This window comes from Pygocentrus nattereri, chromosome 15 (assembly GCF_015220715.1).
Source record: "Pygocentrus nattereri isolate fPygNat1 chromosome 15, fPygNat1.pri, whole genome shotgun sequence".
NCBI lineage: Eukaryota > Metazoa > Chordata > Actinopteri > Characiformes > Serrasalmidae > Pygocentrus > Pygocentrus nattereri.
Genome location: NC_051225.1, coordinates 11702836 through 11768435, shown reverse-complemented (window position 1 = coordinate 11768435; position 65600 = coordinate 11702836). Strand labels below are relative to the sequence as shown.

The following is a 65600-nucleotide window of genomic DNA, read 5'->3' as shown; positions in this document are numbered from 1 at the left end:
GCCAAGAGCCAAATTAGAACAAAGTAAAAATCACAAAAAAACAAAAAACAAACAGACAGAGAAACAAATTAGAAAAGGACAATATTACTAAACAAACATAAAATAAACCAAAATTAAAGAAACAAAAACAGTCCTAAGCCAACCCATGGCAATACAGCAGGAATCTGAATCCCAAACGTAAATTCCAGACAAAACAGCAGCACCAGAGAGCTGGAGACACCAGCAAACAGTTCTGGCCAGAAGACCAGCATACAGCACAACAGTCTCCCCCGCAGGAAGGATAGGAACACAGGCCCCCCAGCCACAGCAAGTAGTAGCCACAGCGGCGCAGCACAGCCCTTATTCTTACTTAACTGCAAGTGAAACTGTGCCGGCAAAGCCGCAGAGCACCAACACCGGCAAGAACACCGCAAGCCAATGGCACTTATACTCGTTGAAGAGTGAGCCAGAAAGGAGAATCAAATGCGTCCACGCCAAACACCGCCACGCCGGATGCCGTAGACCCGGAAGTAAAATGCCCCGAAAGGGAGAGGGGGGGGAACAACAGGTAGCGCACCTACAGGCAGCGTTCTCCTGCCCAGATATAGTGTGCCAAGGACCCGCCCAACAATTTAAAGTGGGTGTTTGTTAAACAGGAGGTGTAACAATTTAACCACCTCCTGCTACAATCTACCCCACCATCTTGCATCGTCGCCCGACGATGAATTAACCTAATGAAACTAGCACCAAGGTCTAAACAATACTGACTGTGCACTTAACACAGACTCTTGTAGTGCCTCTGCCCTATTGGCCTCAGTACGTACTGTACACGGAAGACGATGAATATTAGAGTGCTGACCCGCTGTAGGGCGCGCAGTACGGCGCAACGTCAGACTAGAACAAGGCTGGGACAAGGGAGAATCTAAGGGCTGCGGCCCTCCTGCACAGCTGATGCCCCTAAAACCTGCTCCCCCCCTACCGGTGACACTGTATAAAGCCCTGCAGAACTATTCGGAACAGTTACAACAGGTGGTATAGTCTCCGATACCAACAGCCATAGGTCACCATCACCGGAGGTGTCTGCTGCCGCTATCGGTACTGGTGGCGGGGAAGCCCTAGGAAGAGTAGTAGAAACCCCTTTCTGAATTTGAGGCTTCAGCATGTTACGGTGAACATGCTTTACCTTACACAGATCATTAATGGGGGCAACCATATAAACAGCTCCTTCACCAGAAGGGGCTCTTAGCACCTGATGCACAATAGAACTCCACACATCCTGAATCTTATGGCGCCCCCGGGCACTATGGTCCCGGAGATAAACCAACTGACCCTCATATAAGGGCACGTCCCGAATACGCTGGTCATACCTTTCCTTCCGGCGACCAGCCGCTACCAACAACCGCTCACGAGCCCCTTCGAATGCCAACTTAAGTCTGGCCTGATGCTCCAACACCCAATCCTGAATCCCCCCAGGCATAGGATCCTGCACCTGACCCAATAAAAAGTCTACAGGGAGCCTAGGTTCCTGGCCAAACATCAAAAAGTAAGGAGACTCGCCCGTACCCTGATGAGGGGTAGTATTGTAGCAGAAAACTACTTGTGGCAGGTGGGAAGCCCAGTCCTGCTTCCGAGAGGTTGGTAGGGTACGCAAAAGGTTATGCAGGGTTCTGTTAAAACGCTCGCACTGCCCATTACCCGCAGGATGGTATGGGGTCGTCCGAGACCTTTCTACCCCATATAAACAACAGAGCTGATAAATTAAAGCACTTTCAAAGCTTCTACCTTGATCGGAATGAATCCGACTTGGGACACCAAACTTATAAAACCATTCCATCAGCAGGACCTGTGCCACAGTGGAAGCTCGCTGATCACGAGTGGGGACTGCTACTGTGTATTTACTAAATACATCAGTCATTACCAGGACATTTTCCGTCCCATTCCGTGATGGCTCCAACATGGTGAAATCTATGGCCAAGATTTCATTTGGCCTGGATGCCAACAAATGCCCCATAAAACTATGGGGTACCTGCCCTGAATCTTTAGCAACTTGGCACCGTTCACACTCTTGGCACCACTGTTTGATGTCCGTAAACATCCCAGGCCAGTAACACCGCTGCCTTACCAACTCTGTAGTCCGCTCAATACCCTGGTGGCCGTGTTCCTGATGCAGGTGTTTCAATACCTCCTGCTTAAGAACCGCAGGCAAGATAAGTTGAAGATACTCCTCTCCTCCATCGGGACGAAACACCCGACGATACAACACCCCCTCTCTCTCCACCAACCGGCCCCACTGGCGCAACAGCGCCATTGCTGGTCTAGATACCTTACGCCTCTCGGTGGAGGAGGGCTGGACCTGCTTCCTCCAACACCAGAACCTCTTTAAGAAGAGGATCTGCGTCCTGCAAGGAACAAATGTCCTGGGAAGAACTACCTGGTAGCGCAGAGACCAAAGCCTGAGTTGCCACCACCTCTGAATCCACCTGGGAGGCCTGTTGGACTAATAACGGGACGGAGGTACCTGGAAGAACATGTTCTGCCAAACTGGGGCCTGACAGATACTGACGGGACAGTGCATCTGCATTTTTATTACTACGGCCTGAACGATACTTGATCTCAAAGTCAAAAACCGCAAGCTGCGCTGCCCATCGATGCTCTGTGGCTCCCAGTTTGGCGGACTGAAGGTAACTCAATGGGTTGTTGTCAGTGTATACCACACACTTCTGCCCAAAAGGTACTCGCGAAATTTCTCTGTCATGGCCCACTTTAGCGCAAGAAATTCCAACTTCATAGAACTATAATTAACCATATTGCGCTCTGGGGGCCGAAGACCTCGGCTGGCATAAGCTACTGGACGAACCTGCCCTTCCTGCTCTTGGGAGAGCACAGCGCCAAGGCCACTATGGCTGGCATCAATTTCTAAAATAAAGGGCAATGAAAAGTCTGCAAAGGCCAACACCGGAGAGGAAACCAACTTTGCCTTCAAGGCCTCAAAACTTTGCTCGCACTGGGAAGTCCAGGCTGCTCCCAGACCCTGTCTGGAACCCTTCTTAGACTCTGTACTCAGGAGTGCAGCCACCAGCTTATGCAGAGGGCCGGCCAATTGAGCAAATCCCTCCACAAAGCGCCTATAGTAGCTGGCGAACCCTAGAAAAGAACGCAGCTCTGACACATTCCGAGGACGCTGCCACTGTGCTACCGCCTCAACCTTAGCAGGGTCCGTAGAAACTCCTCTACTAGAAATGACATGTCCCAAATAACCAACTTCCTGTTGGAAAAAGACACACTTCCCCAATTTTGCCTTTAAGCCTTCCTTTTGGAGGCGCCCCAGTACAACCTCCAATCGCTGCACATGTTGGGAAACAGAGGAAGAAAACACAATAATATCATCAAGGTAGAGAAGCCAGGACTGATACTGCTGGTCACCGAACATCCGTTGCATCAACCGTTGGAAAGTGCTTGGAGCATTACACAGCCCAAACGCCATCCGGTTCCACTCAAATAAGCCAAAAGGTGTACAAAAAGCGGTCTTAGGCTTATCCTGTTCTGCCACTGGAACCTGATTATACCCACTGGCCAGATCTAAAGTAGAAAACCAGCGGGCTCCGGCAAGTGCATCCAGGCTCTCCTCAATGCGCGGCAAAGGAAAAGCATCCTTACGTCTCTGATTCGCAAGTGAATCTGTGCCGGCAAAGCCGCAGAGCACCAACACCGGCAAGAACACCGCAAGCCAACGGCACTTATACTCGTTGAAGAGTGAGCCAGAAAGGAGAATCAAATGCGTCCACGCCAAACACCGCCACGCCGGATGCCGTAGACCCGGAAGTAAAATGCCCGAAAGGGAGAGGGGGGGGGACAACAGGTAGCGCACCTACAGGCAGCGTTCTCCTGCCCAGATATAGTGTGCCAAGGACCCGCCCAACAATTTAAAGTGGGTGTTTGTTAAACAGGAGGTGTAACAATTTAACCACCTCCTGCTACATATAGTTCTGCTCACTTCATAGTGTGTGGGCCAGATCTGGGCTGAGGACCCAGCCATATACTGGGGCAGAACAAAGCAAGGATGTGGCCCACAAGTGAGCCAGAGAAATGTTGCTAACTGGGTTATGTCCAAATGTAAACATGATTATATGCAGTCACTGGCTGTTAGAGAGTGAAGAGTACAGCCTCCACGTGTCCATTAGCAGCTCATTAGATTGATCAGTAGGAGATAAAGGGGTGTAAAGTTATTGATTCCTTTCACTACCGAAAAGTATTAAACAATCTATAATGCATTAAAGCAGTAATAAAATCTATAATCTGTGGGCAGGTGCTGTTTGCAGTTTGGTCTAAATAGTGTCGTAAACAGTGACGTGCACAGACTGTTGTGTAGGAGGTGGTTGTTATTGTTGTTGTTTACTTTTCTCGGTTGCTTGTTTTTCATTTCTTTCATAAGTTTTTTTTCTGGACAGGATCAGACTTTGATTCCCGGTAAAATTTCGGATTGCGGAGTGAATTCGTTCAACCGGGAGATACTTCCGGTCACCCCGACGAAGCTGAAGTTTCTTCTTCTCCAGCTTCTCGTTCGAATTTCCAAGTCCACCTTAAATGGTGCCGCACTTAGCGGGCACCCGCACCGGCGCCAGAATGCAACTGCAAGACAATTTAAGGTGGACCGGAAAATTCAAATAAGGAACTAGCGAACAGGAAGCATCTTAAGCCTCGTGTATCCGCGGTGAGTTTGTGACTAAAGCAAAGATTTCGGGTAGCTAAGCTAATGCTAGCCAGCGGAGTTTTGGTCAAAATTTGGGTTTAACACTGACTTAATTTCCATGAAGCTTCACTGGTTTTTGGTAAAGCCGAACTCTCAAATCACGTCGTCTGGATATGAAATCCCACTGCGCTGCTTCTCTAATGGGAAACATATTTACTGCCAAATAACGGCAGCGAGTTTCACAGACACAGCTATACAATTAAAACAACACTGCACATTTCACCCACTTCTCTCAGACTGCTCATGATTTCCTATGTTCACTAATTTAGATTAATTATTATATAATAATTACTCTTTTCATTAATTACACTGCGTTTTACATGCTTTTTTTTTTTTACAATAGAGTCACTATAAGGGCTTACATTTTATAGGCTGCTCTTTTGTACCACCCTCTGTCAGGTGACAGTGGCGTCATCGCGGCAAGAAATGTGTATGTGTGTATATATGATGAAAATAAACACACATCGCGGCGTTCTTTATGACGTCATAATCGTGTCCACGCCCCTGGGTACCATATAAAAACCAGACTCCCGCGGATTTCATTTCATTTCGAGTGTAACACTTGAGGTGTGAGCGTCATTTGCACGGACAGTCGTTTTCGTTAGGTTCTTTTTTTTCCTAAAAAAAAAAAGAACCCATTCATAACTATGGACCCACTGCCTCAGCAGAGGAAGGAGAAGAAGGGCTGGAGGGTGGTCACCTTTCTGCGGACGGTTCTCCTCCTGAACAGCAGTAGAGTTGCAGCTACAGAACATGAGGAGGACCAGAATGAGTCCCATGGAACTCGGCACACTTGGAACACCGATGCAACTTGCACACAGAAACGGAAGACACCTAAAAAGTCTTTTCTCAAGAAAGCTCTCGGACTGTTCACCAAATGGAACGGAAAAGTTGGACAGAGTGAAAGACGAGGGGACGACAGTGGATGGAATGACGGCGCTGGACCCAGTTCACAGAGAGCTCCTCCATGCAGCCAGACATCCACCAGTGTTCACGAGAGTGCATTCGACTGGATATTGCCTGGTGTTCCTGAAGAAGCACGGACTCAGAGCAGCGCGGAAAACTGGAAGAAAGTCACTTCCGCACCAGATATGCACGAGCCGAGACCAGGACCATCTCAGCATGAAGACCACCGAGATTGCACTGTCCTGTTCTCGGTGATGGACAATGTGAACAGGGGGCCGATGGTCTTCAGCAGCAGTGAAGAACAGAGCAAAACTGAGCCTGAGCTGAAAGCAGAACCGTCCCACCTTGGAGATCTTCAAGTGCCTGAAGAAATAGCAATCTGCATAGAGGACTCCAGCAGTGCCACGGACGAGACCACAGAGCTCCCAACTCCATCAAATTATCACCTCCTGTGGTTCAGCTTTTGCATTGTGTTGTTTGAAGCAATTTACATTTACCTCTTCATTTTTCTGTTTTCTAACCTGAAGTTTTAATAACAGACTGACTTGTGCAGTAAAAGAGCTGTTAATGCACTGCAGAGGAAGGAGAAGCAGAAGGGCCAGGTGGTGGTGACCCTTCTGTGGATGTTTCTCCTCTTAAGCTGCTGTACAGGTTTATCTTCTGAACATGAGGAAGACCTGAATGAGCTGCACAGAGCCTGATACAGCGAAAGAATATGTGCACGGAAACAGACACGAAACAAAGACGTGGTTCTGCAGGAGAGTGCATCCAGATGAAGACGGCCAGTTGTTCCTGAAACAACATACAAATGGAGTGGGGCGGAAAACCATTTTGCTGTCTGAGCTGCACAAGCTCCACAACCTGGACCGTCCAAAGACCTTCATGGCTGCACCATCCTGTTCCGAGGGATGATGGACCACCTGAACAGTGTGCTGACGCTCTCAAATGGCTGTGAAGAACAGGGCAAAAGAGAGAGACCCTGTAACCCCTGAGCAGCAGAGCCGGGAGGTTTGTCCCACCTCAGAGATCTTCAGGACAGCGCCGTCACGCTTCTTGAGAGGAAGAGCACCTCTGGCAGTGAGAAGCACACTAAAGGGTGTGAAGAAGTTGCAGACTAGATAGAGGACCCCAGCGCTGCCAAAAAGCGACCACCACACATTCCTCAACTCCATTTCTGACCCACTGCTTTAATAAAAGACTGACCTGTGCAATAAAAGAACTGTGACTGTATTTAATGAGTTCTGTATTCACTCACTAAGCACTTTATTAGGAACACCTCTCCTGTGTCTATTAACTCACTGTCACATTTGATCATTTTAGAGGACGTGTTTACTTATTTTCACTTACAATCAACAGCACATCATTTTACCAGGCGCTGTTCAAACTTTCACACGTACATATTTCACATATATGAAAGGCGCAGTTTCTATTAATTTGCTATTTAACAAATTTCAACCTCGGTTCTTGTTGTATTTTTATATTGCATGTCATTATTTTAACAATGTATTCAAATGAACAGTTATTGTACATTAAAATGTGCAGAATTGTGCCTCTGTAGAGGAGAACTTATTCACTCTTAGAAAATCAACAACAATATACCAGCTGAGTGGGGCGCACAGAGTTTTGCAGTGTTTGTTGTGGTGATGATGTCAGTAGAAGTGAATCAGACTAAACGTCCCATGGAAGCTCATAGTCATAAGCAGCTTTTTCCTCCAGGTTGGAGAGAAGATTCTGACTGTTCTGAAGGTGGAGAGCAGGAACAGTGAGTCTTCACTACAGACTGCCTGATCACTGTCACCCGTCTTACCCTTACTTTGAATATTTACATATGTGCTATTATTGTTTTTGTCGGTGGTGTTTATTAATAAACTTCATTAGTGTTAGAGCTTAATGTCAGTGCCTCAACTTATGCTTGTGCGTTCATATGGTTAGTTGTAACTCATAGTGACAATGATATCCGATTAGCAATGTTCTAACACTGTCTGTTGTTTAGGCTGTATGTTCCTGGACGTCATAAACGTCCTTGAGGGCCTTTGTCCACCTCAATGTCTATTTCATCCAATCCTCTCTCTCTATTGTCTTATCGCATGATCACGTGATGGTCATGCCACTTGTGTTTATATAAATTCTGATTAATGAATTGGAAAAGCCTTCTGAGTACAGACCTATCTCTGTGATCATTTGAGTTTCCCCCAGCCAGCTGGACTTTCAGAAGGACGGAGGGCTTCTGGCTAATTTAACAGGTTTGGTATTGAGGTCGAACCATAGAACCTAAAATCATCATCAAACAGTTCTAACAATTATCCCTTTTTAATAGGTACGGTTATTCACTCGTCTGCAAACATTTTTTATTTATGGCATTTGGCAGACGCTCTTCTGCATAGCGACTTACAATTAGATCATTTTACACAGGTGGGTGCTCGTGTTTTTGTGCTGTTGTGTCCTGTAGTGCTGAACCTGTCCTGCTGTTTGTGTGTTTGTGTTTTTCAGGTGATGGGGAGGAACGTGATTCTGTTCAGGGTTTTCGGGAGTCTATCAGAGATGCAGGGCCGAAGTGTGGTGTTCTACGTTTTCTACCTGTGGAGCTGCATGGAGGTTTTCAGGTGAAGCAGACAGGCACTAACGCTCTGTTCATACTGCTTGGTTGTGCTGGAATGTATCTAAGCCACGATCTGATTTATGCTTTTCTGGTTTGAACAGGAAAGTTTTTCTGCACTCTGAATGACACACAGCCACATAAAATCCAACTCACAATTGATTCCCTGAAATATCAAACGTGCCATAACTTTTGCACATGTTTAATTGTTTAATACAGCCGTAGTTGTGCACTGATGTATGTTCTCTGTAATTGATGTATTTACTTATTTTCACTTAGAAAATCAACAAAATGGAATCTGACCAGGGGTCTTTAGACTGCTGTAGCTTAACTGACTGAATTGTGTTATTATATCTGCTCCACTTGTCCTTTTCACATGCTAGCATTAGTTGGTAAGAAGTGGAGGATGCTTTTGTGGCTCTATGTCCTCTGACCACTGTGGTGAAAGGGTGGGAAGAACAATCAGTTTATTAGAATAAGAAATGCACAATATAATTAGAGTCTGTTAGTCGGAAGGAGTAACCGTTATTGTTTGCAAATATTCACTCATTTTGAATTTGATGCCTGCAACATGTTCCAAAGAAGTTGGGACAGGGGCATGTTTACCACTGTGTTACATCACCTTTCCTTTTACCAACACTCAATAAGCATTTGGCAACTGAGGACACTAATTGTTGAAGCTTTGTAGGTGGAATTCTTTCCCATTCTTGCTTGATGTACAATGTCAGTTTCTCAACAGTCCGGGGTCTCCATTGTCGTATTTTGAGCTTCATAATGCGCCACACATTTTCAATGGGAGACCGGTCTGGACTGCAGCCAGGCCAGTCTAGTACCCGCACTCTTTTACTACGAAGCCACGCTGTTGTAACACGTGCAGAATGTGACTTGGCATTGTTTTGCTGAAATAAGCAGGACGTCCCTGAAAAAGACGTTGCTTGGATGGCAGCAGATGTTGCTCCAAAACCTGTGTGTACCTTTCAGCATTAATGGTGACTGAACAGATGTGTCTGTTACCCATGGGCACTAACACACCCCCACACCATCAGAGATGCTGGCATTTGAACTTTGCGCTCATAAGAATCCGGACAGTCTTTTTCCTCTTTGGCCTGTAGGAGACGACGTCCATGATTTCCAAACAATTTGAAGTGTGGGTTCCTTAGACCACAGGACACTTTTCCACTTTGCGTCAGTCCATCTCAGATGAGCTCAGGTCCAGGTTGCAGGCATGAAATTCAAAATGAGTGAATATTTGCAAAAAACAATAAAGTTTATCCGTTTGAACATTAAATATCTTGTCTTTGTAGTGTATTCAATTGAATATAGGTTGAAAAAGATTTGCAAATCATCGTATTCTGTTTTATTTATGTTTTACACAACTTCCCAACTTCATTGGAATTGGGGTTGTAAAATAATTGACAAGCTAAATATGATAATTTGGATGGATTTAGTGTATTAGAATATTACATTATGACTGTCTGCATTTAATAGGAATTTTTTTAGGGTTAAAACTTATATATGTTACATTGGTATAATTAAAATGGAATGTACACACTGAATATCATAAAATAAGAAGTTTGTTCATAATCATATCTTAATATACTTAAAAACTTAAACACAACTGTGCACATCACTGTTTATGACACTATTTAGACCAATCTGCAAAAAGCACCTGCCCATAGATTATAGATTTTACTACTGCTTTAATGCATTATAAATCGTTTAATACTTTTTTCGGTAGTGAAAGGAATCAATAACTTTACCCCCTTTATCTCCTACTGATCAGGCTAATGAGCTGCTAAAGTACACACTGTATTCTTCACTCTGTAACAGCCAGTGACTGTAGGTACAGCATGTTATATTATATGTTATGTTATATACGTTATGTTAGCATGTTATATACAGCATAATCATGTTTACATTTCACATAATGCTCTGCTTTTTTTGGGCAGAGAGTCAAGCTCAGTTTACTCTTTCAAAAATGACAAATAATGTGACTTTTTACTTGTTTTGTATATTTCTTTCTACAATGTGGTGTGTTGTTTTTGTTTACCATTAACATTTTTATTCATTTTCATTAGTGCCACTATTTAATTTTCAATAATGACCAATTTCAGTCTAATAAGCACTTGTTTGCAAAGCACTCCGAGCTGTAAACATAATATAAATATACCTTTATTGTTGTTATTAGATTGTAGGCAGAAGTAAACATGCTGATGCTTCATTTTAAACCCAAACTGCTGTTAAAAAAAAATCCACTATCAGCTCATTTTGGAGTCTTGGAATGTCTTGGAACAGTCCAAACCGACTCGCTTCACTGCAGCGCCCCCTGCAGGACACTCTGAGGAACTTTTCCAAGCCAGCAGAAAATCACAACACTCACTGGCCACTTTTTTAGAGACACGTACGTACCTTGTGCTTCCACTTAGTGGCCACTTTTTTAGAAACACCTACCGTGTACGTCCACTTACTCGCCACTTTATTAGAAACATGTACTATGTACTTTCACTCAGTGGCCACGTTATTAGAAACACCTGCGTTGTGCTTCCACTCAGTGGCCACTTTATTAGAAACACTTAACTTGTGCTTCCACTAAGTGGCAGCTTTATTAGAAACATCTGCCTTGTATGTCCGCTCACTGGCCACAACATGGCAAGCAATATGGGAATGTTGACAAATTCTGTCTAATTTTTTCATTCACAGAGATAAATGGCGCTGTGGTAGTAGGAACAGCTGAGAACCTACAGACCACACTCAGTGAGGGCTTCAAAATCATTGCTGTTGATTAGAACAAGGTATGAACTGTATCTAAGGAACATACACTAAGTGACAAGGTCAAAGAAATCACATACAAAATCATTCATTAATATGACCCCTGCAAGAAGATCATCTTAAAATATAACCTACAAGTTACAGATTTATATCACTTTTGTGGTGAAAGCAATAAACACATTGAACACATTTTCTCTAATTGTATCCATTCTAATAACTTTTGTAATGATGTAATGAAGGATATTGGACAAAAAATGAACATATATTAATAATAAAAATTATATTTTGTTGAATAATATAGATTGAAATAATTTTTCTTGGTAAATGTATTACCCACAAAATGTATGTATGTATGTATGTATGTATAGTAAATAAAACTGGTGAATTCATGAACATATTAACAAAATTTACATTTGTTTGGAGAAACATTGTTGTTCACCTGCATGTGGCCTGACTGCATGTGGTTTGGACTGTGGGAGGAAATGGGAGAACCTGGAGGAAACCCATGGAGACATGGGGAGAACATGCAAACTCCACACAGAAAGGACCCTGGTAGTTGTAATTACAGTTACTCATAATTCTACAATACTCTAATTGTCATTGCAGTATGCTTATTTATAATTTCATTGTTCAACACAGTAGAGGCATTAAATATATGAAAACAGCATAGTAATTTGTTTTGTTGTATAAATCACTATAGTCGTGCCATCATATTGTAGTCGGCGCTATGCCCTCATGCCCATATTAGGAACTCCAGGTCTAAGCTCCATTTCTCTATGGCCAGAATGAATAGGGTTTTTAAAAAAAATCACCCTCTATTGCACCCTGTGGTAGATACAAATGTTCAGAGCCCGATATGTTTTGTCTTATGAACATTCTTCTGTCTAACAACTGGATCTTCTGGTCTGGATTTTGACTATTAGGTCAGCCTGCTACCTGGGGTTTCGCCTTAGTATGAAAGTATGAAAAAAAGGCATAGTAAAATCAAATGAATTACATATCAGAAACTACAGTCGTGGCCAGAAGTTTTGAGAATGGCACACATTTTGGTTTTCACAAAGTTTGTTGCCTCAGTTTTTTTTACAACCTTTTGTCAGATATTTATATGGTATAATGAAGTTCAATTATAAGCATGCCGTACGTGTGTTAACCTTTTATTGACAAATACCTCCAGTTTAAGCAAAGACTTAATATTTACAGTGTTGACCCTTCTTCTCCAAGACTTCTGCAATTTGCCTCGGCATGCTGGATATCAGCTTCTGGACAAAATCTTGAATGATGGTAACCCATTCTTGCCTAATCAGTACTTGGAGTTGATCACAGTTTCTGGGTTTTTGTTTGTCCACCCTCTTTTAGAGGATTGACCACAGGTTCTCAATGGGATTGAGATCTGGGGAGTTTCCTGGCCATGGATCCAAAATTTCAGAGTTTTGTTCACCAAAGCACTTGGTTATCACTTTTGCCTTGTGACATGGTGCACCATCATGCTGGAAAAAGCTTTGTTCATCTCCAAATTGCTCCTGGATCATTGGGAGAAGGTGCTCTTGGAGGATGTTTTGATACCGTTCCTTATTCATGGCAGTGTTCTTGGGCAAAATTTTGAGCGTACCCACTCCCCTGGATGAGAAGCAACCCCACACATGAATGGTCTCAGCATGCTTCACTGTTGGCATGACACAGGACTCATGGTAGTCCTCTGAAGGGGGCTTCATCAGAGAACATAACATTACCCCAGTCCTCTGCAGTCTAATCCCTATACTTCCTGCAGAATGTCAGTCTGTCCTTGATGTTTTTCTTGGAGACAAGTGACTTCTTTGCTGCCCTTCTTGACACCAAGCCTCCAAAAGCCTATGTCTCACTGTGCGTTCAGATGCACTCACACCTGCCTTCTGCTATTCCTGACCAAGCTCTGCACTGGTGGTGACCCGATCTTGTAGCTGCATACTGTTTAGGAGATGGTCCTGATGCTTTCTTGACGGTCTGGCGCTCTGAAGCCTTTTCCACTGTAATTGAACCACTCTCCTTTGAAGTTTTTGATGATTCGATAATTGGTTGATTGGGGGTGTTATCCTACAAGCAGCAATGTCCTTGCCTGTGAACCCTTTTGATACAATGCAATGATGACTGCACGTGTTTCCTTGGAGGTAACCATGGTTAACAGAAAACTTTAAAGCACCACTACCCTTTTAAAACAACCAGTCTGCTCTTCTAATTAGCATGACAGACTTTGTGAAAACCAAAATTTGTGCCATTCTCAAAACCTTTGGCCACTTTTGTACATAAAATACACAACCAAAATGTTGTAATACATTATTGGCTATATTTGATTTCTGGCTTATCTCCAAAATAGAGTATTTCAGCAAGTTTATACAGACTGCCAAAGACATCTTCATGTAAATGACACATGACTTCAGCTAACCTGCCTCTTGTCCCTGGATCACTGCTTGCTAGCCGACATTACTAGGTCATTACTATGCCAGCCCATTCGGCGTTCCAACAAACAAAATTTAGGCTGTTTCAGTTGCTACTATGGAATATTGTCTGTTCATGGTTGGTATGTTTGCTTTTTTGTGGAGTTTGAAGGACAAAAGTTTTGGACTTGAGCAGTTTGGTTTTGAATTCTGTTTTCTGGTTTGGTACTGTCTCACTCCAAATGCAATTCGGTAACTGAAGAAGATACATTGCCCTTCTAGCCATGTCATTGTGTTTCTTCCTCTCTCTTTTCATGATTGCTCTCTCTCTCTCTCTCTCTCTCTCTCTCTGACTCGCTCGCTCGCTCGCTCGCTCGCTCGCTCGCTCACTCACTCACTCACTCACTCACTCACTCACACACACACACACTCACACACACACACACACACACACACACACACACACACACACACACACACACACACACACACACATGCAGCATTTTAGGCGTTCTGGTATTTATTGCACTAAACATCATGGCATGTGATGCCATGGTGATCATGGCAACCCATGTTTGCCTGTTTTGCATGTTTCTGTTGCACATATGGCATGTCAAATTGGTAAACCACCAATGGTGCCATTTACTATTTTGAAAATGCTATTTAGTATGTTAGTACAGCATATGGGATATTGATTACATCAAAGAAGACACTGCATAAATGATCAGTTGTTTTTTTTCATGGTTTTATTTGTGTTATGCCAGAATAAATAGTAGGCTACTCATTATATATACCCAAAATAAACCAAAGATGGTTGTTAAACTGTTTTAAAACACACACATAAAAAATCTAACAAAAACAGCATAAAAGACAAAATGGGGGATGTGATAAAGACACTTCAACCCTAGTTGTGTGTGAATATAATGTGCAATTTCTATCACTTTGCAGTGTTTAACATATTGTAACAGTAATTGTGCATTAAAATGTGCAGATTATGTAAATTAATGCTCACTGGCCAGATAAATGGTTTTGTATAACATTATTTCAGATATGACAATAAGTCTTTATTGCTTTTAACATACATGCAAATACACAAATAGTACTTTGTGATTTAATGGTTGTGAGTTGGCTAAACTATTTCCAAAGCTCTCCTTGAAGAAGCCCAGTATTTACAGGTACCATGCAAAGCTTAGTTTGGCTAATCAGTCCTTTATTAAATTAAAGTAGGTGTGTTCAGTAACTTCGCTGAAACTTTAGTGAACTGTTTATTTCGCTGCTGTTGGAAGAAAACCTTTTATCTCAGTTTTTGTTGTTTTTTGAAAGTATTTGCAAATGCCTGTTACCATTTACATTGTGTGTAAATTTCATGAAGAATGGACCAAAAGGAATGGCCCACAATTACTTGGAAAGACATCTGGTTCCACAGACTTGCATTAAAAGTAAGGTATGTTGTTTTCCTTGTCCCGTAAATTTGGAGATTCGAGGTTATCTTCCGACAACAGCGATATGTTTTTATTCCCATATAATATTGAGTTTAACAAATAAATAATCCCAAACAATTTTCATGACTGCCTAAAATATTTGCTCATGTGTAAACACAGTGACTCAAAATCGGGCTGTTGTGATAATCTACAATAAAATATTATAAAATATTTATGTATAGTTAAAACAAATACAAAGTAAATAGACTGAATGTATAATAAAATGCACTGAAGTCTGAACTGTGATGACCGTTGATGAAATGTTATGCATTATGTCAGAACAGAAGGTTTTGCATTGTGGTTTAGATCCAGTATCATGAGCTGAGGTGGCTCTGTGTGAAGTCCTTTGTTGATTTTTGCTCTTCCTGAATAGATTTACAAGTGATAGATAGGAGCCACAGGAACATCAGAACACCTGGAAGGTGAATTTCACTGGGAGTCAAATCATGTTTCACCTATTTCTTTCAATGTGTAAAAGTACAGTATCAGTAACAGACTATGTCCAAAAGACTTTTATGTAGGTTTACGATATATATGACTATAAAGCGCTTCAGCAGCAATACGTAGGTGGTTATACATGCACAATATGTAGCAATCTTTAAAAATAAAATAAATACAAAACTGTATATTTATCATGAAGGCCTATCTGCAGTTTGGAGTGGAGCACAGAACCCCTGTCATAGACTAGTAATGCATGACTCTTGGCTTTCTCCTTGACTCCACTTTAAACTAAGATAGCACCAGATTGAACAATAAAGATGGATGGATGGATGGATGGATGGATGGATGGATAAGAGTAAGTCGCTCTGGATAAGAGTGTCTGCTAAATGTAAATGTAGATGGATGGATTGATGATCAACACATCTTACTATCAGCCAGTTTCACACAACGAGGGATGAGGGGATTTCTTTGAAAAGGAACTGTTTTTAGATTCGTTTTCAGTTCTTTAGAAAATAAATAGCTTTTTATTCTGGAGTAGTTTGTTGTTATCTAGTTCCTTTTTTCTCAGGGTTGAAGTAGGTTTCATATCGACCTGATTCTTAATTGAAGTTTCTGCTCCACCTTAAATGATGCAGATATCTTAATGGTGTGCAGGTGCCAGAATGCAGCCACCCTTTAAGGTGGAACGGAAAATAAGACGTTGGCAAATAGGAAGCCAACTTCAGCTTCATTCTCTTTTCCACAATATTCTAAGGAAAAAGCTCTTTATTTTTGGATTTAGGTTTCATTTCTTGCACTGTTTCTAATAACTGTTTATTGCAGCCTTATTTAAACTCAGACTCTTTCCTGCATTATACTCATCTCCATCAAAATGTTCCTCAAGCCAATTATGATGAAAAAACACATCAAAGAGTCATTTACAAGCGTTTTGATTCTTAGAATCATTGGCCAAAAGTGACACATGAAGCTTGTAACAGATATAAGATTCGTTCTAGTTTTACAGTCTAGTCTTTTGGTAAACATTTCAAGGTGTTTCAGAGTCTAACTAACGATTAGCCATTTAACCATGGCCATGGGTAAATCGGTGCCTTTCATTTGTATTGCTGCTCCCTGATCTGTACAGTATCTATTACATCTACATGTTTATATTTGTATACGCATGTGTATATAATAACCTACATTCATATTACTGCATATCTCACTTTATGTATGTGTTATGTATATATGTATATTATATACTATATATTCAATATGTACATTCCTGTATATAAACTTAATACACAGATAGATAGATACATATAACACTGCATATATAACACTGTATATTTTATATTGTATGTCTCATATTTTATATTACATATTTCACATTTCACTTATACACACATGTATATAACAGTTATATTTATGCACTGGTCACTGTTACCACCGCACTTTATGTAAATAATGTTATATATTGCACTTCTGGTTAGATGCTAACTACATTTCATTGGCCCTGTACTTGTACTCTGCACAATGACAATAAAGTTGAATCTAATCTAATCTAATCTAATCTAATCTAATCTAATCTAATCTAATCTAATCTAACACTCTGCCGAGCTGGTTGTTAAAACCAGGTTCGGTAACATGCTATTTGGATAGTCCACTTTAGATGGTTTGTAGATACTTAATTTATTTCCAAGTTACGTTTAACTAAATATCTACAAAATTTACCATATTTATTTTTAATTCTAAACCTAGTTCTAATCCTAACCTTAACCTCAACCTAATACCTAATCCCAACCCTTACCCTGATCCTAGCCCTAACCCTGGTCCAAATCTTAACCCTAACCCCACCTCTGTGTAGAATCAGCAGAGCTTCAACAGACAGTTTGTTAACAATTTGAAGATCTGTAGAAAATCTATAGAGAACTATAGTGGAGTATCCAAATAAAGTGACACCCCAGGTTCTTATGCAGAGTATGTTTACTATGGTTTTAGACCTTTTGCTACACTAAAATGCAGGGATACCATTTTAAAGGCTCTGTGATCATCACAGCATATTAAATATTGTGGTATGCCAAATTAGCATATTAGTACAGCCATATGTTTATGAACATTTGAGGATATGAGATTATAATCCACCATTTAACATTGTGCAGATTACATGCAAGATCATAACACACTTGTCGCAAACCTCAAATAGACTTAGGTGGTTTCTGTTAATGCTGTCATTAAAAATGAATACAGCATAGCTCAGATCTGCAGCAATAACCATCTTAAAGCTTGAATTTTGTCTGCACTTTTGTCATTTTTATAGGTAAAAGTCTTGCTAAGTCAACTACATTTGGGGTAATCATAAAAATGTGTAATTCTTTAACTTATTATTCCTTTTAGAGCAAGATTGTGTCATACACTTCATGGAATGATCCTTACCTTGAAAGGCATTGAGTATGTTGAAGAGGTAAGTTCCCGCTAGACTCAGGGGCCCATAAATGGTGAACGCCAGCCCCCAGGGGAGCCCTAAAACACAGCTGAGTCCCAGTATGGTGGCCAAGTCTTTCCACTTCCTCCTCACCCTGCCTCTGGACTGGACGCTCCGTGCTCTCAGCTGCCTCATCTTCACCACCATCACTGCCAGGATAATGACATTGAAGAGCAGCGCCAGCCCCAGGTAACCATTCACTGTTACATACCTCATTGCTCTATGGATGCTGTTTTCATTTTCTGTCTTAAACCAGCAGCTACAAGTTGGGAAGAAACACAAATGGTGGAGATGAGGCTCACAGGGGTAAAGAGACTAGAGATTGAGAAATATGTTGAACTGCTGAATAGGTCTTACAGGTCCATGGCTACTATGATATCGCTGGAGTTCTTTGTGATCGTGTATTTGCCATATGCACCAACCACTCTGCAGATCATTACTGTAATTGTAGGAAGTCCTACAGCAAAAAAGAAGCCAGTGTTAAGGAGTTATTCTTTGTCATAAAGAATGAAACAAAGGGGTCACTGCGTTTTAAAATAATATATTAAGCATGCTAGTTTTCACTATGACAAGCAGAAAAAAAGACTTTTATCAACCCTACACTGGTTGCCAGTTAACTTTCGCATTGATTACAAAATTATTCTACTGACCTATAAAGCTCTAAACGGACTCGCCCCTCAGAGAGTGAACTTCTCTCATACTATGAACCATCACGCCTGCTTGGATCACAAGGTGCTGCCCACTATTAGTAGCTAGAATTAATAAAGTTACACAAGAGGAAAATCCTTCTCATACAAAGCCTTTGAAACTTTGGAATAATCTTCCAGTCGGTGTTTGGGACACAGTCTTTAAGTCTAGGCTAAAAACCCACATGCTTAATCAAGCCTTAGTTAGTTTTCCCTGTTTGCCTCTGATGCATTAAACCAAAGTTGTCAGTAGGTAAGATGCTAAATTGGTCACCCCCACCAGCACAAAGTGTCAGTAGACTATTGGTAATTGGCTTTTAGTAAGTCTGCTCTTTGTCTCCAATGAGCTATGACAGCCAAACCGTGTTGGGACCTGAGGCTACCAGCAAAAAACAAGAGCATGCATCTTCAGTGGGCACAGGAACATCAAATATAGACTGTTGAGAAGTGGAAAAAGTTGCACAGAATTCAGTACAAGCAATGAGTCCATTGAGCCATCCTGCATCAGTGGTACAGGCTGGTGGTAGTGCAATAGCATCAGGAATTTTATTCTGATACACATGATACTACTTATACCTACATAACACCTGATTAGGTGTATCTGAACATTGTTGCTGATCAAGTTTATCCCAAAAAATGGCAGTGACCTTAAACCCTGTCAAGGATCTTTTGGATAAGATATAGGATGCTGTTTATAACAAAATTTGTAGCAGCTTTAAAGTGCAGATATTGTGTTGTGTACATTCCATGCCTAGGCAAATTCATGCTTCTCTGAAGGCCAAAGGATGTATAATGTGCTAATATAAATCACTGTATATGTGTTGCAAACTACCACTGGCCAATGCACATGCCAAAACTAACAGGCCACTGGGAGTTTTCTGTGTTCTCTGTTCTTCCTATTGCCAGTCCTGGCCTGTTTAAAGGACTTGATGATGGTGGACAATATCTTCATCAACTCAACTCACCCCAGCCCACCAGGCTAAGTTTCAACAGGTATCTCCTGATGTAGATGTTGAAGACCTGCACCAGCAGCAGGTACAGATGGAAGCCTTCGATAGCTGTCCAGGTGAAAGTGGCCAGCAGGGCCCAGTGCAGCATGAGCCCCAGGGACTGGCAGAATACCCACTCTGTTTTGGACCAAATGGAACTGGCCAGGAAGAAGAGGTGCAGTAGCAACAGTGAACCTGTCAGCTGCATATGAATGATGACTGAGTGATCTGCCTTCGACTTCCTATGGAGAGAGGTCAAAAATAATTTGTTATTCTTTTTACTTTTGCTTTTCAACTATAAATTTCACTTCACATCTTTCCTCTTTGCCTGTTAGACCCACAAGCAGTTCATAAGTGGTTCTTTTTTCTGGCCTGGTGTTCTGTTTTAAACCAGTTTCTACAAGTAGATGCTGGCTGATTAACAGATGACAGCACAAGATATAGTTTTTAGACTGGCTTAAACTGACCTATAAAACCAGAACATTATTCTTTTAAAGTTAAATGACACCAATTTGGATCATTCTAACAAACTCAAAGCTCAAAAGTTAAGATTATGTTCTTCTAGGGGTATCTTATAGTATTACCTTTTAAAATGTTTATTTTAGCAGCACAAATGTAGCTTAAATGAATAGCCGTTTATGTGGGGCTAAGGGACGTCACTCATCAAAATCGTATGGCTTTAAGTTTTATAAGAGAATTTTGCTTTATGAGAATTCAAATAATATAAACGTTTCTTTTAGCAAGGCAAATGCAGCACAAACAAATAAGCCCATTTGTGTGATTTTTACCTTGACGATGGAGCTGAGTGACGTCACAGTTAATAAAACATAAGGTTTCATCTCTCAAAAACGGTGCCAGCACAAACCGATTCATACGGCACAAAGGAGCACAAGGAATAAGAGTATTTTTTATCTATTTCAGCTAAATGGAGGTTTGCTACCCTCTCATAAACAGTGAGTTCCACAGCAGACTGTGAACGTGGTGTGGATGTATTTTAAGAGTTGTCTAACCTGTGGCACAGAAACAGCACAATGATGATGATGGTGAATACCACAGACAGAGAAGACCCGATGTATGAGATATACACAAGACGCTGAACGTGAGCAGGGTCTGGCACATCAGGGCTCTGTCAGAGAACAACACAGAGAACAAAAGATCCAGGAATTATGGAGCTTTTTCCCAAACATTACAAGCGTGATTTTTAAGTGCATGTATTTTGCTCTCTGCACACGAGACCCACATCCACATGCTTAATTGGAGTTTTCTTAGTTGCGTAACCGAAGAGGTGTAAGTAATGAATTACTTTTATTCTCGTTACTGTACTTGAGTACAGGTTTCCCTGTAACGGTACTTTTTGGAGAAGAATTAAATCAGTACTTTCACTCTTACTTTAATTTAGTTAATTTACAATGGAATACTTTTACTTCACTACTTTCATTTTCTAATAATGTCACACAGTAAAAAAAAAAAAAGAACAAACCACAGTTAATTTGAAAAGATTCACCAACCAAAAAAACAGCAGCTCTGGGAGGAAAAACACTACAGAGATGTCCAGTTTAGTGGGGAAGGACGGAGGAGGACTGAACCAGCACACAGGAGGAACAGACCACGTCCAAATGGTCAACTGTATTAATTTTCACATGAACTAAAGAAAATGCCATTATTATCAGCAGCCAAACAGGAAACCTGCTCAGATCTGCTCTCACAACTCGACTCAAGCCTGAGACAGCATTAGCTGAACTAGCTAATCCGAGCTAAACAGGTACTGCAATTATAGTTTTCCTCTTTCTTTTATAATGTTTCTCTTCATTAAAATTGAAATCTGTTGTACATCTTTATAAGCGACTGTCAACTACAGGTTTCTACAGTTTACCCGTTTAAAATATAACCTCTTTTGGTTTTGGAGATAAATGGTCGTGAACGGCTTTAAGACAAGAAATCTAGTGTAATACAGGCTTTTCATAAACTCTGTACAAGGATTCTGTCGCTCTGTTGTTGTTTAAGCAGACTGGCCTGATCTGGGGCCAGATTCCTGAAAGCTTTCTTGTGAAAGCTTTTAAGACAAACATTGACATTCATAAGAATGTTCTTAAATGCAAAAAAAAAAAAGTTTTCAAGTATTCTCTTATGTTGATCATAAGTATTTTCTTAAGAAGAAGATGGACAATTCAAGCAGAGACAACGTCTGTGATAAATTTAGACGGTGACCTTGTCAACTCTTACTGCCTAAGACAAATTGTGAGGCTATCGTAAGGTTTAGAAAGCATGTTTTCAGGAATAGCACTTATTCTTAGATGCATTTTTAAGAAAACAGTTAAGAAAAGAGAACAAGAGCATTCTTAAGAAGTTATTTGAAGAATAACAATTACTCATAACTTTTAAGTCAAGAAACAACACACATTAAAGAAGATTTTATTTCTTAAGACACTTTCGTGAATCCAGCCCCTGACCTGATCAGACGGCGGATGGAGTATGAAAAGAGAACTTGTAGACAGGAGAATGATCTCTGTGATATCTTCTGGGTTTTTCAAATACTAGAGGGCACTCCTGAAATAGTCTAAAATTAATGTATTAAGATGGAGCATTTGAGCAAAATCATAGTTTTTAAATGCTTAAACATTTTAATAATTATATATTGAATAAGATAAAACATTTTAACACCGCTGTTATATTTTTAAGAGCTTTTTAACTCGAGTTATAGAAGTTTAAAATGGTGCCTCATGTATGTCCATGATGTCTATGAGTGTGAACAGCCAATGAGCTGCTCTGATGGCCAACCAATAAGCATGCAGTAGCAGTAATGCCAGCGTTCTGATGCCCAAAACCCATTTGCTATAGAAAAAATCAACATACAGGTAAGTTTTCTTGGCCTTTTTTAAGGAAATACGTTCCTCTACTTTCTAAAACTAATAGAAAGTTCTGGGTGAGTGATTTTTATCCGTTTAACCCCATCTACTTCATTAAGTTCATTAAGAACTTATGTACAGGTGCCCTCTGCTGTTTTGCAGTCCTATTTTTGATATAATGGTGGAAACAGGAAGTGGCCAGTCTCTTTATAAACCACATCTGATATGAAGTTCTTTTGTACACAGACTAATGAGAGCTCAGCATACACCGATAAAACATCCTCACTCACAGTGTTGAGCCATAATATTCAGATTATCGTTTGGTTTGACTGGAAAAACTGGAAAACGTTTATCATACCGAATTATCAGAGACTTTGTTCAGTCAGTTCATCAAAGAACTCCCCCCTCCCCACCCCCACTCTCATGCTCTTCCCCACATATTTCCCCTGTATCTCTTTGCCTTGGTGTTTATCTTTAACTGTGAGAGGCTGTTTAGCTGTTTAACTATCAAATAAAGTAGTAATAAATGTCTGATTCTGTATGAAATAATGATCAGTTAAACTTATCACAGTAAAAAGACCAAAGCTGGGTAAATTGCTGTTGTTGCTGCTGATTTAAAAGGTAGAAATGTTCTGAACAGACATCAGTGAATATATACATCATTTTATAGTCTTATCAAAATGTAGGTCATGGACCCTTTAAACCTTGCTTTCGAAATGGATAATCAGAAAATCAGGTCATACAGTGTGTGTGTGTGGTAAACACTTACAATAAGCATCGCAAAGAAACTGAGGTGATTGCATTCGCAGATAAAGTCTGTGTTGTTCTGGGTGGTTTTACAGCCATCTGTGCTCCAGTTTCCTACACACACACACACACACATACACACACCCCCATGAAACAGGACGCAAAGCACTTCGCCTATGGCCTTTCTTCAGTTTTTACAGTCTTGCCAGATAAAATAATGAAGATTCATTTGGAATTTAGTTTTAAAAAGCTGAATGTTTGGCTCAGGACCTTGCTCACTATTGTTCGACAGCTTCCAGAAGACACATTTTCCAGTCCCATTCTGAAACATAGGCATACATTTTGGGCAGAACATAAGTGGAGAACAAATCATTTCAATTCTGCACAAAATTGTACATTTCATTAAAGCTGCTATCACAGTGTCAACTACCGTTTAAACATACACTTCCAGAGATCTAGTTCACCTCTGCCTGGATGATTAATTTGCTTGTATTTTATGGTAGGAAAATGCTTACCTGATTGGCATTTACAAAAACAATCCTAATAGGATCAGAAAGGTTGTGAACATCTTGTTTGCCAAGCCACACTCCTAAGATCTGCTCGTGAGGAGATCCTTCATTTGAATGTGCCTGTGCAGAGAACACCAGTATTACTCATTAAAGCTATGTAGAGGTCATGTTCTATTCACTGAGAATTGCTTTTTGCAGTCATGAGTTCAGAGCATTATGAATGTACTCATGGTAATCACTGAAAGTTGAACATTATCTGAGAACATGTAGCATGTAGATCAGTGTTTTTTTCAGCACAGAGGCCCTGGTACCAGAGAATGGTAGGCCCTAAGGATGGATTAGACCCGAATCCACATGGATCGAAATGTAATGTAATTTGTAAATGTAATTTGTTTCTGTACTTAAGTACTTTTTTGTGTATCTGTACTTGAAAAAACTGATGTTTTTCCATTATGGGTGACTTTTTACTTTCATTCCACTACATTTCAAAGTCAAATATCTTACTTTTTGCTCCACTACATTTTGCGAAATTTGTGGTTACGTCTGGTTTGTGTGTATAAAAATGTAGCATGTCAAAATGAAAGAAGCGCAAAGCAAGAACACCAATCAGGGCACAGCGGCACTTGAGCTTGTTTTGACCTGTTGGACACACCGACTCAGTGCAAGCACACGGTTCAACGATTCAAAGTGCAGCAGTGACTGGCCTGTTTCTTTTTTCTGCATTTATACAAACACTATTTAATTTTATAGTAAATTAGTTTGGACTGGTTTATGTTTATGAACATAGAGCTACAGATCAATACAGTAAAGGAAAACTAATTTGTGAACCTGAGTTTAAAGCCAGTTTTTATGAAACTTAAACTTGTAACTAAGTTGTAAATAAATCTTAAACTGAAACTTTGCTTGTGTGTAAAAGTGATTTCAGAGCCACTCGGTTCTACCTGATAGAAACTGTTTACCTTCAGTGTTTTGTGCTTATGATCATTTTAATAAACATCAGTGTCACTAATTAATGACATTCTATTAAAAGCCTGGTTTACCAACAGAGACACTGGAGGATTTTCACCTACAATGAGTTCATGAAGCCAGTCTTGTTATAAAAATGATAACAGGACATAAAGCCATAATTAATCTTTTAGTACTTTTACTTTTGAAACTTAAGTACATTTGAAAGCAAATGCTTTTGTACTTTTACTTAAGTGGAGGTACTCGTAGTGGGTTTTTTATTCTGTTACAGTGAGGTCGATTTGAATTGGGCTAGTATCACTGAAGGAGCTCACTTCTGAATGATTACTGTCAGACTTATTGATTACTACAGACATTGCAGATTAATATTGGATGTTACATGCTAGCGTTGCACGTATGTTGTTTGTTTTTTTTTTCTCTCTCCTTTTTATCCCCAACAAGATCAGGTGCAGCTGTGTGCATAATGGACTAATGTGGATCTTGAATGCTTGGCTGTGCTCTCTCCACCAATTCGAATGGCTGATTTCTGCTGAGGGATGGGCCTTGGCAGATAAAAGGACTGACATGTGGCCAGTTATGAAGAAGAAAGTATTTAGCGTATTTGAGACTTGTAGTGGAAAACTGTCCTACTTTAGTGGTGAAGATGTAGCCAGTAACATGAGTCACTTGTGGTCTCTGTCTCTTTTTAGCTTTCTCTCTCCACACCCTGTATTTTGGAGAGGATTAGACTTATGGCTAGGTAGGTTAGATTCGTTTCCTTGGTTTATTTCTTTGACACCATCCATCGTCCACCCTTGTGGTTGGTTGGGATTCATTAGTTAATGTTTTGTATACTGAACAGTTAGTCATTCTTTTTCTTTTCTTTTGATTTATATTTAGTTTTCGCTCAGCGTATTGCACCACCTCTCTGTCCATATAAGTAATAATCTTGTATCATACACTACTGCAAGTGGGAAGTGAAGTAAAAGTCTTGAATGCAAACGTCACTACTGTGTACGTGTGTCCTTCCCTCCCATCTCCCATTACATGCCATGACATTTCCCCTCTCCCCCAGCTACATCTGAGGGGAATGTAACACTGGATCACAAATCTCATCAGCAATTACTTAAATCACAGTACGTTCCAGATTACTAATCCAGCTCAAAGAGGGTGGAACAAACTCATTGTTGAAATTGAAGTTGGAGTTAAAATGATCAACTGTACACTTTTGCAGCCCACCAGAACTGAAGATGAACACCTTTGATTATAAATAAATAAATAAAAAAGCTAGAATCTGACACTAACCTCAAAAAGGCTTGGGTTGAGTATGGATACAGTCAAGTCCACTTGACGGCCACTAGTTTTCAGCTGCTCATCACTGCTTTTCTGGACAGCTTCTGATGGAATATAAATTACATGTCCATACTCTGTGTCCACTCTGGCCTGTAAAAGCAATAAGTTACACACAATTCATTATATATTCATGCACATTTTGCAATGCTAACAGGCAGTGTTCTAAGACAGCTCAGCTGCTAAATCTCACAGGTGAAAGAGTATCTTCATCATGGGAAACCTTTGGGAAAAGTTTCGGGGCTGGGACTTCTGCTGACAATATTTTATAGCTCTGTTTACATCTGACAGCTCTTTAGCAACTCTAGCGTCCTCCATGAAGCTGGAATCCCATGTGGTCAGAAATGGAATAAAAACACTACGATTTGTTTGTGATGCGTTTGTACTGGTTTGTGCCATAGGAGTCATTGTTTGTGCAGGCAGTGTTTTTGAGAAATTAAACATTATATTTTATTACCTGTGATGTCACTCAGCCTCGCTATCAACGTCCAAATAGCACAAAAATGGTTTCATTTGTTTGTGCTGCGCTTGTGCTGGTTTGTACTGTAAAAATAGCCATTTCTGTTATTTAATTCGAGTTATAAAGACAAAGTTTTGATGAGTGACGTCACTCAGCCCCCATCAAACGTTTCAAATTGCAGCAAAACGGTCTCAATCATTTGTGCTGGTTTGTGCTGTTAATAGAAATGTTTGTGCTCTTTTAATTATCAAGTTATAGGCTAAAAATATTTTTTTAATAAGTAAAGTCACTCAAACCCCCCCCCCCCCCTCAATCTCCAAATCACATAGAAATGGTCTTATACATTTGTGCTGGTTTGTGTAGTTAAGTGAAGTTTTATGCTGTTGTAAATAGGCCTTTCTCAGATCTTCATCATCAACCAGTGTCAGCCCTGTAGTAAATACTGGTCATGGCTTGTGACAAAACCTGTTTATCCAGTAACTTAAGATTTACAACACACACACAAACATTTCTTTTCATGGCACAAACACAGCACAAATGAATGGGACCATTTTGATGCGATTTGGACGTTGGTGGGGGGCTGTGTGATGTCACTCATCGAAACTTTATGGCTGTATAATTTGAGAATTAAAGTCGCTCAAATGTTTCTTTAACAGCACAAACAAATAAGACCATTTTGGTTCGATTTATATGTTGTGGAGGGCAGGGGGGTTGTGTGACATCACGGGTAATAAAATATAATGCTTAATTTCTTGAAAAAGCTGCCTGCACAAACAATGATTCCTATGGCACAAACCAGCACAAACAAATAGTAGTATTTTTATTCCATTTCTGACCACATGGAGGACAGCTTGACCGAGGTCAATTTTCCTACTTAAGGCTTATAATACACAATAAACATGTTTTAAAAAATAAATATATTAATTTATTTGACAAAAAAAGAGGAAAATTCACATTTAATTTCCAGCTGACAGCACTGTGAAAGCATAGGTTAGACATGCTTTGGTGGATAACAGAATTACTGCCATGTGCTCGAAACACATTGCAAAGGCCCAGCACTGATCACTCCAAAATGTTAAGTACCATGAAATTTCTGTTACATAAATCTACATTAGAAGACACAGAAGTTGGAAGCAGAGAAGAAAAAAGAAGAAATGGGTCAATGCCTTGTCTTTGAGTTCCCTTTTCGTAACGTCAATTGAGTAACAAAGTAAAGTCTCATTGGAGAAGAAACTCAAAGGAAGAATGTCATAACAGGGAAAGGGGTCTTTTGAAATACTTAAAAAACCCTTAAGAAGTAAGATGAATATATTATGTGTGAGCAGCACGAGCCTCACAACAAGCCTGACAACCAAACCAAATGAAAACAATGTTCTTGAAAAATGTGTGGAGCACACTTAGTGGTGTCATAATACACGGCATTGTTTCCTCAGCAGTGACATTTGGAAATAGTGCTGCAAACGGTATGTTTCAGGTGGAACAGTGTTGGCCCATTTTAACAGTTCTAGGAAGCATACATGGTACTTCTTGCCTAAATGTTGAGGACAACACTGGTTTCTTTTTGTCCATTCATCATGAAATTTACAAACAGTGTAAAGGGTAACAGGTATTTTCAAATTATGTCAAAGACTGAAAAACGATAGGAAGTTATCTTCCAAGAGCAGTGATATACACCTAGACATGTTACTGCAAATTACAGCTTTGCGGTTTATAGCAAATGTTAGGGTGGACACTGTAAATGCCATTTATCTTGTGAATATACTACATTAGTATGGTCTTACCTCACTGGAGGGAGACACAGTTTTCATGTACAAGCCTGGGGTGTTTATTCTGGTGCGACGTCTTCTGCAGTTTCTCATCTTTGTTTCAAGACACCTGATCAACACAACCATTGACTGTAAAATGTGCATAGCGTTTTCCCAGAGCCATAACATCTACACTACAAACTAAACTCTACTCATTTGGTCAGCATTACAATGAACACAGCAGCGTGTAAACAGTTCTATTGCAGTACATTTAAAATATTGGTTATGATCACTTTGTTGGAAAATATGTTGGAAAGCAGTTACAAATAAACTAATTGTTTAGCCACATTTCTCTGTGCCTGTAGTACCAGCTGCCTGTAGTACTGTAGCTAATTTTACATTTAAAAAAAAGTATGCCACCCAGAGGAACTGAAAAAAAAGAAAAAAGAAAATAGGATGCATTTACGATACATCCTTAGGAACGTCATGATTTAAATAATTGATGATTTGTCTATGAATACTGGTATTATTATTATTATTATTATTATTATTTTGGAATACAAAGAAGATTTAAAGTTCATGTACAGTGGTGCTTGAAAGTTTGTGAACCCTTTAGAATTTTCTATATTTCCACATAAATATGACCTGAAACAATCCTGCCTTCCGCCCAATGTCAGCTGGGATAGGCTTAGAAAATGTGTGTGTGACCAACAGCATCATCAGACTTTCACACAAGCCTAAAAGTAGACTTCACATACTTTTGCCACTCACAATATGATATATTGATCATTTTCCTCAATAAACAAATGACCAAGTACAACCCCAATTCCAGTGAAGTTGGGATGTTGTGTGAAACATAAATAAAAACACAATATGATGATTTACAAATCCTTTTCAATCTATATTCAATTGAATACAACTACAAAGACAAGATATTTAATGTTCAAATGGATAAACTTTATTGTTTTTTGCAAATATTCACTCATTTTGAATTTGATGCCTGCAACACTTCCAAAGAAGTTGGGACAGGGGCATGTTTACCCTGTGTGTCACGATTGGCCCCTCCCAGTCCTGTCCATGTGTTAGTGTTTTGGTTTAGCCCATGTCTGTTGTTGTTTTGGTTTCTCTAGTCTGGCCCCCTTGTTTCAAGTCTCCACCCATCATTGTTTTCACCTGTCCCTCGTTACCCTTTGTTATTTAAGCCCTGTGTTTGCCCTTAGTGTTTGCCGGTCTTTGTTTCATGTATCGGTATTTGTCTGATGTGTTGGTCTTTGTTTGAACTGTTTGCCATGTCTGCACCCGGCTCTGTTCATGTTGGCTCAATGACGTTGACAGTGATGACCCTGATTTTGGATTTGCCCTCAATAAAAGTCGCTTACCTCCGCACATGTGTCCGCTACCTTGCTCCGCGTTACACTGTGTTACATCACCTTTCCTTTTAACAACATTCAATAAGCGTTTGGGAACTGAGGACACTAATTGTTGAAGCTTTATAGGTGGAATTCTTTCCCGTTCTTGCTTGATGTACAATTGCAGTTGCACAACAGTCCAGGGTCTCTGTTGTCGTATTTTGCACTTCATAACGTGCCACACATTTTCAATGGGAGGACAGGTCTGGACTGCAGGCAGGCCAGTCTAGTACACGCACTCTTTTACTACGAAGCCATGCTTTTGTAACATGCAGAATGTGGCTTGGCATTGTCTTGCTGAAATAAGCAGGGACGTCCCTGAGAAGGATGTTGCTTGGATGGCAGCAGATGTTGCTCCAAAATCTGTATGTACCTTTCAGCATTAATGGTTCCTTCACAGATGTGCAAGTTACCCATGCCATGGGCACTAACACACCCCCACACCAAAGAGATGCTGGCTTTTGAACTTTGTGCTGATAACAATCCGGACAGTCCTTTTCCTCTTTGGCCCGGAGGACACGACGTCCATGATTTCCAAAAACAATTTGAAATGTGGACGCGTCAGACCACAGGACACTTTTCCACTTTACGTCAGTCCATCTCAGATGAGCTCGGGCCCAGAGAAGCCGGCGGCATTTCTGGGTGTTGTTGATATATGGCTTTCGCTTTGCATGGCAGAGTTTTAACTTGCACTTGTAGAAGGAGAGACAAACTGTGACAATGGATTTCTGAAGTGTTCCTGAGCCTATGTGGTAATATCCGGTAATATCCGGTAATATCGGTTTTTAATGCCGTGCCGCCTGAGGGATCAAAGGTCACAGGTTTTCTGCCTTGCCACTTACTTGCAGAAATTTCTGCAGATTCTCTGAATCTTTTGATCATATTGTGGACTGCAGATGATGAAATCCCTAAATTCCTTGAATTGAGAAAGGTTGTTCTTAAACTGTTGGCCTCTTTTCTCACACATTTGTTCACAAAGTGGTGAACCTCCCCCATCCTTGCTTGTGAACAACTGAGCCTTTCAGGGATGCTCCCTTTATACCCAATCATGAAACTCACTTGTTTCCAATTATCCTGTTCACCTGTGAAATGTTCCAAACAGGTGTTTTTTGAGCATTCCTCAACATTCCCAGTCTTTTGTTGCCCCTGTACCAACTTCTTTTGAACATGTTGCAGGCATCAAATTCAAAATGAGTGAGTATTTGCAAAAAACAATAAAGTTTATCCATTTGAACATTAAATATCTTGTCTTTGTAGTGTATTCAATTGAATATAGGTTGAAAAGGATTTGCAAATCATCGTATTCTGTTTTTATTTATGTTTTACACAAGTTCCCAACTTCATTGGAATTGGGGTTGTATAATATTTTTGTGCCATTTGTTTAACTGGGTTCTCTTTATCTACTTTTAGGACTTGTGTGAAAATCTGATGATGTTTTAGGTCACATTTATGCAGAAATATAGAAAATTCTAAAGGGTTCACAAACTTTCAAGCACCACTGTACACATATAGGTTTAGCCACTGGCACCACTGGTGGTTCCAAAACGCACCTCATATTCTTCATAACTTTCATATTTCATGAGCTACATTCAGAAGGTGAGTGTCGTATGAGGCTGTAACTCTTCTTTCCAGTCAAATAGATGGTGGTGTCATTTTAAACCCTAAAAATAAAAGACGCTTGAACTCACAGTTTCTTTTTTCTACTAAAAGTTAACCCATTTTTTCCACAAATCTGGACTATAAACTATAAGCAGATGCCATCTCTTCAGTGATCTGCTCTGTAGAAATGATTTTCATAAAACAATACAAAGAGCGTCTAAAGATTTTTGGCTTTTATCAGTAAGTTGTAAACATATAGCCATATGTGTAGATCATAAAACACATTTCATTTTCTGTTAACTTGCATTTATTTCATGCAGTTACTTAATAATTTGCCTTACGATTTGGTCATGTAGATTCAGATGGACACACCAAAATATATCTTGGAGGATAAGAGGTTAATGCCCATTAATTGACATGTAGGTTTGATATCTACTCTTTTTAAAGGTGTAGTTTTTAAATACTGTAACTCACTGAGGGATGGTGCTGGAATGCATTTCCATACAGTCGTTGAGAACTTTATGACATTGACTGGAAACATTTTCAAATGAACCTGCAGATGAAAAAGACTTACTGTGTTTTCCTCAAATTCTCCAGATGTGTTCTTAGTAGAGGAATGCAGACTAGTAGGGATGAACACCCTTTTTAGTGCTGACTTCTTTGCCATATACAAATGTAGAACTGGCCTAATACTGTATAAAAATGTATAAAATCGTGAACAATCATGTCCTTAATTAACTGAGCCTAATCAATCGTGTGTTTAACATATAATGAACAGTGAAGCCCACACAAAACACTTCACTGCCCGAAAAAAAGCTTCAGGTTATGGGATACAAACTTTTAGCTCAGGAATTAGTGTGAGGACTCCTTTCTCATGATAGCTTTAAGATGGTACTTTAAATGAAGCTGAAATCATAGATTATAAGATATTCCTTATCTTACCTTCTTCAACCGGTATTACAGAGAAGAATATGAAAAAGGGAAGTAAAGAAGGTCTCATTTCATCAGCATATAATCTCCCCCTGCTTTTCTGCTGCTACCGTTATTTCTTGCTTCCTCAGTGTGAACTGGCTCGTTTTGCCTTTGTGGTTTTCTACTAAACTGGAAGTCAGCTGTCACCACACGATATCATCACTTTGAACTATCTGCATTTACGTTGTCTGAAAAAAATATATTACTATCTTGCGCACATCAGCGGCGGTATGTACCATGTCATAGGGTGGATATAAAGCTATAAATACATAAGGTGTCAGACAGGAAGAAACAGTGAAGGGAACGAAAGCTGTTTTTGTGACTGGCCGCTTTAGGAAACAAACAATACTCAATTGAATACAGCGTTTTTTAATCATAATCATTAAGCATCATTGCACAGTTGACTGCTTCATGCTGTTTAAGGCCAAAAACTGTCAGTCATAGGGATCTGTGGCTTTGAGCACACATCATATAAGCCTACAGTAGTGGCAAAAGTCATTTAGGTTATTTCAAAATGATTCACCAAATGATATGTTCAAAAACGATTCATTAAATGATACAAAGAAAATGAATCTCCTAACAACCATGCAAAGCCATTGTTTGCAGTAGTTTTGAAAAGACTTTGGTCTAAAATTTATTTTTTAAAAACATAATAAAGCTCAGCCCTGATGGGTCCAAATCCTGAATTCAGGTGGAGGATGTCGGGCATGCAGCAGAAGTTGCCATGGCGATGTAGTCTGATAAAAAATGAATCACTATCACAAGACAGAAAAATTCAAGGTTAGATCAACCTAAGTTTAAAGTGAGCTGGCTAAACAAGAAACAAACACACTAGAAATTTATACACTTATCTGTTATTAAACAGTCTGTACATTGTATATTCAGTTGTATACAGACCACAAAACACTCTGATTTGCCTGTTTCATGGTACCTCAAATTGTGATAAATTCACAACTAAACAGACACTTTTCACAAGTTTGTGAAATAACTTATTGGTGTTTATCACTCCATCCTCATGCCTTGAGTACATGAGAGAGTGTTCTTCAGGAATATGGTGGTCTAAGTTGATAGCAATTTGATTTGCCTATTTTATGGTACTTCAAATTGTGGTATATACAGAATTACCCAGACACTTTTCACAAGTTTGCCATCCCATTACTCCAAATTCCTGTAATATCACTTCATCCTTATACAATGAACACTTGAGACGGTGTTCTTCAGGAATATGGTGTTCTGATATGATAACACTCTGATTTGCCTGTTTTATAGGAGTTCAAATTGTGGTCTGTATAGAACCGAATATACAATGTACAGACTGTTTAATAACAGATAATTGTGTAAATTTCTAGCGTGTTTGACTGCCCCACATACGTATTATTTCTGGTACATGTGTGTATTAGACTTAAGGACATGTGTGAGGATAGTGAGACAGTGGTGAGGTGTGCAGTTGGAGTGGAATTTTTTTATTCCAGAATAACATTCCTGTCTATTTTTATTCATATTTATGTTTAAAAAACATTTAGTTTTAGTGTGTTCAATAAATGTTTATTCTGTTCGGCCCACAAACTAAAGTGTGTTTTGAATTTTGGCCCCTGTGCAGTTTGACACACCTGGTTTAAAGCAATTAGAAACACAAGCGCGCCAACTGGAAACTTATCTCATGCCGACTGGACCTCACATGATGTCCCATTCTACCCACCCAGAGAGAGCGAGGCCAATTGTGCTCTCTTGGACTCCCGGCTATGGATGGCTGTAGCATCACCAGGGATCGAACTCATGATCTCATGATGATAGGGTCAAAGCTTAGACGGTTGCGCCGCTCGGAGCTTTCTTAAAGTTTAGAAATGGTTTGGAGTAAAGGCTTTATAGTGAACTGAGCTGAGAAGTGAACTGCTGTATATGCCATTGAACCCAGTATGCACTGTTGAAGTCCAGATACAGGTATTTGCTTTTGAGTTACTGTTAAAACATAGAGTTGCAGAGTATGCCTGCTACTTGGCTGGTTTTAAAGCATGCACTTATGGGTTACAGTGTGTAGCAGTACCTGGCATTGGATTGCAGCCTCTATAATGAGTGGAGAGTGGAGCTTTTTCATGGCAGAAACAGTTACAGGTATGTGTATGCATTAAATCAGCTGAGGGTTTATTATTAAGCTGCTTAGCACTAATAGTGTGGACGAACAGCTATCAACACATGCAACTACATTAAAGTTGTTTTTGCTCATTTTTTTATTTGACACACAAATGTATTTCTACACATACACACATATATATCTATATCACTGTTGTCAGATCAGGCAGCATGGAGGCAAGAAGAGTCTGGGTTCGAGTCCCCGGCCGGGCAACCAGTGTCCTTTCTGTGTGGAGTTTGCATGTTCTCCCCGTGTCTGCATGGGTTTCTTCCCACAGTCCAAAGGCATGCAGTCAGGCCAGTTAGACATGGCAAATTGCCCTTAGGTGTGAGTGCATGTGCATGTATGTCTGTCTGCCCTGCGATGGACTGGCGACCTGTCCAGGGTGTATCCTGCCTTCTGTCCGATGACAGCTGGGATAGGCTCCAGCACCCCCTACGACCCTGAGTGAGAAGCAGCTTAGAAGGTTTGTGTATGTGTTGTCAGAAGAAACAAAATTTTTGCTGTTTTTTCAGTATACGACATAATTTGAAAATACCTGTTGTCCTTTACATTTTACGGAAATTTCATGACAAATGAACCAGAAGAAGTGGCCCAAAATTACTTGGAAAAAAGTCTGGTTCCATCGACTTACATTAAAAGTACAGTAGGTCTATTCCTTCTACGGTAAAGTTAGCAATTTGGAGATGCAAGTGTTTGTTCTGGTAACAATATAAACGCCATATAAAACCCAGGAGGACCATGTCATGAACAAGCAGTCCGATACGCAGCCATTCAGTCCAGCGTATTTTGCATTGTGCTTAAGTTCCAGTATCATGATCTGATGTTGCTCAGGGAGATGTCCTTTGAGCTTTGCTCCTCATGATTGGACTTGCATGTGATAGACCAAACCACAGAACCATCAAGACACCTGGAAGATAAATTGACCCAAATCATGCTTCGTCTGTTCCTTTTAACATGAGGAAACATCAGATGACAGCTTGTGCCTTGAAGACTAAAGGAATGGAAACAAATCTACAACAGCAAAGTAACATTTTTCGCTGATCTATACAAGTGATAAAGCACATTGCGTATCTAAAAGCAGTAGCAGCAGCCAATGCAGTTTGCACAATACCAGTTAGAGCTTATAAGCTATATTTTCTGGGTTAGCCTCATAGCTCCAGTGCAGAACTAAGAAAGCAAACTTTAGACATCAAATAGGATCTGGATAAGTTATGTTTGAGGTAAAGGGAAATTTTTAAAAAATTGTCTTTAATCAGGCCAGCATTCGAATGTTTTGGAAAAATCCTTTAAGAATATGAGGAAAAAATTTTCACTGAATTTTTGCTTTAAGAACAAGTTTATTCCACTCACCTTGAAAGGCATTAAGTATTGTGAAGATGTAAATTCCTGGTAGGCTAATGGCTCCCTTTGTGGTGAATGCTAGCCCCCAGGGGAGCCCCAAAACACAACTGAGCCCCAGCAAGTTGGCCCAGTCTTTCCAAAATCTTCTTACTTTTCTCCCAGCCTGCACAGTCCGTAGTCTCAGCTGCCGCATCTTCACCACTGTCACTGCTAGGATAGCTATATTGAAGAGCAGCACCAGCCCCAGGTAACCATTTACTGTTATGTACCTCACAGCTGCAGTGGGAATCCAGCAGCTACAAATTGAGGAAGCAATATGGACATTAGTAGAGAAAAGGCAGAGATTGGAAGAGATAAGAAACAAAGAATATTTTGAAACAAGTGGTATATGCTTACAGGCTGGTGATATTGCTGGTGTTCTCTGTTAGGGTGTACTTGCCATATGAACCACCTACTCCACAAATCATCACAGTAATTGTAGGAACTCCTATGGTAAAAGGCAAATCAATTCAATGTCTAAACATGCAGTTGTTCTTTATGTTATGATTCCATAATCTTGCCATCCCAACTAAGCTGGCTGGTTGTCACTTATGACAAGAAAACTGAAAACATAACACATGACATGACAGAGAAGCCTAGACAGAGTCATGCCTCATTATGTAGAGACAAGTGGAATTACATTACTAGTTGTCAGTTTATAAGATGTACCACCTTTACACAAATTGTTCATTCAAACAAGTAATACATCATGTAACAGCACTGTGCAGTACAAATCAGGCAGACCGGCATCAGTTAGGGCAGGATTAGGCAAAATGAGTGAAATTTGTGACCTGGGCATAATCATGAATCTTGATTTCAAGAATGTCATCCTAGAACACTCCACATATTCTGCTTTGTCTTAAATGAGCTACATTTTACCCTCAAGTTATTTCAGTGTAGGGAAATTGGGGGGATGCAGTTCACAGGACAAGTTGCCCCTAACCCCATTATTTTCTCTTCTGATCAAATGATGGGGCCAAATCTAATCTCTAAGTGTAGTTTTGTGTCAAGAAAAGTATTCAAGAAAAATGGGGGGTTGCGAAGAGTCTACCAAGTTCTGCCTTCATGGTACAGTTCATCCATACTCGTCTGGATGCTACCATGTTACAAGGTACCTGTGCTATTGTGCTGGAACATGATAGCACAGTACACATTCAGGGGCAATAATTCTTAGGGTCATTTGATCTAAATTCTTACCTTAAATTGTACAAAAAATTATCGGGGTTGTGAAGAGAGATATACATACTAAAAAGGTAAGGTGCAATGTCCTAAGTGGCCACCAGAGGTAGATACAGAGTCACTACCTAGGAGTAATTTATGCTAGACACTATTACACATGTCCTTCTCTGAAGCCTTGACTTGTTATTCTGGCACTTCCTGTGACTCATCTCAGGCCAGGAATTTTTAAAACTGTGTAGACCAGAGATGTTCTAAAATAAGCTTAGTGCTGTATCTATCTTTCAAAGCAAGCCTGGCTTAAAAACCTCAATCCTGACCCAGTGGTTAGTCTTTAAAATTTTAGAAGCTTAGATTTGATCCCCACTCTGGGAGGACTGCACTGCAATGTAAGAGACCAAAGTTCAAACCCTCCCCTGGAGCACCTAACACATCGTGGCCATCATAGGCCACATCATGGGACACGCCGGGTTGTATTTAGTTTAAATATAAAAAATGTTTGTCATGCTTCTGGTTAGGTGTAGCTAGGCACTGTGTCCTCAGTTGGTCTGTGACTTTTATTTTATTACAAGGGCTTTGTGGGGCAGGGTATAGTGGTGGGTTTTTAAATAAAGCTATAGTTAGCATAGCAGAGGACTGTAATGTGTTTTCCCTTGGCTGCATGTGATTTTTGTGAGTTAAACCAACAAAGCAGAGTTATGGACCATGATCTTGTTTCCACTGACTGCAATGGGAGTGAGCACGAGGATGAGAGGACGTGTTGGATGGGTCCTGTTACAAGGGGAGGCAGAACAGCTAGAGGACTGTTTACTCTTGTTTACTCTGTGTTTACTCTGCACCCCAGAGGCTGCACAGAGAAACCTGCTGAGCTTTCGGCCACACTGGAGCACAGTCAAAGCCCCCTCACCCACACAGAGATTCCCACCTAGCTCCCCAGAGCCAGAGTGCAGTGAAAGCCCCCCAGCAGCTTCGGGATCACCTTGCCATCCTTCTGTGGTCCAGCAGGATCGTAACATGCTCAGGGCCACAATGGTCAGCCCAGAGGTCTTTTGCCTGTCCAAGCTATTGTCCCAAAAAAACCCTGCCAGCAGTGACAAAGCACCAACAAAACCCCTCAGCAGTTTTGGACTCCCAATGAAGTCTCTCAGGAACCCAGGAGGACCATGTCACCCTGATGGCTGCAGGGAGTGGGCCAAAAGCAGAAAGACACTACCTCCTGGATCCAGGTGCCCTTTTTCTCTTAGCTGCATTAGATTTCTGTGAGTTTAGACAGTAAGACTGAGTTCAGGGGCCATAACCTTGTCTCTACCCAGTTTTCTGAGAGCTCCTTATGCCATAATACTTTTGGTTTTGTGAGGAGAAAAAAAAGTTTGTGTTTTTTCTTTTTGAAGTGAAAATGTAAAGTTAAACTTTTAGGGCAAGAAGTCCCAACAAGGGGCAAAATAACCCAAAATGGCGTTTAAAGTGTTTCTCTTTATATGTTACTTGTATTACCTCACCAGGCTTCTTACACCAGGAGGATTTTGCCCCAAACTACTTTTGGCCAATATCCATGCCAAAACTGTCATACCATGTAGAGATTTCTTAATTCCTCAGAGAGTTTGATGATGGTAGACCATATTTTCAACAACTTACCCCAGCCTAACAGGCTTAGTTTGAGTGTGTATCTCCTGACATAGATGTTGAAGACCTGCACCAATAGAAGATACAGATGGAAGCCTTCAATAGCTGTCCAGGTTAACGTGCCCAACAGGGCCCAGTGCAATAAGAGTCCCAGGGATAGGCAAGCTGCCCCCTCAGCTTTGGACCAAAAGGAACTAGCCAAGAAGAAGAAGTGCAGGAGGAACAGTGAGCCTGTCAGCTGCATGTGAATGATGACCGAGTGATCTGCCTTTACCTGCCTGTGGAGAGAGTGGCCATACATTGTGCTGCAGTTAGAATGGAAACAGATGCCTTTAAAAGTTTGAAAAATTTCATTTGTCTATCATTAACAGTGCTGATAAGCTGATGTACATACAAAGCAAGATTGTCTATGGTTAGCAGTGTTGACAGTGGTCCAACAGTGCAAGGATTTGAGTCTGTCGGAAACCAAAGCCAAACTCTATGGTATATTTTGCATGCTGTAGCAATGACCATTGATACATGATTCCATTGTTCATGCATTTTCTTTTAAACATCGCTCACACTGTGTCCTTTGTGCATTGTGTTATAGAGTCTTGTGGTGAAGCATCAGTTTCTAATCATGAAGTGGATCATTTGGGATAGAAAGTAGGCTACTTTTCTACTTGTTAAGATGGTAAGCTAAACGTTAGTGAAACTATTACTTGTACTGGGTAAATTATTTTGCTAGTGTTGTGTTTCTGAATTATGTGTCCACCAACAGGGCTCAGTGCAGAGTATGGTGAACCTCCAGCAGCACTCAACTCTGCTTTGAGTAACCTGGAATTGACTGATTAGTTGGCACTGTAAGCTAGATACTAGCTACTATCTATAGTGACTATATTTAAGGAAGTGCTTGATTATTAGATGAGTGGAGAAGATGTGTTCAGGGGAATAGTTGAAACTGCGTGATAAATTGTAGTATCCAATAAGACACAGCTAAGGAAATGGCATGTAAGTGTATGTGTGACCGTCACGGCCATATGAGTTGATTGGACATCTCCTCCCAAAACCATGAGCATTAATATGGGGTTGCCCTGTCTTTGTGTCTATTACAGCCTCCACTCTTCTGCTAAGGCTTTCCACAAGAATTTTGATAGTCCATGTTAGATTTTGTACCTAGTTCAGTGAGGTTGAGGTCAGGGCTGTATTTAGGTCACTGGAGTTCCTCCACACCAAACTCAACAAACAATGCCTTCATACCCCTCGCTTTGTGCACAGGGGTAACTGGAACAGGTAAGAGTCTTCCCTAAACTGTTGCCACAAAGTTGGAAGCATATAGTATGGGTTGTGTGTCCACATACTTTTGGGTGTATTTTAAGAGCTGTCTCACCTGTGGCATAGAGACAGCATGAGGGCGATGAGTGTGAATACCACAGAAAGGCATGACCCAATGTATGTGATATACTCAAGACGATGAATATTAACAGGATCTGGCGCATCAGGACTCTGTTAGGGAACAACATTGTGAACAAGAGTTATATCAAGAATCAGGAATGATGGAAAGAATCAAAATGTAAGATTGCGAAAATGGAAAAAAAATCTGTTTTGGTGTAAAAAAAAACACAAAAGGAGTTCTGCCAGTTTATTGGATGAAAAAAATATTTTTATGATAATGATGGAAATATGAAAAATAGAAATCGAAACAGAAAAATCATGCTAAATATGAAAAGTTTAGCAAAAGTGAAATAAAATGAAAAAAAAAGGCTTGAGAGCCTTTAGGGCCCCAGAATTGAGAGAGCTATCAATCTGTCCAGCCTTTTTCCTCCCAAAAAGAACTGAGTCCTGTGTCTTCTCCAAAACCACACGCCCCCCTCCCTCTCTCTAATTTTTTAACCCCCACCAGACAAGCCCTCATTACCATCATCTATTTGTGCATAGGTTTTGTGTGTCTTATATATATATATATATATATATATATATACACACACACATATATATATATATATATATATAATGTGTGTGTGTGTGTCTGTGTGTCCTGATGTCTTGAGCCCAACAGCCTTGAACATTGCACAGATAAACTCTAGGCACAAAAGAACATCTACGCAATGGCACATTTTAAAATAACTCCTGTAATGATTATATTTCTGATTCTTTTTAATTAACCATTAAATAACATATAGCTGAAAGGGCAAGAACCCCAGATCCCTTACAAAGTGCTCTTTAGAAAGTTAGTGTTTGACCATCATAGTCTGTTTGGAAGCCAGAACTTACAACAAGCACTGCAAAGAAACTGAGGTGATTGCATTCACAGACAATGTCTGTGTTGTTGTGGATGGTGTTACAGCCGTCTGTGCTCCAACTACCTAAACGTACAGAAACAAACATGAAACAGGAAATCAATGTATGTCTTTTTTACTTCTGCCTAATTTATGTGCAGTTATATGTCTTGCTACTGTAACACTGCAAGAGACCCACAGCTTGTTGTAATGTTCTCATTACCAGCTTCTTGCAACAAGAAATGATTCTTTCAAAAATTTCAGTTGAAAAAGTTAAAAGTTTGGTTCAGGACCTTGCTCGCTATTGTGTGACATCTTCCAGAAGACACATTTTCTGCTCTCATTCTGAAACAAATGAATGTTTTTTGGAAAAACACAACTTAAAGCAAATTACTTCAATTCTGAACTTATCAAAATTATACATTGTATTAACTGGTGTATTAGGCTGCTCAGTAGTTACGTACATTTCAAAGGGGGTTCTACCTAATAAGTGACATAAGCAGCTGCTGAGGGCCCTATGGCCCTGTACCATTGAAAAAGAAAACGAAGAGAAAAAGCTTAAAGATAATGGTATGTTTTGTTTTTCTGGTGTTAATGCTATATTATTTGTTTTGGCTTGCAGTCAGACAGCAGGAAGAGTTCAGTTTGGGTTCTGTCTAACGAAGTAGGTTTGACTTCGACTTATGGGATTACAATGAGCATGTTAATCAGTATATATTCACAAAAGGGCATCTATGCAATTTGACACATGACTTTGAGGATCATATGAAAAACAGCAATGTTGCTGTCTCATGAAAAAAAATCGCTTTACACGCTCCCCAGAAATCAAGTCATTTTGGCTAAATCTCACTGATCACCTTTCACTACACTACCTTTCTCTCTTCTCATGACAAAGATTATCAGCTGCGCCTAAATATCTGTGAGCCTTCTTAAAACTTGTGTGACTGTGCAGTTGAGAAGCTTATTAGCCTTCAGCTGCGCAGTGCTTTCTGCAGCTCATTGGCTGTCCATCTGTATTGGGATATTTTTGAAATTGTGAAAATGGCACTCTTGTTCACTGGAAATGGGGGTTTTTGAAAACAAATTTTCATTTTTGTGGTGATTTGAGAGCCATTTTTACTATATAATTGATTGGGCTTTACTTTTTCACTACACCACAGAATTGGGGCTTTGGACATTTGTATTTTATTTGAATGCTTGCAAAATGAATTGCAACCTATGATATTGCAGGTAATTTGGTGTAACTTGCACAAATGCCCAAATATACAGGATTGACTACACAGTTAAATTTTGTTTTATGATTGTTTTCTTTATATTTGTTAGTGTTAGCTTGTGGTCTCATTCATATAGTCGAAGCTTGATTTTTTTTTTTGTATTTATGATTTTCACAACTAAAATGTTATTCTTTATTTTTAGTGTCCCTAAAAATACTTTTAACAAGCAGCTCAACAGGCAGGGAGACTTTTTCTTTCTTTTTCTTTAATACAGTTTTTACAACTAATTAAAAAAAAGGTTTAGTGTCATTCAGATAACAGAAATGAACTGAATACCTTTTATTATGATTATATAGTGATAATTAAATATTTTTAAAGGGTCAGTTGTATCACAAACTTAATTTCCAGCAGCTTAGTTACAGTGAATGGGTGATTTTGTTTCTTGCATTAACAGGAGAATTTCTTACCTGACTGACATTTACAAACTCTATCCTAACTGGATGAAAGAGGTTGTGGATGACCTGATCGCCAAGCCACACTCCTAAGACCTGCTCATGAGGAGATCCTTTGTCTGAAGTAGCCTGGGCCAAAATACATGTAGAGAACACCAGTGTGATTCAACTGTTTTTGCAGTCACTATAATTCAGAGCATCATGAACAATAGTTATTTGAAAAATCTAGTCTATTGCAGACCTCAAGCTGTAATGGGATTACTCATTACTTTTTAGAGAATGTGTTCTCACTTGTCATTATTTCTATTTTACTCTCTAAAGCACATGTGAATCTGTACTGAATAGAAAGGAAAAAGGGAATGCCCAATATTTATTTAAAAAGAGGCATCCAATCACAGTAAACATCATATAAAAGGCCTGTCACTACCTTCCTTTGAACAAGACACAGCCACTTATGCTTGAATAAAATTATTAATTGTGTATTGCTGTTTGAAAACCTGTAAACTAACCAGTAGAAACAATTCAAAACCTTGAAATAAAATCAAGCTTATAGAGCTGTTACTAAACGAAAGTCAAGTCTCGCCTCTTTAGGTGAGCTTCTCTGTTCTTAAATTTTATGCTAGTAGGATTAGATGCTTTGACAGATTAATTGTGGAGTTTATGCTGCTTCCTGTTCTCACAGTGTGCTGCTCATATTCACAATCTAAGTCAGCTTTTGCACGTAGTTCAAACACACATGCAAGTTACATATCGGCATGGATAATCTATATAGAGGAAATTTACGCTTTACATGTATTTAATTTTGTTCTCTCAGAGAGATACACTACATTGCTACAGGAAGAAGTAAACACTTTACTGTAACAGAGTGCCTTGCTCTGTAGTCTTTGGCTGTTTTTTTTTTGTGAACATGTAGATTAATGTTTTTCATATTCATTTTTGCCGTAACAAAAATTAGTACATTGTATATATTATTATATATGTATTATATTAAAAACACACGCTACTGCAATACTATAGTTTATGTCATATATACTTACACTTTGAGCCAGCTTTACTAAATGAAGCACTAATTATTGATACTTTGTGTCACTGGGGGTGGGTAATTTAGTGGCTTATTTACTAAGAACTTTCATGCAAATGAACACAGGTGCCACTTCATAATTAACATATGAATACAAGTAGAGATTGTATGTAATTATACTGACTTTCTGTTTCAAAAACATGTTTGTTTGGTAGTTTGAACTGAACTGAGTTCTGTGCTCTGTTCCATTTTAAATTCATGTGAAACTATAAAACCCTTGTTTCATTTCATTTTACAGTTAATTTGAGGAACACATTTTCTAAACTGGCTTCATCAAACTGACCTTATCAGGGTAAAGGTAAAAGCAGTATAACTGTAGCACATGTATTTGAAGCTTAATGATTTGGTTGAGCTGTGTTGGGGACTAGTTTAAAGTAAAACTGTGGACTGTCTGTTAGGTTGGTGTTGAGAAACACTGCTGTAGAGCCAGGGTCCAGTCCTGGAGAGCCAGAGCACTGCAGATTGTAAGTGTGGGTTTAGTGTTATTAGTCTGTTTAACCACAGACACATCTGTAGTGGACTATGTTGGGAAATTGGAAGAGATTGAAAAGTCATGCACAAGTAAGCATTACAGCTCTGTACAGGTCTTTTAGCCCATGATTTGAATCAGGAATCTGCTACTAACCTCAAAAAGGCTGCTGTTGAGAACAGATACGATCAAGTACACTTCTTGATCACTGTCTGACAGTGTGCTTTTCAGGACAGCTTCTGAGGGAATATGGATTATGTGTCCATACACTGTGTCCACTCTCGCCTGTGAAAGCAACAAATTATACAAAATTCATTATGTATGCATGACTAACTGTGCTGCATTAGAGCTTGCAAGCGGGTATAAAAAGGGCCATAAGAGGCCCATGGTACGCGTTTCTCCCCACTCGTTTTATGTACTAGGTTTGAGTTGTGTTGTGTTCTATGTTCTTATTGTGTTGGGTGGTGTTTTTAGCAACTATAACTTTGTTTTTAGCTTAAAGAAAAAGCCTCTGGCTTTGAGTGACGTCTCTGTTTTAATTGTTTCTTTTAGTGGCTTTTCTGCCATGTTTGTATGAAAAAAGCATGTTTCAAGGTAAAAATATGGCCTCTCCTGACTTCTTCTGAGCGTTGCCACAATATTATCCTGCACTTTGCAGTGCTAGTAGGCTGTGTGCTGGGATGTTCATGTCTGGTTGCTAAATCCTGCAGATCAGGTTCCTGTTTTTGATTATTATCTGCTGGAGATCCATAGCAGGTCCGTCAAACCAAAATTTGAATTCAGATTCAAATGTAGAAAGGAATATTCAAATGTTAAATTCCCCGTGCAATTTCACTGCTGCCAGGACTTAGTAACTCTGTCTGCGGCTGCCAGATAAAATTTTAAAAAGTTAGTTTTAAAATGCGTAAATTTATTTGCTCTTTACCATCTCAGTCAGTTTGAACACAACAATGTTTATTGAACAAACGCTGATTGACACTGCTAGGCGGACGTGTTTTCATATGAGATAATGCTTAAACCATTGACACTTGTTCATGTAGTATGCTAATAATCATGAAATATTCTAAAAGTAGTGAGGTAAGCAGCTGATTTAGCTGCTTGACTAAGCACTACTACAGGTTTTTATATGCTACACACAGTATGGATATGTGTTCAGTTGCACAGCCAACCTGTTTTAGCTTATAATAATGACAGAATATTTTATGGCATATGGGTATTTTCATTCTGAAAGGCATGTCTGATTAGGCCCATATTTGTTTGAGGACCACATTGAGGTCCTCAACCCCCATGTTTAGAACCACTGACTTACAACACTGAGTTTTTGCGGATGTTGGTATTTATGCTGAGGACCTCCTTGTGGAATCACAGCATAAACTTAGAAATATGGCATATATTCAAATGTATCCCCCTTATTTTCTTTGTGTTTGAAAAATAATATATTTAAATTTTGAATATATTCAAATATTTGACACAAAAACAAGGGAAAACTTATTAACTAATTTCATTTCTAATGCCTAGCTGAGAGCCTTAGTTGATAGTGTGCTGTGTGTCCACTCTGGCCTGTGAAAGCAATGAGTTAGTTTCAGGCTTAGGGAAATGAAAAGATTACTGCCATTTGCACATTGCAAAACACAGCTGACTCAAAAAGGTTAAGTGCCATGAAATTGCTGTAATGTAAACTTTCATCTGAAGATATAAAAACAGGAAATTAAAAAAAAGCAATGGCTTAATTGCATTCCTTTGAACTCTTTTTAAGTTGAAGCAGGACTAATGTGGAAAAGATACTCCTTGGAAGTCTGTCCATGAAAAGAAAAAGGAAAAATAGTCTTTTAAAATACTTGTCAGTGAAAAATATGGCAGTGTCTTATCTTAAATGGACTTAAGTACCAAGCTTTTGCTCAACAACTCGCATAATGACGTTTATAAAAGTTTTAACACACTGCTGCTGCAAAATTCTGGTTTAACCCTTTCAACACCCAGAAGCCAGCGGTGGGCCCAAAGTTTTATTACACACTTCTATAACCTTAGAAAACCTTTATACCCCTCTAGCTGGTGCCTGGCATGGGCTATGGTGACCTTAGGCTCATGTGCGGCTGCTCCAGAGGGTCCCAATCTGCTATGAATGCTTTTTCATAAAATTACAGTTGTGCATAACTCAACACGTATGATATGGATCCAATGGGTTCCATATCACGTAGTGTATTTGTTGCTTCATTCAGTTTTACAGCAAGTGTTTTTACAGTAAACAAGTGTTATTAATGCAAGGCACATGTGGTTGTGAATAAATATGGAAAATGCTCTTACCGCACTGGAGGAGTTTGCAGACCTCAAATAGAAATCTTTTTCAGAACCATCTAGTAAATGTTTGCCCTTTTTACAATGCCTCATCCTGTCTTCAACACACCTGTTCACAGATTGTCAGCATTAATGAATCATTGTCATTAGATGCTATTCTATATTCTTACTGACAAAGCAGTAGTAGAAGCTTGTAGAAGCTGTTTATGCAAACCTACAAAAAAGAATAAACCCATACTGTCCAAAATGTCTTCACGGGTCACAGGGACATGGACATGAATCAGATGGTAAAGCTTAAAGCATTTTAAATACCCTCCAGGTCTACTAGACTATATGAATTGCTTTGTTGATGATTTAAGTTTAGAATTTTAATTTCATGAAGGGCAACACTTTACTTAGGTCATATACTTTGTAAAAATAAGTAGTATTACTTCAGGAAAAATGACAGTAGTGACCTTTTGTTTGATAAATATGAATGTTTGATGACATTAAAAATGCTGACTTTAGAAAAACACAAACTAATACATAGAAAATGGTCACCAGTTAGCCACAGCTTCAGTTCACTGCTGACATTTTTATTTATTTGTACAGTGTTTATGACCGAATCAATAACCATTAAAGAACTCATTATTAATCATTCATTACCCTGTATTATTGTCAAATCTTATTGGTAGTTGTAACCATGCTTTGTTATATAATCTGGTCATTTAACTATTCTGTATTTTAATTAAAATGACCAGTGGTGGGAATTCTGGCCTTTTTTCTCTTAGTGTTCGCTCTGCTGTAGTTTAACTCTGTGTAGCTGAGATCTCATAGCTTTATTAACTGTAATAGCAGCTACGGTGATTTGGCTGCTGCTGTGTAAACTTCCCAAAGTTTACAAAGAAATAAAATGATAAAACCCAATCATCCATCCATCCATCCATCCATCCTTCCATCCTTCCATCCATCCATCCATCCATCCATCCATCCATCCATCCATCCATCCATCATCTTCCGCTTCTCCGGGGTTCGGGTCACGGGGGCAGCATCCTAAGCAATGAGGCCCAGACCTCCCTTTCCCCAGCTACTTTCACTAGCTCTCCAAGGGGGATTCCGAGGCACTCCCAGCTGGGTGATATAGTCACACCAGCGTGTCCTGGATCTTCCCCGGGGTCTCCTCCCAGGTGGACTCCTGAGGGAGGCGTCCAGGAGACATCCTAACCAGATGCCCGAACCACCTCAGCTGGCTCCTCTCGACGTGAAGAAGCAGCGGCTCTACTCTGAGTCCCTCCCGGATGACCAAACTTCCCACCCTATCTCTAAGGGAGAGTCCAGACACCCTGCGGAGGAAACTCATTTCGGCCACTTGTATTCGTGATCTTATGCTTTCGGTCATTACCTAATGCTCATGACCATAGGTGAGGGTGGGAACGTAGATCGACCAGTAAATCGAGAGCCTTGCCTTATGGCTCAGCTTTTTCTTTACCACAACAGATCGGTAAAGAGCCCGCATCACTGCTGACCCAGCACCAATCCACCTGTCAATCTCCCGATCCCTTGTACCATCACTCGTGAACAAGACCCCGAGATACTTGAACTCCTCCACTTGAGGCAAGAGCCTATCCCCGACCCAGAGAGGGCTCTGCACCCTTTTCCGCCTGAGAACCATGGTCTTGGATTTAGAGGTACTGATTCTCATCCCATCTCATCACACTCGGCTGCGAACCGATCCAGCGAAAGCTGAAGTTCGCGGCCTGATGTCCCCAATAGGACCACATCATCTGCAAACAGCAGCGATGTGACCCTGAGGTTACCAACCAGACACCCTCCATCCCCTGACTGCGCCTAGAAATTCTATCCATAAAAATTATGAATAGAATCGGTGACAAAGGGCAGCCCTGACGGAGTCCAACTCTCACTCTGAATGAGTCTGACTTACTGCCGGCTATGTGAACCAAACTCCAGCTTTGTTTGTACAGGGCCTGAATGGCTCATAGCAAAGAGCCATGTACCCCATACTCCCGAAGCACCTCCCACAGAATACCCCGGGGAATACAGTCGAATGCCTTCTCCAGATCCACAAAGCACATGTGGACTGGTTGGGCAAACTCCCATGAACCCTCCAGAATCCTGGAGAGGGTGAAGAGTTGGTCCAGTGTTCCACAACCAGGGCAGAAACTGCACTGCTCCTCCTGGATCTGAGGTTTGACTATAAGCCGGACTCTCTTCTCCAGTACCCCTGCATAGACCTTACCAGGGAGGCTGAGGAGTGTGATTCCCCTGTAGTTGGAACACACCCTCCGGTCCCCTTTTTTAAAAAGAGGCACCACCACCCTAGTCTGCCAATCCAGTGGCACCGCCCCCGATGTCCACGCAATGTTGAAAAGGCGTGTCAGCCAAGACAGCCCCACAACATCCAAAGCCTTGAGGAACTCAGGGCGGATCTCATCCACCCCTGGAGCCTGGCCACCAAGGAGCTTCTTAACTACCTTAGCAACTTCGGCCTCAGTAATGGACAAGCCTATTCCCATGTCCCCAGACTCCTCACTGGAGAATGTGTCGGTGGGATTGAGAAGGTCCTCAAAGTATTCCTTCCACCGCTCAATGACGTCTTCAGTCGAAGTCAGCAGCACACCATCTCCACTATATACAGTGCTAGTGGCACACTGCTTTCCCCTTCTGAGTTGCCTGACGGTTTGCCAGAATCTTTTCGGAGCTGACTTAAAGTCACTTTCCAAGGCCTCACCAAACTCCTCCCATACACAAGTTTTTGCCTTGACGACAACTGAAGCCGCAGATCGCTTGGCCTGTCACTACCTGCCAGCTGCCTCTGGTGTCCCACAGGCCAACTATGCCCATTAGGACTGCTTCTTCAGCTTAACGGCATCTCTCACCTGGGGTGTCCACCACCGGGTTCGAGGATTACCGCCCCGACAGGCACCAACTACGTTACGGCCACAGCTACAGTCAGCTGCTTCAACAATGGAGGAATGGAACAAGGCCCATTCTGAGTCAATGTCTCAACACCTCCCCCGATATCTGGTCAAAGTTCTGATGGAGGTGTGATTTGAAGATCAATCTGACAGGTTCTTCTGCCAGACGTTCCCAGCAAACCCACATTATACGTTTGGGCTTGCCTGGTCTGACCGGCATCTTCCCTCACCACCTGATCCAACTCACCACCAAGTGGTGATCAGTTGACAACTCAGCTCCTCTCTTTACCAAAACACATGGCCGCGAGTCCGATGACACGACTACAAAGTCAATAATTTAACTGTGGCCTAGGGTGTCCTGGTGCCATGTGCACTTATGGACATCCTTGTGTTCAAACACGGTGTTCATGATGGACAAACTGTGGTTTGCACAGAAGTCCAAAAACTGAACACCACTCGGGTTCAGATCAGAGAGGCCATTCCTCCCAATCACACCCCTCCAGGTCTCACTGTCATTGCCCACGTGAGCGTTAAAGTCCCCCAGTAGGACAATAGAGTCTCCAGGAGGAGCACTTTCAAGCACCCTTCCCAAGGACTCTAAGAAGGCTGGGTACTCTGAACTGCTGTTCGGTGCATAAGCACAGACAGCAGTCTGGACCCGTTCCCCAACCCGAAGGCGTAGGGAAGCTACCCTCTCGTCCACTGGAGAAAACCCCAACATACAGGCACAGAGTCGAAGGACTATGAGAAAGAGCACACCTGCCCGCCACCTCTCACCATGGGCAACTCCAGAAAAGAATAAAGTCCAGCCCCTCTCAAGGAGATTGAACCCAGAGCCCAAGCTGTGTGTTGAGGTGAGCCCGACTATATCTAGCCGGTACCTCTCAACCTCGCGCACCATCTCAGGCTCCTTCCCCGCCAGTGAGGTAACGTTCCAAGTTCCAAAAGCCAGTTTCAGCAACCGAGGATCAGAACGCCAAGGCCCACGTCTTCGGACACTGCCAGATCCACAAAGCACCAAACCCCTACTACTGCCCCTCCCATTGGTGGTGGGTCGATGGGAGGGGGGACTCATGTATCTCCTTCGGGCTAGGCCCGGCCAGGCACCATGAGTTAATGCCCGGCCACCAGGCGCTCGCTGGCGAGCCCCTCCCCCAGACCTGGCTTCAGGGTGGGCCCCCGGTAACCCTGTTCCGGGCAGGGTACACAAGTCCTGTTTTTGTCTTTTCATAGGGGTTATTATGGATCACACTTTGTCTGACCTGTCACCTAAGACCAGTTTGCCATGGGAGACCCTACCAGGAGCTTTTGCTCCAGACAACATAGCTCCTAGGATCATTCAAGCACGCAAACCCCTCCACCACGATAAGGTGGTGATCCATGGAGAGGCAAACCCAATCAAAACTACGTAATATAACATGTAGGATTGAATATGACTTAAATAGAATGTTTCAGTTTCATGGTTTTTAAATGACCAAAGAATAACCAATAAATTATATAATTTTTCAATGGCTGTGAAATCATCTCAAAGAAGAACTCACCGAGGGATGTTAATCTCATTTCCTTGGCAATATTTGAGAACGCGTCTACAAGCAATGGAACCGGCTCCTGCAGACATCAGTATAATACGGTGGGATATCCGATAATAAAAACTGTTCACCAAGGGTCACCAATTTTCTTATTTTAAGTAGGAATGCAGATAGATTGGATGAAGATTGTTCTAAGCTTTATCATTATAGTTTTAAAATGCTGATATATACAAATGTAAAATACACTCATAATCTTAACATCCTTAAACATCCGGAAAGAATTTCTAACCTCACCTACTAAGTAAACTCGGAGAAAGAAAACGTGCGATACATCTTTCACTCAAATCCAACCAAGGCACTTGTTTGATGTATAATGAAGCCCTAAAAGCTTCAGGTTTCAGGTTCAAAAAATGTAGTTTAAGAATTAGTATGTGGCTTCTATTGATAACATTAAGGCCAGAAGCCACTGTCACTCTTTCAGTGAAGCTATAATGATTAAATATAAGATGTTCTTTGTTTTACCTTTTCCAGCCAGCACCAAGGACGAAAACATAAAAAGCGTAAGTACATAAATCCTCCTCATTTCTTCAGAATATGATCTCTCCATTTGTCTGCTGTCACTGTTTTACTCGTTTCCTTATTGTGAGGTCTGACCTGTTTCATGTCTGTGGTTTTCTGCTGAGAAGGAAGGCATTTGTTGTCACATGATATTATCACATAGAAATGCGTTACATACATACATCTTTTCCACACCAGCAGATGTATCAGACTGTGCTATTTTACTTACAAAATGGAAAACGGCAGATATTGAGTAGATTTAGATTTTTTAAAGATTTCAAACAGGGATAAACAGTGAGCAGAAAGAAACCTGTCCTCATGAACAATAGCTTAAAAAAAACAGACATTACTCACTTGAACACAGTTGCATGATCATTACAGTCATCATTATAGAATGCTTTAGGCTGTAGAAGACAGCAATGGGGCGTAAACACACACTGTGTAAGCAGGTTGGGAGGATTTCTTTAAAAATGTACAGTACAGATTATTGGTTACCTGTACTAGATTTTGGTAACGTCATCTGGCTAGTTTGCATTTCTTTTGATTGCTTTGTTGGTAACTCTTTCTTTTACAGTCCCCTAAGTTCTAGGTATTAACCAGGTAAGTGTGAGGTACAAACTCCAAAGTACTAGGTAGTTATTTTAGGTGACAAAATTGTAAGAACCAGGATAGTCTAAATTAATTATACTGAAAGTCTCCAAGGTTCTAGCTATTACTCAGCTATGGGTAAGGTATACATTCCAAAGTACTGGGTAATTATTTTAAGTTATAAGATGGTAAGTAACAGGATAGTCTACGGATAGCCTCTTCTTCTGTTTTGTAGTAAGTACTGTGGAGAAACTTTCTCAAAACACACCAACGAAATCTGAATTTAGCCCATGGAGACAAAAACAGGCAAGAAAAGTAACTACAAGAGTGGTGTGAAAGTAATCCTGCTAGTAATCACCCTGTTTTTATAATGCTCATGTAATCTGATTACTGTTGTTTATATGTTCTGATTTCATTTTTCAGAAAATTGCTGAGGACGTTAGATATAAGCCCACCCACTTGGGAAGGAAAAGTCAGAGAACAATAAGTGGGAAACTGGAGTTTATAAATATATATAGAGATTTCAAAGATCTAGAGAACTTAGCACTATTAACAAGTGATAGTGTCACCAGATGAACAGTACATATGGCTACCATAATTGTTAGACAGAAGAAAATTAAGCTTCACTCTTATTTCAGATCTAAAAAAAGCCACAGGTGTTTCTGTCCCTCCTTGTATATATATATATATATATATATATATATATATATATATATATATATATTATCTCATTGTAATTTGCCTCATTGTCTAATTAATTGTAATTTAATATAATTACATATGAAAATCAAAATCAAAGCATTAGAAAAGAAAGTTATGTTGATTTCTAAGGCTTAAAACTGCTCAGTGTTAGGTCAACAATAAGGAACTGAACAGGGAAACATAGACTGCACAACTGATAATGAAACTCTGATGGTCATATGATCTGTGACAGTTCTTGTCTTGCTGTTGGAGATGCTTAACTTACGCTGACTTAATTCTGCCGGGTAGTTTCAACACGATTTTTCACACCATTCACCATAACTGCTGAATCTCATTTCTTCCTTCTTTTTACTGTCTAAAAGATTAACAATGTCTAGCTATTAATATCTTTTTCTTTTTTCAGAGACTATGCAGAAATTTGTGCAAATAGTTCTTCAAATGAATGAATGAATGTCTGGAATTCCTCAAATGTACTGTCTGATGTGGTTCACTGGGTCACCATTGTTTTCATATCAGAAGGTCAAACATCATTACTGTAGTCATAGGTTCTGAACAACCTACCTACAATGTGATTTAACCACTGACACCAAAAAGGGGCCGAGTAAAGGGAATAAATGTAAAACTATCATGTTAGTATGCAATTTCAGTTGAAAATAAATATGTACATAAATAGTTAAATCCATCCATCCATCATCTTCCACTTCTCTGGGGTTCGGGTCGCGGGGGCAGCATCTTAAGCAATGAGGCCCAGACCTCCCTTTCCCCAGCCACTTCCACTAGCTCTCCGGGGGGGATTCCGAGGCGCTCCCAGGCCAGCTGGGCAATATAGTCACGCCAGCTGGGTCTTCCCCGGGGTCTCCTCCCAGGTGGACTTGCCTGTGACACCTCACGAGGGAGGCATCCAGGAGACCTATAGTTAATACTTAAATGATTAATTAAATTAGTTTATGGAAGTGCAGTATCAGCTTGTCGCAGAATGCAGCCATAGCAAAGAAATAAGTGAAAGGAAGTAACATAATTATGAAAAAGAAGCAATGATTTGGTTAAACAATTACAGTTGGTGTAATACACGTGATTTAAAAAAAAAAAGAATTCTGCTGAAAAATCGTACCAATACTAACTCTGTCTAACCTAACTCCTTTCTAATATTTTTTGTTTATGTTCTGTATATTTGGTATTTATTATTATATAATTAGTAATAAGAGCCATATTTAACAACTTAAGTAAATGTAAAATATCTTTATTGTGCAAAAAAAAAAAAAGAACACAACAGTATACAGACAAACCCGTGTTGTTTACACATTAACACAGCAGCTTCTCTGGTTCAAAAACGGAGCTGAATGCTGTTTCACATCAAATTTCTCATTTGTCTCATACTTGCATCTTGCTCACTCATGCTGCATCTCTGAGCATCAGGTCAGTAAATATCACAGTTCAAGCTGTCAGTAATAGTGATTTTCAGTGTTTTTTCTGGCTTGGTTGAAGCAACAGGCTGAGTGATACAGCTGAGGTGCAGTGCATGGAGGGGATAGGGGACGTACAGGTCCTGCTAGCAGGATGCTATGCTGTAGGTTAAACTGAGGCTAAATGCTATCACTACACCGAGAGTCCGGCCGTTCCTTCTTCTTTCTTAGTAACTTTAACTCAGACTGTAGTTAAGTGACCACACAGCGCCAGACGAGTGTTTACTGAAAGAAGCATCTCAGTTGTTCAAGTAAGGAGCTCTGTTAGCATGTTCTTAACATCAAAAACTGCCGTTACAGATTCTGCCATGAGCGCTTTTACTGCTGCTTGTTGTCACAAACTTCCTTGGTAGTTTTTTCTCTTTCCAAGTGGTTAACAGCTCCCCCTTGTGACAAGTGGCTGGACTCGTTGATTGGTCTATGCAACCCCTACTCTATTAGAAACCTTTAAGCCAATCCTAATTGTTTCTAAAGGTCCTCTTTTAGAAGGGAGGGCATGGAAACAGACAGAGTGACAAGCAAGGGCAAAATTTCCACCAACTGGAGGAACTTCCTCGAAGACAGTGACAACAAAATTTAACTGCACTGAACTACTCAGCTGACAGAATTGCATAAATGTCTACACCAAACGTGGTTAACCAAACCAGAACATGCCGTCAGCACCCACAACATCAGCCGAGACAAGTGAGTCTGTGTAGTCACAAAGAAGCTGACACGCTGACTGTTGTTTATGCCAGGCACAAAGCAGAAGAAGGCAGCAAAACCCTCAACGTCAAAGCCAGAGACACAGATCTTCATGTCATAGCAGTCAGTCTTCTGTCAGCCCTTCAACAGATTGGTCTGCAGCAGCCGTGGGTTGCCTTTGGCCAAGGAAACAACCTGGGTGGATCACTGTACATGACGCTAAATTCTTGCAAATATTCATATTACTCTGTAATATTCCATATATAATAGTTTTTATAGTATATGACTACACAGACCTGCATGTATATATCAATATTTGTATATTACATTATACCTCTGTATTAGTGTTTTTATTTCAATTATCCTTTAAACTTAGCAGGTGTGTGAACTCACCAAGACAAATTCCTTGGAATTCTCCATTCCAATAGGAATTCATGTCTTCACCACGTTGTTTCAGCCTTCTGTGGTAAAGGAAAAGGACTGCTTGGCAAACCTGTAACGTAATAGATGAGGCTTCTGATATCTCCAGCAAACTCAGTCAGTAGCCATCACCAGGAGATGATGATGATCTTGGAAAAGTTCATGGTCATGATATATGACTGGTCCAATAGAGGTCAAGGTAATGATGCCAGGTTGGATATGTTGGCAAGGAAACAAAGGCTGTGCAAAGCCATTCTCCCTACTTGAGCAGCTCTGCTGCAGCATGTGAAGCAGTCAGCCTACCAGGTGGCCTGCATGTGGTCAGTCAACAGTCCACCAGCCAGAAACAGTAGATATTCTGTAGTGCATTGCATTTGACTTTTGCCCATTTCATGTTGTGTGGCTGAATTGATGGATAAAGCATGAAAGGATAATGAAAGGATAATTAGCACATATGCTCCCAGTAGTACTTATCCTACACTGTCGATCAGTTTATGATTTATGACCCTCCCCAGAGTGATTTATAACCTAGATTTATGACCCATGATTTATGAACCCCCTATGACAGTTCAAATGATGACCCTCTGTGACAGGTGAAATTATGACCCCCCTCTCTGTGACAGGCTGGTTTGAGGGACAGGTCGGCCTGTGGTGTGTGTTTTACGACCCCCCCCCCCTCTGTGACAGGCTGGTTTGAGGGACAGGTCTGGGGGGGTGCTGTGGTGTGTGTGTTTTATGACACCTCCTCACCTCAGCCATCCCCTTCTAACACCAACACATTGTTGTTGGGGGGGCAGGGTGTGGCTTACATATGTTGTACTTAGCATGCAAAAAAAAAAAAATGTGATTGCTACTGTTGCTGCAAAATGTCTTCTGCAAGTGTAAATCAAACCGTTCTTAGCGCTTCTACATCAACTCCGATTGTTAATCCTTGTGGCTATGATACCATATTGGTTTGCGCCAAGGAAGAGACGTTATTGCGACGCATTTCCTTGTCGTTCTCGTGAGTGATTCGCAGATGTTAAGATTAACCTCTTTGATTCTCTGGCTTATGACGTTTTGTGGGATGGTCAAACAGAATCACCACCCACCATAACGTCTGTTTAAAGGACCCCTACCATCTATATCGAAACATACAGTTTCAGCTTCTCAGCACTCAAGTCACCATGTTTAAGGATTTTCATTCATCAGGCCACCCCGGCGCTCACGGTCTTGTGTGGTATAGAAAAACTGACAACGGGGTTGTTGAAGATTGGGGTTCGGGCGTTGATTATGCACCCGTCGACACCGCCAGTAGTCCTGTGAACTACAGCCATGATGAACCAACAGCGGCCTGCGTGACACCAAACCACAGCTTCTCGGACCATTTCAGCAGCGATGCCAACACTGATGGTGATATGGCGTGCGGTGAGGATCAGCCAACACTATCCGACACATCAGACAACAAGTGGTTAGACCAATTGTGTGAAGATTTTGCACGTGCGAATATGACTTTCATGCATAAACCGTTTTGTTTACCAGCGCCAGCAAGCGTGGAAGATGATGAAACACTCTTCGAAGCTCCTGAGCGTAAGCCTATATCCACACCAACCGAAGATGTGGACGACAGAGTTTGTGGTACAGGATTAAAACTTATAAAGTCTGCTGTTATTGTAATCTTGCAACACATTATAAATGACAAACTGAAGTAATCGTGTCTTGGCTGTGAAGTGGACCACCCCAGTCAACTTCGACATTCATGTCTGTTTGAGCCAGATATCTTCTTCTTTGAAAAATACTATGATGATATAACGCGGGTATTGTTTACACCTGTGTTGAAACATGCCATAGCCGGTCTTCTGAAGTGTTTTGGAATACATCTGCCTCTTCTGAAAATTCAAGGGTGTGCTGAAACAGTTGTCTGTGAATTACGGAACGAGCCATACATTTTGGAAAAGTTGGAGGAAATAAGAGTGAACCTGGTCGATCACATATCTGAACAATTTGTCTCTGACGCTGTTGATTGTTGGAAAAATGGGGTCAATGACTAGCGGCGTTGTTTAAGTCAAATGGGGAATGTTTGTGGTTACCAGGGTCTGTCGGACCGTGTGTTGAAATACCGTGTGAACAATGAAATGTGGTTGATTTTAGCCTCTTTAATAGTGTGCATATTGTTGATGCTAAACGTTTACAAAATTTTAAGAATCAAATGGAAGTTGTCAAATCGGTGTCGGATGAATGGGGGTATTTGACGCAGTTACAGTGGGTTGCAAAAGTATTCATACCCCTTGAACTTTTCCATATTTTGTCACATTACAACCACAAACATAAATATATTTCACTGGAATTTAATGTGAAAGACCAACACAAAGTGGTATACAATTGTGAAGTGGAAAGAAAATTATACATGAATCAAAACATTTTTTACAAATAAAAAACTAATAAGTGCGACGTGCAAAAGTATTCAGCCCCCTTTTCCCTGAGTGCAACCAATTGCATTCAGAAGTTGCCTGATGACTGCTAATGACTCAAAAGGGTCCACCTGTGTGTAATCTAATCTCAGTACAAATACAGCTGCTCCGTGACGGCCTCAGATGTTGGTTAAGAGAATATTGGGGAGCAAACAGCATCATGAAGTCCAAAGAACACACCAGACAGGTTAGGAATATGGTTTTGGAGAAGTTGAAAGCAGGCTTAGATTATAAAAAGATTTCCCAAGCTTTGAACATCTCACGGAGCACTGTTCAATCCATCATCCGGAAATGGAAAGAGTATGGCACCACAGTAAACCTGCCAAGACAAGGCCGTCCACCTAAACTTACAGGCCGAACAAGGAGATCACTGATCAGAGAGGCAGCCAAGAGGCCCATGGTGACTCTGGATGAAATGCAGAGAGCCACAGCTCAGGTGGGGGAAACTGTCCACAGGACAACAATTAGTTGTGCACTACACAAATGTGGTCTTTATGGAAGAGTGGCAAGGAGAAAGCCATTGTTAAAAGAAAACCATAAGAAGTCCCGTTTGCAGTTTGCCAGAAGCCATGTTGAGGACACAGCAAACATGTGGAAGAAGGTGCTTTGGTCAGACGAGACCAAAATAGAACTTTTTGGCCACAATGCAAAACGCTATGCGTGGCGGAGAAATAACACTGCACATCACTCTGAAAACACCATCCCCACTGTCAAATATGGTGGTGGCAGCATCATGCTCTGGGGGTGCTTCTCTTCAGCAGGGACCGGGAAGTTGGTCAAAGTTGATGGGAAGATGGATGGAGCCAAATACAGGGCAATCTTGGAAGAAAACCTGTTGGAGTCAGCAAAAGATTTGAGACTGGGGCGGAGGTTCACCTTCCAGCAGGACAACGACCCTAAACATAAAGCCAGAGCTACAATGGAGTGGTTTAAAAAAAGAATATTCATGTGTTAGAATGGCCCAGTCAGAGTCCAGACCTAAACCCAATTGAGAATTTGTGGCAAGATCTCAAAACTGCTGTTCACAAACGCTCTCCATCCAATCTGACTGAGCTTGAGCTGTTTTGCAAGGAGGAATGGGCAAGAATTTCAGTCACTAGATGTGCAAAGCTGGTGGAGACATACCCTAAAAGACTTGCAGCTGTAATTGCAGCAAAAGGTGGCTCCACAAAGTATTGACTCAGGGGGGCTGAATACTTTTGCACGTCGCACTTATTAGTTTTTTATTTGTAAAAAATGTTTTGATTCATGTATAATTTTCTTTCCACTTCACAATTGTATACCACTTTGTGTTGGTCTTTCACATTAAATTCCAGTGAAATATATTTATGTTTGTGGTTGTAATGTGACAAAATATGGAAAAGTTCAAGGGGTATGAATACTTTTGCAACCCACTGTATGTATAGATTCTAATGAAACAACCTGTGTGACTTTCAGCAGGATTCTCTCTCTCATGCCTAAGAGTAACAATGCTATGAATATTAGTCATGTGCTTTGTCTGTGTACATACATGTTAGATGTTTGTGTGACAGAACTTTCAACAAAGAAACCTATTGATGTTTGTAAATTGGTTGAAACATTTGTCGAATATGTGGTTGAGAAAAATGTGGTTGTGTGTGTGAAATTTCTAGATTACATTGACGCGTTGTGAGTTGTGAATAAAACAGTAAATCAAACAAATTTTTGGTTCATTATTTTCAGTGCTGGTGTCTGTGAACATGGCAGATCTTATGAAATCAGTATATTACACACCTTCAAATTCTGGTTCATTAGGTGGTAAAAATCGTTTGAAACAGGCCGTTTTAGAGGATACAGGTGTGTGTCTGTCTGATCAAGAGATTTCAGATTGGTTAGCTGGGGAGGATGCATACACGCTTCACAAACCCATTCGGCTTAATTACAAGAGAAACAGGGTGATAGTGTACGGTGTTGACTCGCAATTCCAAGTCGATCTTGTTGATATGACCGCATATTCTAAGGAAAATTATGGTTATAAATATATGTTGACATGTATTGATGTGTTAAGCAAATATGCATGGGTACGTTTGTTAAAAATAAGTCGGGGGTAGAAGTCGCTAAAGCGTTTGCATCAGTACTAGCGGAAGGTAGAGTGCCTCAAAAGTTGCAGACAGACCGTGGTAAGGAATTTTTTAACAGACATTTTCAAAACCTGGTATCAAAAAACAAAATTATGCATTTTGCTACAGGCAGCGAACTAAAGGCTAGTGTCGTAGAATGTTTTAATAGAACTCTAAAAAGCCGTATGTGGCGATATCTAACGGCTATAAATTCCAAAAGGTATGTCGATGTTTTACAAGACATAGTGTGTGGGTACAACAACAGTTATCATAGAAGTATAAAAATGAAGCCTGTCGATGTATCCAGTGAAAATGAATCTATCGTTTTTAAAACGCTGTATGGTGTGGGGAACAAACTAGACAATGAAAATATATTTAAGTATAAGATTGGCGATGTTGTGCGAATATCTAAAGTCAGGGGCCCCTTTACAAAGGGGTATGAGGAGAACTATACACATGAATTTTTCACGGTATCAGACCACATCCTTCGACAACCGCCCGTTTATAGGTTGAAAGATTATGATGGTGATATTATACAAGGATGTTTCTATGAACAAGAGTTGCAAAAAATAAATGTTCCTGGAGATAAAACATTCAAAATTGGAAAGATTTTAGATAAAAAAAAACAAGGAAAAAAAACACTGGTTTTAGTGAAATGGTTGGGCTGGCCGACCAAATTCAACAGTTGGGTTCCTGAAAATGACGTAGTGGACATACAAAAACCTTAAAAAGATGCAACACATTGTGAATGTGTTCATTACCACAAGCGACCAAGCATGGGTGACGGCGGATTTTGTATCACTTTGCCATGCAATTCATCTATAGCTGTATACCCTGATAATCAAATTTCTAACTATAGAACAAAATTGGCAAAAACCATCGATTTGAAAGGTGACTGGGAAGTGGGGTTGGTAGAGTTTCAGTATCCGCGAACATGGAAAAAGTTTGAAGAGGTTGATGCTACATTTATAGTGATTGATAAAAAATTGGAAAAAAATATTCAAATTAGACTACCTACAGGATATTATAACAACATACCCATGTTGATTGAGGAGATCAATTTTCATCTAGCGCAACATTCAATACACCTTGGTTACGATCAAATAAGACACAAGGTTTATATCAAGACGAGTCCTGGTATAGGCTTAGTTTTTCATGGGAAACTAGCAATCATTTTAGGTCTAAAACCAGGGGTGGCGCTAGAGTCTGCGGTTAAAACGGGGGAGGGGGATACCTTTCAGAAACAGTATGGTCCGCACACCGTCGACATCTACGGAGGTTTCTACACATTTTATATTTACACCGACATCATCGATTACCAAACAGTTGGTGACAGTTTGCGCCCCTGTTACGGTGCGTACATATATCAGGGGCCAACAATGATGTTGTCACTGTTAGATACAACAAGCCACACTACGTGTCAACAACTAAGACACACATTAACGACATTGCTATAGAGGTGAAAACTGATCAGAACCAGCACGTCAAATTTTCCTACGGGAAGGTGATTGCAAAACTATACTTTAGACCTGTAAAACACCCAATCAGGTTTTAAATGGAGTCTTTCAACACGTACACAATGGACCCTGAACGCTATGTCTCTTACTACCAAAATCAAGCGGGCGGCATCATGCCTGGCTATACAGGTAGCCCTGCAATGTATGGAGCCGGCTTTGGTGGTATTTTTAGAAATTTGTTCAGAATGGCTATACCATTGTTCAAGAGCGGGTTTAGTATAGCCAAACCTCATCTAAAAACAGCGGCTAAAAACATTGTAACCGATATAGTCAACAAAGGATTGACACACGCAATGCGAAAGAACCAGGACGGATCAGGCATGTTAGTGATGGCTCGAAAATCTGTGAAACGGCCACCTGGAAAGAGGCGTGGTCGACCTGCTAAGAAAACCAAGCATGTGTCGAAAAAACGCATAGTTTCAAAAAGGAAGAGAAAGAGGAAGCAGACCGCGCGGCCATCTTGTAGAAAGACTGTAAACACTATTTTCTAATCATGGCACTGCTTCACCGCATGTCTGAAGAATGTATTAAATCAGAATTGGACCTTTTTACAGTACCTTTAACACAAACGGCTATTGAGAAAAACACTTATGTCGAAATTCCACCACTTTCCGCAATATCCGACACGGCTCCTTTGGAGTTCTTCATAGCCGGACATGGTGAAGATTATACGGATTTGAATAACACGTTCTTGTACCTCCGCCTTAAAATCACGAAACCCGACGGAAGCGACATTGATGACGGTGCTGCTGTGCGATGTGTCCCTAGGCGACAGGCTGATATCGCAGAGTTCGAGCACCTACCCTTACCGCAGCATCATAGAGTGTCTCGCTAACTATGGTCGCGACACCTTGGAAACTGTTTTCTCTGCCGGACTCTTTTATCTGGACACCGCCGGGCATATGGACGAAACAAACCCTGCTAGGAACAACCGTGGTTTGACAAAAAGGGCTACATTTACGAACGCTAGTAATGTGGTAGAACTGTTGACCCCGATTCATAGCGACATATTTTTCCAAGAGAAACTGATGCTTAATGGTTTGGATATGAAAATACGTATGACGCGCAGTAAGGACGAATTCTGTCTAATGCGACACGACGCCATAGCTTACAAAGTAAACATTCTTTCGGCATCTTTATTTGTCAAAAAAGTGTCTGTATCACCGGCCGTAAGGCTCGGTCACGCTCAAGCATTGCTGTCATCGACGGCTAAATATCCGATCGATAGAGTGTGTTTAAAAAATTTTTCAATACCTGCTGGAACGCGCGTTTCTAACCAAGAAAATTTGTTCTTGGGGACTCTACCAAAGTCTATGATAATAGCGATGATTGACAATGACGCGTTCACAGGTGCATACAATAAAAATCCTTTTGCATTCAAACATGATTTGGAGTTTCTTGCGGTCTATGTTGACGGACAACAATATCCAGCTAAACCACACCAACCCGACTTCCAGTCTGGCGCGGCTGTACGTGAATTTTATCAGTTGGCTCTTGCATCTGGAAGGCATCTGAAAAACCAGGCGTTACCTATTGATAGGACAGATTTTCTGCAGGGCTACACTCTGTTTGCGTTTAATCTCACACCTGATGAAGAATGTAGCCAGCATGTGTCTTTGGTCAAATCTGGGAATATAAGATTGGAGGCACGATTCAGGCAACCCCTTCCACACACCATAAATTTGATTGTGTATGCGGTTTTTGACAGTATCATTGAAGTGTCTAACCGAAGACAGGTTTTAGTGGATTTTTACTAATGAATACTTTAGAGCTGACAGCTGTCATGGACAAAGTAGCTGTAAACACACATTTTCTTGGTGTGTTAGCATGCGACCAATTACCAACAAGCGTCATAAGGAAATTACCTACAATGGCCATTATTAACACACATACATCTGATCTCCCCGGAGAACACTGGCTTGCAATCTACATGAGCGAAGATCGTGTCGGGTGTTTTTTTGACAGTTTTGGAAATGGTCCAGACTATGACAAGTTCCCTAAAATGATTAGCGCCTTTCAAAAAAAATCATGTGCGACACAACAGTTTTCAACGAGACAAGTACAAGATTTTACAGCAACCACTTGTGGTCAACACTGTGTGTTTTTTCTACACCACATGGCTAATGGGGCGCGCTATGAAGATGTGATGTCTAAATATAGTTTTGATTTAATAAAAAATGACAATATGGTTTCAACTTTTGTGAAAAAATTGTATCCGTGTGTTTGTATGAACAGAATGTTAAAGTGCGTGCAGCATGTTCAAACAGGACGTATGTTTATTGTATAATTGTGTCTCTATGTGGTGTAATGGTTGATAAATAAAAACAAAACAAACAAAGAATTTTAACTCTGTCATTTATTTACAAAATGTAACACATCAGTGAAACACCGATTTAACACAGTATTTTGTGAAAATATTTACATAGTATAATATTAAACAAATAAATACATGAACAGTCAAACAAAAACAAACCAAAAAACATTTAGAAGCTTAACCATTTACTTCTGTCTAGAATGGGGGAGGTAAATGCAGGGGTTTCAACATTCTTAACAGGGGTTTGCAAAATGTCTTTTGTTGTAGCATGACCAGCAGACTTTTTATTCTTTAACAAAATAATTTTTTGTCTTACATGCTTGTTTGGTATGGTAGAAAGAGGCACATTTAGAACAGCAAAAGCTTCTAGAAACTCATTCCAACCCAGCGGTCTACAATCATCGCCAACCCTTTGTGGTGTTGTGATGCTTTTCACCAAGTCCAGAATATGTGACCCAGGGATTGGACTTCCATGCAAGGCAAATTCTCCTGATTCATCCCAAGAAGACACGCCTTTTGATTTAGACATTTTATCTAAAACATACTGAACACGACCCCTGCTTCGTGAGGGTACATTTCTAAGAACATCAGTGATTACATCATCAGTGGTTACATCATTTTTGTCATCAGTCTGATCAACAACATTTACAACCTTATTAACATGATCTGCAAGTGGTAATGACAATGTTAATGTGTTGGTTTCCATATCCCCCTGTATAGCTATGGTTAAAAATCTCTGCAAAACAGCGGTATAAAGCTTGGCTTTCTCATGAGCACCAAGATCATTCCTGCCCAAAATATTTCTAATAGACACATCCAAGTCATTTTCTACATTTTGTCTGATAGCCCCAGCGAGTTCTCACTCTTTAACTTGTCCAACTGGTGTTGTGGCACCAAAAACATTTTCTCAGCGTACTCCATCAGGCCTGCTTTATTTGTTTGTTATCAAACTTGTTATAAACGGTAAAGCAATACTTAACAATGGTAGAAGAAAACCCCCTTTCTGATTAATTACTTTCTTTTTTCGTGAAACACCAATCTTTTTATCAGCAAAAAATTTTATTTCAGACTTCTTCTTCTTTAACACGCGGTATTGTGTCGATGTGAGAGGTATGGTACCGTTAAGTACGTTAAGAGCCACTTCACACAGAGTTAAAATAAGTTCATTAGACGCCGCTTGTAAAATAACTCGTCTCTGTGCCGGCTTAGCTTTAGATAAAAGTTTGAGAAGTGATAGGTTTCTATAAAGTCTGTCTGACATATTGGTCTATCAATGTTTTTTCTGAATGTAAACAACCGGACTCTTTGAAAGCAGGTCCGATCTGAGCCGAAAGTCTTCAGGAGTCTTTGCTTTATAATCAATCATAAGGTGGCCAAATGGTTTACTTACAGCATTTTGAAAGCACTCCATGAAAAACTTTGTATTACCAGGGTACATCTGTCTACCTAACACGCCGACATGATTGTTGTCCCTAGGATTTTTAAACAAAATGAGGTAATTTGTGTTCAAACTAATTGTCCTACTAGACTTTCCTTGAAAAAAATAAATTCTGTATTAGGTAAATGACGCTTACATTTCGACGGTGTACATACTGCGTAAATACCTTTTCCACTTCAGCATTATTGCTAGCGTCTTTCATCACATCATCAATAATTAACAAATTATTCCTGTTAAGCGGTAGAAGTGTGTCATCATTTAAGGTTGTTGGTATCCCTTGAACAAAATTAATATTTCTTATTTTTAACATTTCATCATAAAGCGGCTGCCAACAATCATAAATGTACACCATGTTTTCTATTTTCTTTGAAACCAACTCATCAGTACGTTCAATCAACTGTTTAACAAAAAATGTTTTTCCAGAATTTGACGGCCCACTTATTACGCAAGAGAAAGGATGTTGTAATCTAAAATCAAACCCTTCAACATCTCGCACCCCATGATAGTGATGTACACCCTTAGTATCCATAAGGGAGTGTTGAAAAATCAGACAACAGGACCCGCTTGTTGTATACGACTTTAAAGCGTTTCACCACTGACTTGTTTTTCAATGTCAGGTTCATTTTATTTCTCACGATGCCGTCTGCATGAGCCAGTATGTGTCGGCTACTGTCGCGGTTTACCACATAATGATCGACAAGACCAATCAGTGTGTCTAATCTAATGACTTTTGAATTGTCCGAGTTTAGCGTGATACCTTTCGCTTTCATACATGTTTTACCGGCCGCTGTGCGATAACCGTATGTCTTGG

General features: G+C 40.4%; 2 protein-coding genes and 1 long non-coding RNA gene across 4 annotated transcripts in view; 1 reads left to right on the top strand and 2 right to left on the bottom strand.

Moving 5' to 3' along the window:
- The window catches only part of LOC119265268, a 50955-nt gene extending 42539 nt beyond the window's left edge, over nt 1–8416 (top strand). Inside the window, exons 3-4 of the long non-coding RNA XR_005131542.1 lie at nt 8126–8238; nt 8336–8416. This is a non-coding gene — a long non-coding RNA (uncharacterized LOC119265268). The remainder of the gene's footprint in view (nt 1–8125; nt 8239–8335) is intronic.
- Nucleotides 8417–14139: 5723 nt separating this feature from the next.
- Nucleotides 14140–32126, bottom strand: LOC119261535 (adhesion G-protein coupled receptor G5-like). Of its 2 annotated transcripts, XM_037545203.1 has the most exons (12): nt 32022–32126; nt 31554–31632; nt 28108–28201; nt 25822–25959; nt 23578–23691; nt 23333–23384; nt 23085–23176; nt 20480–20595; nt 19446–19711; nt 18152–18251; nt 17746–18053; nt 14140–15307 (listed from the first exon to the last, which is right to left on the bottom strand). In XM_037545203.1, the coding sequence occupies exons 1-12, from the start codon at nt 32077–32079 to the stop codon at nt 15207–15209; spliced, it is 1518 nt and encodes a 505-aa protein (XP_037401100.1). In that variant the 5' UTR covers nt 32080–32126; the 3' UTR covers nt 14140–15206. The 2 variants fall into 2 exon arrangements, with proteins under 2 accessions (XP_037401100.1, XP_037401101.1); XM_037545204.1 differs by lacking the exon at nt 31554–31632 and having other exon boundaries at nt 32022–32100.
- Nucleotides 32127–35012: 2886 nt separating this feature from the next.
- Nucleotides 35013–51212, bottom strand: LOC108434561 (adhesion G-protein coupled receptor G5-like). The gene is made up of 12 exons (XM_017709771.2): nt 51100–51212; nt 50590–50656; nt 46143–46242; nt 43995–44123; nt 42304–42417; nt 40916–40967; nt 40618–40709; nt 39734–39849; nt 38377–38642; nt 35923–36013; nt 35536–35822; nt 35013–35092 (listed from the first exon to the last, which is right to left on the bottom strand). The coding sequence occupies exons 1-12, from the start codon at nt 51182–51184 to the stop codon at nt 35013–35015; spliced, it is 1479 nt and encodes a 492-aa protein (XP_017565260.2). The 5' UTR covers nt 51185–51212.
- Between the last annotated feature and the right edge of the window lie 14388 nt (nt 51213–65600).

What these genes read in the sequence shown, in the direction of transcription:
- LOC119261535 (XM_037545203.1), bottom strand. Translation starts at nt 32,079, where the DNA reads ATGAGACCTTCTTTACTTCCCTTTTTCATATTCTTCTCTGTAATACCG. An exon ending in GTTTCTTTGCGATGCTTATT is followed by an intron (nt 20,596 to 23,084) that starts GTAAGTGTTTAC and finishes GTTCTCTGACAG; the next exon opens with AGCCCTGATGTGCCAGACCC. An exon ending in GTGCTGTTTCTGTGCCACAG is followed by an intron (nt 19,712 to 20,479) that starts GTTAGACAACTC and finishes CTCTCTCCATAG; the next exon opens with GAAGTCGAAGGCAGATCACT.
- LOC108434561 (XM_017709771.2), bottom strand. Translation starts at nt 51,184, where the DNA reads ATGGAGAGATCATATTCTGAAGAAATGAGGAGGATTTATGTACTTACG. An exon ending in CTGCAAACTCCTCCAGTGCG is followed by an intron (nt 44,124 to 46,142) that starts GTAAGAGCATTT and finishes TTGCTTTCACAG; the next exon opens with GCGAGAGTGGACACAGTGTA. An exon ending in ACTAAGCCTGTTAGGCTGGG is followed by an intron (nt 36,014 to 38,376) that starts GTAAGTTGTTGA and finishes CTTTTACCATAG; the next exon opens with GAGTTCCTACAATTACTGTG.